The sequence below is a fragment of the Pristis pectinata genome, chromosome 25 (assembly GCF_009764475.1).
Source record: "Pristis pectinata isolate sPriPec2 chromosome 25, sPriPec2.1.pri, whole genome shotgun sequence".
In the NCBI taxonomy this organism is placed as follows: domain Eukaryota; kingdom Metazoa; phylum Chordata; class Chondrichthyes; order Rhinopristiformes; family Pristidae; genus Pristis; species Pristis pectinata.
The window spans coordinates 3,506,402-3,578,490 of record NC_067429.1 but is presented as its reverse complement, the minus strand read 5'-3'; the positions used below and the strand labels follow the sequence as shown (position 1 = coordinate 3,578,490).

The window sequence follows — 72,089 nt, the reverse complement described above, 5'->3', positions numbered from 1 at the left end:
GAACATCGATTTCTCTAAGCTCCAGTAACCACTGTCCCTTCCTCTTTTTACCCCTTATCCCACTGGGCCCCCATCACCTCAGCTCTTTCCCCTCTTCATCTGCCCATCACCCACACGCTCCTCCCACTGGGTCCCCTCCTCACCTCCTTCCCTTTTTTCCATGGTCCAATGTCCTCTCCTATCAGCCCTTTGTGACTTCCACCTATCACCTCCCAGCTTGCTACGTCATTCCCCCTCCCCCCCCCCCCCCCCCCACCTGGATCCACCTATCACTTGCCAGCTCTTGTTCCACCCCTTGTGGAACCTTTTATACCCACCCTTTTATACCGGCTATCTCCCCTCTTCCTTTCCAGTCCTGATGAACGGTCTTGACCCGAAACCATGGATAAAGACAGGTGCAGACGACATGGGAAAGTTCATAATTGGAGGAGGACTAATTATGCTGATATTAGGCAGGAACTTGGGAGCGTAAATTGGCAACAGATTTTCTCAGGGAAATGCACAGAAGAAATGTAGAGACTGGTTAGGGAGCACTTGCATGGGGTTCTGGATAGGTTTGTCCCACTGAGATAGGGAAAGGATGGTAGGTAAAGGGATCAGGGTCGACAAGAGAGGTGAAACATTTAGTCAAGAGGTAGAAGGAAGCATACTTAAGGTTTAGGAAGCAAAAATCAGGCAGGGCTCTTGAGAATTATAAGGTAGCCAGGAAGGAGCTTAAGAAGGGTCTTAGGAGAGCTAGAAGGGGACATGAGAAGGCCTTGGCAAGTAGGATTAAGGAAAACCCCAAGGTGTTCTACGAGTACGTGAAGTACAGGAGGATGACTAGAGTGAGGGTAGGACCGCTCGGGGGTAAAGGGGGAAACATGTGCCTGGAGGTGGAGGAGGTAGAAGAGGCTCTTAATGAATACTTTGCTTCAGTGCTCAATAGGGAGAGGGAATTTGAATGTGAGGTCAACGTAGAACAGGCTAATGTGCTGGAGCATGTTGAGGTTATGAAAGAGGTAGTGTTGGAGCTTCTGAAAAACATTAGGATAGATAAGATCCCGGGACTGGATGGAATATACCCCAGGTTAATAAGCATGGCGAGCGAAGAGATTGCTGGGGCATTGATGATGATATTTGCATCCTCCCTGGCCACAGGAGTGGTACCAGAGGATTGGAGGATGTCAAATGTTGTTCCGTTGTTCAAGAAGGTTATAGAGATAATCCTGGGAATTATAGACCAGTGAGTCTTATATCAGTGGTGGGCAAGCTATTGGAGAGGATTCTTAAGAGACAGGATTTATGAGCATTTGAAGAAACATAGTCTTTTTAGGGATAGTCAGCATGGCTTTGTGAGGGGCAGGTCATGTCTTGTGAGCCTAATTGAGTTTTTCGAGGAGGTGACAAAACAAATAGATGAAGGTGGAGCGGCGGATGTGGTGTATTTGGACTTTAGCAAAGCATTTGACAAGGTTCCCCATGGTAGGCTCATCCAGAAAGTCATGAGGCATGGTATTCATGGAGATTTGGCTGTGTGGATTCAGAACTGATTTGTCCACAGAAGGCACAGGGTGATCATAGATTGTAAGTATCTTGCCTAGAGGTCGGTGACCAGTGGTGTTCCACAGGGATCTGTTCTGGGACCCCTGATTTTTATAAATGACTTGGATGAGGAAGTAGAGGAATGGATTAATAAGTTTGCGGATGACACGAAGGTTGGAGGGGTTGTGGATAGTGGAGAAGGTTGTCGTAGGTTACAACAGGATATCGACAGGATGCAGAGTTGGGCGGAGAAGTGGCAGATGGAGTTCAATCCGGAGAAGTGTGAAGTGATGCACTTTAGAAGAACGAACATGAAGGCAGAATACAAGGTTAATGGCAGGATTCTTAGCAGTGTGAACAGAGGAATCTTGGGGTCCAAGTCCATAGATCCCTCAAAGTTGCCGTGCAAGTTGATAAGGTGTTTAAGAAGGCGTATAGTATGCTGGCCTTCATTAATCAGGGGATTGAATTCAAGAGCCGCAAGGTAATGTTGCAGTTCTACAAAACTCTGGTTAGACCACACTGGGAGTATTGTGCTCAGTTCTGGTCACCTCATTATAGGAAGGATGTGGAAGCTTTAAAGAGGGTGCAGAGGAGATTTACCAGGATGCTTCCTGGACTAGAGAACATGTCTTATGAGGAAAGGTTGAGCAAGCTCGAGCTTTTCTCTTTGGAGCGACGCAGGATGAGAGGTGACCTGATAGAGGTGTATAAGATTATGAGAGGCATAGATAGAGTGGACAGCCAGCACCTTTTCCCCAGGGCGGCAATGGCCAATACCAGAGGACATGCATTTAAGGTCAGAGGAGGAAAGTTCAGGGGAGATGTCAGAGGTAGGTTTTTTACACAGAGTGGTGGGTGCCTGGAACACACGGCCGGGGGTGGTGGTAGAGGCTGATACAATAGGGACATTAATAGATAGGCACATGGAAGTAAGTAAAATGGAGGGTTATGGGCTGTGCAGAAGGGAAGGGTTAGATTGATCAGGGAGTAGGTGTTTATATAGGTTGGCACAACATCGTGGGCTGAAGGGCCTGTACTGCGCTGTACTGTTCCATGTTCTGTGAATTGGTAAGAGTCATTGGGGACATTCTGAATTTCCTTAGCCTTCTGAGGAAGTATAGGTGTTGATGTGGGTAGAGGGAGCTTTGCTTAGTGAAGGGTGAGATATGTTGATCTAACATGTCATAATGTGCTCCAATGATTGTCTCCGATGAATTTTAATGACCCCATGAAGAGGGAGAAGGAGTTCTCCAATACTTTTTAGCACTCCTTCCCAAACTTGTCTGGCAGAAAATAAATTAACTGTTCAATCCATTGCTGTTTCCAGGTCCCTCAGTGTGTTTAGTGGCTGCTGTGTGTGCTTGTTTAACAGTGAGTGCACTTCAAAGAACTTTGTTGTTTGTGAAGCAATTTGAGATGTTTCTGAGGGCTTTTTGTTTGAAGCACAAGTTGCTGCTTTGTGTCAGTCACTTAGTGGCACTGGGGCTCTGTTTACTTACCCATTTCTGCTGACACCAGCTGAATGAACCACTTGTTAAAAATGGCTGCGTCCTTGCATGTTTGAATTTACTTCCTAAAAATGGAAGTGAGTTCCACAGTTGGTGGCTAATTAAGAGGACTCCTGTGCCTGTAAGCAAGGGACAGTCCCAGTGGTACATCATCCTGTAGACACTGGAGACATCGGCAGACGTGGTAGGAATTAATGACCCATGGTCTTGTGTGTAGCCTGGAGTGAAGGGAAATGGCTGTAGGCTAATTGATAGAGAGCTGTGGCTCTGTTTGCTTGTTTACCAAGGGATGGGTAATTGCCCAGGGCTCTGCTTTTAGTCCGGCTCCAGGCTCCAATCTCTAGCCTGAGAGCGGGTGTGCACTGTGGAGACTCTTACACACAAGAGCAGGGTTAACCTGTTCGAAACCACATGACAGTCCTCAACACTGTATCTGCAAAGTCCTCTAAACCCACTGGCAAGTTTGGTGAACCAATGTCAGCCCTTTCCCAGCCCAGTGTTCCCAGCACTGAGGCCTGAACTATACTTCTTTGGCTCTGATGGGTGGACCCTATCATTACATGTCTGACACCAGCAAAAGGCACTGCAAGGGCTCACCAGATGGAGAGACGAAATGCTTCAGGAATGTTCTCAATGCCTCTGTGAGAAAATGTAACTTTCTGACTGAAGTCATAGAGTTATAGAGTTCGACAGCATGGAAACAGGCCCTTCAGCCCAACTGGTCCATGCTGACCAAGAGGCACATCTAAGCTAGTCCCATTTGCCAGTATTTGGCCCATAACCTTCTAAACCTTTCCTATCCTTGTACCTGTCCAACAATCTTTGATAAGTTGTTACTTTACCTGCCTCAACCACTTCCTCTGGCAGCTCATTCCACATAGAAACCACCCTTTGTTTAAAAAAAGTTGCTCCTCAAGTTCCTACTAAATCTTTCCCCTCTCACCTTAATCCTATGATGTGTGGGAATCCTGCACCCACTCAAATCGAGGAAGGAGGGATAAGAGATCACATATGCTGGAATCTGGAGCAAAAATAAACAAACTGCAGGAGGAAATCAGCGGGTCAGGGGGTATCTAGTTTACTCTACTTTGTAGAGATTTTCCCTCCACAGACGCTGCCTGACCCATTGAGTTCCTCCAGCAGTTTGCTTTTTGCTTGAGGAAGGACGAGCCTGGAAGGTGGAGAACATCTCACGCCTCTTCGCCAGGAGAACAGGGAGCCGGTGGGGGCCCCACCAACCACACTCGCCACCCACCTCCTCCACCCCCGGCAAGGTCTGTTGGTCCCTCACAGGCTTCATCGGCCAACAGAACCAGAGGGGAAGCAAGTCACCCTCAATCCTGAGGAGTCTTCAACCTGGGAGAGGCAAATGGAAGTACCGATGAACAATTACGCCTGAAGAGGGCTGGCGATGAGGGTAGATATAAAGCCGGTTACAGAAAGGTCATAGAGTTGTATAACAGCACAGAAACAGGCCATTTGGCCCACCTTGTCCATGCTGGCCATCTAGTACCCATCTCGAGGGCCCAGCCTCAGAATAAAGGGACGTCCCTTTAAAACTGAGTTGAAGAGGAATTTCTTCAGCCAGAGGGTTGTTCATCTGTGGAATTCATTGCCAAGAGGGCTTTGGAGGCCAAGTCATTGGGTGTATTTGGCAGATATTGATAGGTTCTTGATGTTTAAGGCAGTTAAGGGTTATGGGGAGAATGGGGTTGAGAAGAAAATAGCAGCAATGATTGAATGATGGAGCAGACTTGATGGGCCGAATGGCCTAATCCTGCTCCTGTATGTTACGGTCTTATACTAATCACACTTGGTCTGTAGTCTTGGCAATTCAAGCGCATGTCCTACTAGTTTTTAAATGTTGTGGGAGTCTCTGCCTCCATCACTTTCTCAGACACGTGTTCCAGGCTGCAACTACCCTCTGAGTGAAAAAAAATTCCTCAGATCCTTTGCACACTCCTCCTCCTCACAATAAACCCACATTCTCTGGTTTTAGACATTTCCCACAATCCACTTTATCTATTCCAACAGGAGGAAATAGTCCTAGAAATTTGATCACACAGGAGGTACAGCATTCATCTGATTTTTCTCCTCTGTGTTGGGCCTTCTCTGGTCTGGTTCAATGGCACCTTGTGTAGACCTGGAGGCAGCTTGGATTTATGCAGCACGTTTAACATAGTAACATCCAAAGACAATTCAGACATCACCAAAAAGAGGTTTTTTAAAATTATGAGAGGCATAGATAGGGTAGACAGTCAGGATCTGTTCCCCAGGGTAGAAACATCAAACACCAGAGGACATGCTTTTAAGGTTCGAGGGGGGAAGTTTAAAGGTGACGTGAGGGGCAAGTTCTTTAGGCAGAGAGTGGTCAGTGCCTGGAATGGGTTACCAGGGGTAGTAGTGGAAGCAGGTAGTTTGTTGGGGTTTAAGAGGCTTTTAGATAGACTCATGAATATGAAGGGAATGGAGGGATGTGGATGATACACAGGAGGAGGACATTAAGTATAAATTGGCATCAAGATCGACACAACATTGTGGGCTGAATGGCCTGTCTAGTGCTGCACTGTTCTATGTAAACCCACGAGCACAGAGGACCAAACGTTTTGTGACAAAGGTTTTAGTGAGCATCTTCCAGGAATGTTGTGGGGGGGGGGGGGGGAAGCACTGGGGAAGGGTCCAGATGGGGCTTGAGGCCCTGAGCTGTAGGGAGAGGTTGGGCAGGCTAGGACTTTATTCCTCGGAGTATTGGATGAGGGGTGACCTTATAGAGGTGTATAAAATCACAAGGGGCATAGATAGCATTAATGCACTGCCTTTTTCATCAGGAAAGTCAATCAAAAACTAGGGGGCATAGGTGAAAGATTTAAAAGGGATCTGAGGGGCAACTTCTTCACACAGACGGCAGTGCGTATATGGAACGAGCTGACAGAGGACGTGGTTGACGCAGGTACAATAACCACTCTTAAAAGACATTTGGACAGGTGCATGGGAGGGGAAGGTTTATAGGGAGATGGGCCCAATGCGAGCAAATGGGACTAGCTTAGGTGGGCACCTTGGTTGACATGTATGAGTTGGGCCAAAGGGCCTGTCTCTGTGCTGTATTTCTCTATGATTCTATGATCTGTGGGCCAGGGTGGCTGTAGGTACAATCACCAGAGGAGGAGTAAAGGAGGTGGGGGATGGGGAAGAGGCAAGAATCGGACACGATCCAACAGACTCTTGACCCAGACATTTTCCACAAAGGAATCACTGGACACAATTCGAGTGGGAATCCAGCTCCTCTCCTGTCCACTATCCCTTGGAGGGTGACATTCAATTCCCCAATAAAATGTCATTCATTTCCAAAGTTGCCACCATTGTACATGTATGTGTGTCATTTCCTGCTATTTGACAGTGCTGGGCAACACAGTTACAGCTTTGTGGCTGTATTTGGATAACAATCAGTATACAGAATGTCAGCAGGGTCACCATCAGGATCAGCCACACAGACTGGGGACTGAGCCCGGCCTCATCCTTGTTAAGCATGCAACCAATTGTGGGTCATCAGGATGCCTTTCCCCACACAGATGTGGTTTGGAAGGCTGTGCTTTCTCTCTGCTCTGAGCCAGGAGATCAAGGTTTCATGTCTCACTCTGGAGCGGGAGTACAAAACCTAGGCTGATGCACCCTTTGGAGAGCCGATGGAATGTCACTCTGTTAGGAGTGCTGTCTTTCAGAAGAGACCTTAAAATAGAGCTCCTGCTGCCCTGTCTTAGAGACACAAGAGAATCCATTTTGAAGAGTTCTCTTTGGAGCATTAGTAATATCTACACATCAAGCATCATCACTAAAACAGATTACCTGCTCATTAACTTATTATTGATTGTGGGTGTTTGCTGTGCATGAATTAGCTGCCTTCACTGCAACAGTGACTTCAGAAGTCTATAAGTGTCTGTGAGATACATCAATGTTGTGAAGGATGCTCTTAAAATACTAGATAATTCTAACCATAATCAAAGAGATTATGAGCTGGGTAACTTTTTTCAAATTCTGTCTTCTCCAGCTGTAAGGATGGTGGGCCATCCCAGGGAACATCTGGACAAAAAATGTTCAACTCAGTTGACAGAAAAATGCCAAGTTGCATGAGACTTTAGGACCCAAAAGATCCTTGAAGATCAATGATTTCTCAAAGAGCGGTGAATGTGAAGAACTCAAGCAGTCCATTAAACATTTCCATTACATTCCAGGCAGAATCAATGGCATGAAATATAAGAAATCAGTAAATTGGTTTATTATTGTCATGTGTACTGAGGTACAGTAAGAAACTGATTTGCATGCCATCCATACAGATCATTTTATCACATCAGTGCATTGAGGTAGTACAGAGGAAAATACATAGAGTGCAGAATAAAGTGCTACAGTTACAGAGGAAGTGAAGTGTGGGTAGACAATAAGGTGCAAGGTCATTACAAAATAGATTCTGAACTCAAGAGTCCATCTTATCGTACTAGGGGACCACTCGGCTCCTCAAGCCTGTCCTGACATCCAATATGATCATGGCTGATCTGCCCTAGGGCTCATCACCTCTCATGTGTCAGTTCCCCATGGTCTTCAATTCCTTGATCTTTCAAAAACTCATCTACTTTAAATACCCCCAATGATCCAGCCTCCACAACCTTCTGTGATAAGGAATTCCAGAGATTCGCCACCTTCTGCAAGAAAGTTGTTAACCCATCTCAGTTTTAAATGACTGCCCCCTACTCATTTAAACCAATCACAGGCAAGGAGTCAATTTTAAAGGACTCTGTGCATTTGTGAAATCTGGTAGTCCTGGTGCCCAGAACAAGCATTTGTCACAATGTCACACGAGGAGCGAGATGACAGAGAACCTAAATGCCAAACACCAGTACAAGACTGGAGACAGGATGCTTCCTTGGAACCAAACACAGACAGCAATCAGAAGGAATCTTGCCTCAGGGCTCTGAGACAGAGTCCCAACACAAAACCAGGACTGCTCTAGAGTTGATAGCTCTAAGCAGCCAAGAGCCAAAGTATACTCAGGGGTAGACCAATACTCTGACAACTATTGCTAGTGAAATCAGGGTTCTTATACTAGTCTCCTGATGGGACTCAGGTGTGTGTCATTATGCAATTAGTGGTGCATGGAAACCATGTGCTGCACAACAAGGTGCCATCAATGGGGCCGAATCGAACACCAGCACTCGGAACCATGACAGCATCAGGCAATTTATAAATGACCAAATCAATTGTAGGCAAAATGGCCTTTATACCTGCTTGTCCCATGGGTAATCATTTTCTACAAATTGTCCTATAACCAGGTCCACCAAAAATGTCTATTCAGGAATTGTCAGTAGCATCAATAGAGAGAGGGAATGAAGGTGTTGGATCAGGGCGATGACAGAGAGTGGGGGATGAAGAGTCGGTATGAGAAGTATGGAGGGCAGAGAAGGAGGGGAGTGAATGGAGGGGAAGAGGGGTGATTTACATTTATATAGCACCTTTCACAATCACAGGACTTCCAACAGCATGTAAAGTACTTCTCTTACAGTCTTTGGAAACGATTTGGTCACTTTACTGAGGCAGACACCTCAGCCAATTTTTTTTTATCAAAATAAACTTTATTCATAATAAAAGAAACTATATACAATAATAAAACTGTTCAAACCTTTACATTCATTTACAGTTCAATTCTGAGTGTTACCTTTTTATATATAAAAAACACAGCACCGATGCCACACGTGTGGCTCCCTGGGGTGATACCCCAATCCCATATTTACAACATTTGAGCGCCTTCCTCGCCTGACCCCGCCCCTCCTTCTCCTGTGGCAGAAGAACCCTAAACTGTCGTCCTTCCCCACCGAGCCCTCGCGCTGGCTGCGCCCAGCTTCAGTGCGTCCCTCAGCACGTACTCCTGCAGCCTGGAATGTGTCAGCCGGCAGCATTCCCCTACGGACATCTCGCAGTGCTGGGAGGCCAACAAGTTTCGGGCAGACCAAAGTGCGTCTTTCACCAAGTTGATGACCTTCCAGCAGCAGTTGATGTCCGTCTCTGTATGTGTCCCCGGGAACAGCCCGTAGATCAGAGAATCCTCTGTTACGCTGCTGCTGGGGATGAAATGTGACAAGGACCCCTGCACCTTTTGCCACACCCTCCTCGCAAACCCACAGCCTGCAAAGAGGTGGGTGACCGTCTCGTCCCCAGCGCAGTCCTCCTGGGGGCAGCACGCGCTGGGGGTGATGCCCCAACAGTGCAGGACGGATCTTACTGGGAGGGCCCCTCTCACCGCCAGCCAAGCGAGGTCTTGGTGCTTGTTGGTGAGTTCTGGCGATGAGGCATTCTGCCAGATGGTCTGGACAGTCTGCTCAGGGAACCACCCCACGGTGTCCATCGAGTCCTTCTCCTGCAGTGTCTGCAGAATGTTCCGTGCCGACCACTTCCTGATGGACTTATGGTCCAAGGGATTGGTCCGGAAGAACTTTTCCACGAAGTAGTGCAGCAATGTCCAGCTGACTGGGACGCCATGTGGCCACGGGGCCAGGCTCATCCTTCGCAACAGCCGGGACAGGTAGAACCTCGGTACGTAGTGACACTTGGTGCCCACATACTTGGGTTCCACGCAGAACCTGATATACCGGAGCCTTTCATACATTCACTGGTGCACCACGGGACTCTATGAGAGGCACGGTGGTGTAGCGGTTAGCGTAACACTTTACAGCGTCAGTGACCCGGGTTCAATTCCAGCCACTGTCTATAAGGAGTTTGTACGTTCTCCCCGTGTCTGCGTGGTTTTCCTCCGGGTGCTCCGGTTTCCTCCCACATTCCAAAAAACGTACAGGTTAGGAAGTTGTGGGCCTGCTATGTTGGCGCTGGAAGCGTGGCGACACTTGCGGGCTGCCCCCAGAACACTCGATGCAAAAAGATGCATTTCACTGTGTGTTTCAATGTACGTGCGACTAATAAAGATATCTTATCTTATCTTACCCAAGTGTAGGATGGATCCTGGTTGAGTTTGACCTTTGGGATTGCGGTCAGTGTGCGGACCACCACCCTCCCACCAATTACATGTAACTGGTGAATGTGATGCAGAAACATGACAGACAATTTGTGCACAGTTAGATCCCACAAACATCATGGCAATGACCTGATAGAACTAATTTTGTGAGGTTGGTCCAGGACATTGGAGAGCTCTCTAAGGGAGAGAACGACATTGTGGGTTGATCTACACTCCCTTGAGGGAACAGACAGGACCCTGGTTTAGCTGGAGGACAGCACCTCAGTTAATGCATCACTCCCTCAAGGCAGCATCAAGCTTCAATACTGTGCTCCCATATGTCATAGAAGGACCAGAAGAAAGAGAGAATGGATGAAGTGAAGAGACAGAAAATGAAAGGATAGGACATGGGATGGAGGGAGCTAAAGGGAAAGAGAAAGAATGCCTGAGGTTATTAATAGCATGCTCATTCCAATATCCAGAATGTGCTGCATTTTAGGTTAAAAGCATGAACCTTTTATCTTAAGCAATGTGGGCAATAATTCTCAGAAATGATCATAAAAGTGTCTGGGCTTTAGTCATGCACTGATGCCCCATTAACTAACCTGTGACAATGTGTGAACACAAGTTCCCAGCACAAATAATGGTCCCTACACACAATCTGCTTTCACCTTCATATTTCCAAAAATGAATTATAATTTCTGTCTTATAACCAGCAGCTTTATAAGTTCCTTTCTCTCCGTGTATTATGCTGACTTGGTCACACTAAAACATAAAGCATTGGCAGCTGTCAGAGCAGGCTGCCTCTAACAGTCCACAGCCTTCCCAAAGGATGGCACAGGTTAATTCGCACAAAAAAAAGTCTTGGATTTTTAACAGCTTGTTTCTGGAACTTGACAAAAGATCCCGATTTTATTGCCTCCTCTTTTCCCACTGATCCAATTAAAGAATGTGACACAGAGCTGCCTGTTTCTCTCTGCTTTTTATCTGAAGAACCAGGCAGCTGCAGATGCACTTAAAGGCCCAACTTTTATACTGGGAGGGATTTAGCCCCAAATTCCCAGGCTGTGTTTGAAGTTAATCGGCCTGCATTGCACCGAAAACTCTGGAAAAAAAAAAGGTCTCTTTACCACAAACTTTTCATGTCGTTGAGACCCTATCATGAAAAATATTAACAGCACAGATATGTGTGGCTGTGATTACCCCACCTTGTTGCTCACTGCCCCTGTTTCTGCAAACATTAATCATTGCATAGTTTATTAAAAATGATGCAATCTTTTCCATCTCTTAAAAATAAATTTATTGGACCTCATTTTTGGCAAATTATAGCAAATTTTTAATGTATTGAGTGCAAGAGAGGTGGAATGTTAGTATGTACAAGGGTTATGAAATATATAGAATTTTTAATGGGTTATGCCGAGGAACCTCTTGGAAGGACATAAATCTTCCAAGGAACTACTGTGAAGATCAGGTGATTTCAGCTCCGTCAATAATTGTCCTTGAACCAACACCCAAAGATTACCACACTGCAGTTTGTGGCAGCTTGCTGTGCCTCATCAGCTGCCCCTGACCCTCCATTACACTGGTGGCTACTCTTTATGGGGTGTCCCAAAGTGCCTCACCACCAAAGGTCACGGAAGGCACTGTATAAACACAAGTCTCACGTTTTATTACGCACAGGTGCAGGTATTGGAGGTAGGTTGCAGGCCAGTGCAAGGAGTATTGTACACAGATGTGGAAAACAGCTCAGAGGAGTGCACTTGTGAACAAGATGCAAAGGATCGCACACAGTGTAATGTACAAGCTGGAACTTGACACAGAGTACTGCCTCTCTTTTATTGGTCCTCTGCTGCATCGCACCACCACATTATTTATGATTTAATTTCTTTTTATTTGCAAGAAAGCTGTCTCCAGTCGTGAGCTGTCTGCATGGGGTGGTGTTGAGTTTGCATAATGAACTGAGCAGAGTGTGTATGCTTCAGAGTGAGAGGTACACATGACGCAACTGGTTCTGTAGTAACACCAGCTTCTAGTTTAAGGCTGCAGGCAAATCTGTAAAATGCAGAGGGATTGTAGGACCATACGATATAGGAGCAGAATTAGGCCAGTCGGCCAATCGAGTCTGCTCCACCATTCAATCGTGTCTGTTTTTTCTTAACCCCAGTCTCCCGCCTTCTCCCCATAACCCTTAACCCCCTCACCAATCCAGAGCCTATCAATCTCTGCCTTAAATACACCCAATGACTTGGCCTCCACAGCCGTCTGTGGCAACGAATTCCAAAGATTCAACACCTTCTGGCTGAAGAAATTCCTCCTCATCTCAGTTTTAAAGGGCCATCCCTTGTAGCCAGATGACCTGGATGGGCCCATTCCCATCCAAGTTTGTAGGATCTGGGTTCTTTCCACTCCTCAAATTCGAGCAGATACGATGGTGTAGTAATTAGGAGTGCTGCACAATAGAAGATATTGTCTTTTAGATTATATGTTAGACCAAGACCACGTCCATCTTCCCGCAGATGGAAATAGAAGATCCCATTGAAGGACATAAAAGTTCCCCGGGTGTCCTGTCATTACTTGTCCCTCCATTGAGATCACTGATAGAGATCTGGGTCAGATCATGCTGGTCAGGGTCTCCCTGCCCAGAATTGCCACCCTGCGTCCATCCACGTCTAAGCTAACCTGGGTCAATGTACGAATGTACAATGTACCGTTCTGTACGAACGGTATGCAAGGCAAGTTTTTCACTGTACCTCGGTACAAGTGACAATAAGATATCTTTATTAGTCACATGTACATCAAAACACATGGTGAAATGCATCTTTTGCGTGGAGTGTTCTGGGGGCAGCCCGCAAGTGTCGCCACACTTCCGGCGCCAACATAGCATGCCCACAACTTCCCAATCTGTACGTTTTTGGAATAATAAACCAATACCAATACCAATGGGGAGGGTGTATCTCACCGACCCTCTACACCAGAATCCAGCAACAGAATCCAGATAGTAACAGGGCCTTGGGCAGCAGACTAAAGCCCTGCCCCTGACAGACAGGGGTGGGGCTTTGCTGGCTGTTAAAGCTGTCTTTCATTTTAATACTTTTAAAATGCTTTACAGTCATAAATATTTGAACTATTAAAGTTGGACTAAAGAAAATGAAAAGAACAAACTAATTAAGAACATTAAAGCAAAGTAATTTACTAAAGTGACTTACTTTCTCCATTGGCTCCTGAATCCACAGAATAGTAGTCCTTGCTCCGATTTGGATCTAATCTGGTGCAGCAAGTACTTAGAGTGGTGTTGGGCTGCTCTCCACCACTGGGTTCAGTCCCATTGCATCAGTACATTTGGGAAGTCTGGCACTTACCTCAGACGCCCCACTGGCAATGGTCTCTACAGTCTGCCCTTTTATCTGGTCACTTATTACAGTGCCCCAAGGAGGCCCAGCTTCGAGCTGTCAAATCTGCTCTGAGTCTATTCCATTAAGCATAATAATAGTGCTACACAACACCATGAGAGTGCTCGATGTGAAGACGGGAGTTGGTTGCCACAAGGACTGCGCTGTGGTAGTGGGAGCATCTGTAACAGGCAGGTTGGCAGGGACTGGATCAAATAGATGTATACAAAGTGCTGGAGGAACTCAGCTGGTCAGACGGCATCTACGGAGGGAAACAGTCAACATTTCCGGTCCCGACCTTTCACCTGGACTCAGTGGAGCAATGTTTTTAATTAGTTTGTTCTTTTCATTTTTTTTAGTCCAACTTTAATAGTTTAAATGTTTATGACCGTCCCTCCACAGATGCTGCCTGACCCGCTGAGTTCGTCCAGCGCTTTGTGTGTTGCTCCAGATTCCAGCATCTGTAGTCTCTTGTGACTTCAAATAGATTTATCCCTCATTTGTTCACTTACAACCTGCCATTAGCTTGGTTTGGCAGCTGTGTACTTCAGGGTTAGGCAGATTTGGTCAGTGTTTGTGGTACTGAGCCACGCTTGGTGTTGGACACTGGATTCTGGATGGAGGAGGACATGAAAAACATGATGATGCTGGAGGAACTCAGCAGGCCAGGCAGCATCCGTGGAGAAAAGCAGGCGGTCAATGTTTCGGGTCAGGTCCCTTCCTCAGGACTGACAATAGGAAAAGGGGAAGCCCAATATATAGGAGGGAAACGCAGAGCAGTGATAGGTGGACAAAAGAGGGGAGGCAGGCTGGTGATAGGTAGATGCAGGTAAGAGATAGTGATAGGCAGGTGTGGGGGAGGTTGGGAGCAGATCCACCGGGGATGGGTCAAATATAAGGAGAGAAAAGGGGGATGGAAAGAAGAGATACCTTTGACCCACAAAGTACTTTGTGACATCAGGCATTAATGTTGAAGACTCCTGGGGCAACCCCTCCCTCCTGTATACAATTATAAATCCAACCGTGGATCTGCTAGTGGGACAGGACAACCCAACAATGCCAATTTACGCCACATCCCCAGATGCTTGTGAGAAGGAGTTCTCAGGGTCGTTTGGGCTGAGTTTGTCTTAACTGCATCGGTAAATGTTGCCTTGATCGACAATGGATGACTTGTCTGAAGTTATTCTTTAATCAGAGTGGTTTGATGAAACGGAATGACTTGCTGGACCACTTCAGAGGCAACTATTTTGCTGTGGATCTGCTCCTGGAGAAAGACCACAGTTTTCCTTCTTTAAAGGACCAGATGGAACAGGTGGTTTCTGACCTCAGTCCAGTAATTTCACAACCACCACCACTGCTGTGACTTTTTTTAAAAAATCCGGATTAACTGACTGACTTTGGACTCCCGTCTCCAGACCTTTAGTTAACGCCACCTGATTATGTGTCACGTGTTTTAATCGTCAGTGATATTAGCTCAGCTTGTTTAGTCTTTTTTCCCTTTTCTTTCTGTCTGGGAATGTCTTCCTGCTCCGCATTTCATAACTCCTGCATTCTTTTGTCTAGGTTCTCACTCTAACTGCTCCTATTCACTCACTGACCGGATTCCTTGTTTACACCTTACCCCTGTGGTCACCCTGGTTTTACCCTATCAGAGACATCCTCCTCCCCCACCCTCCCTGCAGCTTTCCAAACTTCCTTCGTCCCCTTCTGATGAAGAGTTTTTGACCTGAAACGTTGACTCAGTTTCTCTTTCCACAGAATTTATTATGTATCTTAACCCTTACGCTGCCACTTCCAACTTGAGCAGTGAGCATGTTCACTGACGAGATTTGTGCTAAGTTCTATCCAGGTTTACTAGCAGCTTTAAGAGACAAAGTGATGGGGATGGAGAAGAACTGACAAAACACTGGGAATTGATTCCAGGATCAGTCTTCCACATGAGTTCAACAAACAATCTGCAGAGAGCAGTGGACTCTGCCCAATACATCACAGGCACATCCCTCCCCACCATCGGTCATATCTACAGGAGGAGCTGCCTCAAGAAGGCAACATCCATCATCAAGGATCCCCACCATCCGGGCCGTGCCATCTTCTCACAGCTACTGTCGGGCAGGAGGTACAGAAGCCTGAAGTCCCACACCACCAGGTTCAGGAACAGTGACTTCCCTTCAACCATTCGGTTCTTGAACCGACCTGCACAACCCTAATCACTACAGTTCAGCAACACTATGATCACTTTGCACTAAAACGGACTTTGTTTTTTTTGTTCTAATTATAAGATATACATGTACATCGAAACACACAGTGAAATGCGTCTTTTTGCATTACTGAGTATGTGCCGGGGGCGGCCCGCAAGGGTCGCCACTCTTCTGGCGCCAACATAGCATGCCCACAACTTCCTAACCTGTACGTCTTTGGAATGTGGGAGGAAACCGGAGCACCCGGAGGAAACCCACGGAGACGTGGGGAGAACGTACAAGCTCCGTACAGACAGCGGCAGGAATTGAACCCGGGTCGCTGGCGCTGTAATAACATTACGCTAACTGCTACACTATGTTTAGTTTATTTCTTGTGAATGCTGCTTATCTGATGCTATGTGCCTGTGATGCTGCTGCAAGTAAGTTTTTCATGTGCAGACATGTACTTGTGCATGTGATAATAAACCTGGCAACAGACAATCTGCTGTAGGAACTCAGCAGGTCAAGCAACATCTGTGGGAGGAAAGGAACTGTCAATGTTTCAGGTCAAAACCATGCACTGAAATTCCTTTCCACCCCACAGATGCTGCTCTAGCCACTGAGTTCCTCCAGCAGATTGTTTGATGCTCAGATTCCAGCATCTGCAGTGCCTTGTATCTTCTAAGTGAGTTCGTAAGGTGTGATGAAGTATCTGCACCTCCTTCCACACGTAGTTTCTACTTCTAAAACATCATCCAACTCAGTGTTTCAGCCCAGACAGCTGTATAACAGCCAGAGATTCAATACTGGCACAGCTAAACATTCCAGTCCCCTCTTGGTAAATATATAGTCACAAAAGAACAAACAAAAGAATTCATAAAGACTACTGTCTAACATCATTCAGATCTACAATAATCTCATCATCCACACATTACTGGACTCTGATATCTTTGTAGCCTACATGATGTCACCAGTAGGTTACTGGTGTGTTGTTATGACCCTAGGTAATGATACAATGACTTATTACAGGTGTTTTATTTTATTGCGAATAGGTGATATCATTAGTGATGATTAGTGATTTTGATTCAGGAATCTGCAGAGTACAGGATTGGAAGCGATCAGAGATCTCTGAGGTTTATGCAGCTACAGAGATAACAGAGATAGGGAGGGAGACACAAGAGACTGCAGATGCTGGAATCTGGAGCAAAAATCAAACTGCTGGATAAACTCAGCATACAGGGTCTTGACCTAAAACATCAACCATCCCTTTGCCTCCACGGAGGCTGCCTGATCCGTAAAGAATTCAGAAATGCTCACCTGTGCGAAACATTCCAAACCACTTCACAGAATAACTGCCAGAGGGCAGTAACTGGCTCTTTAAAGAAAGGAAGGTGGAATTAACCCCGACCATTGCTCCCCACTGAATGACCACTCTTTTTCTCTGGCTGACGTTCCAGTGTAATACAAAGTTCTGTACTGAAGGTTTGCAGGGTACAAAGGCATAACCCCCTCACAAAGGGCTACAGTGGTTGAGACACTGGACTGGCAGGCAGAGATCTGGAACAATGATCCAGGGTTCGAAGCCCAGCACAGCTCCTGGAGAAATTAAATTCAAGTAATTAAATAAAACCTGGAATTTAAAAAAAACTAAAATCTCAGCAACAGTAAACATGAAACTACTTGACTGTTGGAGAAGCCCATCTGGTTCATTAATACTCTTCAGGGAAGGATATCTTCATCTTTATCTGGTCTGTATAGTATGTGACTCCAGACTTTACAATGTGGTTAACTGCTTCTTCAGTTCAGGGATATTACGGATGGACAATAAATGGCAGCAAATCCACAGTGATAGTGAGATTTGCCAGTATAGACTCATTGGGCTAAACAGACTCCTCCGTTGCAAGTAATGTGAACATGCACCATAGAAAGCATCCTATCTGGATGCATCATGGCTTGGTACAGCAACTGCTCTGCCCAAGACCGTAAGAAACTGCAGAGAATTGTGGACACAGCTCAGCGCGTCACGGAAACCAGCCTCCCCTCCATGGACTCTGTCTACACTTCTCGCTGCCTCAGTAAAGCAGCCAACACAATCGAAAACCCCATCCACCCAGGATATTCTCTCTTCTCCCCCCTCCCATTGGGCAGAAGATACAAAAGCCTGAAAGCATGTACCACACGCTCAAGGACAACTTCTATCCCGCTGTTATAAGACTATTGAATGGTCTCCTTGTTGACCTCATAATCTACCTTGTTATGACCTCGCACTTTACTGTCTGCCTGCCTGCACTTTCTCTGTAACTGTAACACTTTATTCTGCATTCTGTTATTGTTTTCCCTTGTACTAACTCATGCACTGTTGTAATGAATTGATCTCTATGGATGGCATGCAAAACAGTTTTTCACTGTACATCAGTACATGTGACAATGATAAACCAATTTACCAAAATAGCACTGTGAACACCCTTCAGATCCAGTGGCCTTTGTAGTACCTTCATTGGAATGATGGCAAGACTGAAATGTTTAACGTACTCTGGACTGGTTGCACAGTGTGTATCTCTTCAGTATAGATGATCAGATGGCGATTAACTTCGACAGTGGGGTGTGGGAGAGACTATTTTTGGGGGACTCTGGAACCAGTGGGCAGCACATTGAGATTCAGCTGTGATGTGAGGAAATACTTCTTCAGGCTGAGGGCAGCAGAAATCTGGAACCATGTCGTTACCTATTACGTCACAGAAGGAGATCATTTAGCTCAGTGCATCCATGCTGGCCTATCGCTCTTCTTATCTCCCTGTAGCCCTGCACTAATTGCCCATCAACTCCCCTTTGATTTTAATTTACCTGCAGTAAGGCATAGTTGTCAGTGGCCAGTAATGTAGGAGGAAACTGGAGCACCCGAACGAAACCCACCCAGTCACAGGGAGAAGGTGCAAACTCCGTGCAGACTGCATTAGCAGTCAGGATGGAACCTGGGTCACCAGAGTTGTGAGATAGCAGCACTAACTGCTCCACTGCCCCAAATGCTGTTTTGGAAGGGGTCAACTGAAAATTTAACTAAGATTTTGGGAAGGTAAGATTTTGGAATCGAGGCTGGTGAATTAAGAGTCAGATTAGTGGTCATTTAACAGTGGAATGAGCTTGAAGTGCAAGTAACCAGTTCTTAAATCTCCAAAAGCCACGTCTATGCCCATAAGGGATTGATTTTTTGTGTATTTTGTTAAAGGGAAGGCACATAGAGAAATATAGCACTGAAACAGGCCCTTCAGCCCACTGAGCCCATGCCAACTACCAATTGCCCATTTGTACTAACCCAATCACAATACTAGTTTTATTCTCCCCACAAGTTGAAGTTTTGTTTTTACTTCAGCAATGAGCAGCAAAGTGCTGGTTGGCCAAGGCAAGGTTGGACCTATACTCCTTGGAGCACAGAAGAATCTTACTAAAAAAAGACTACTTGCTGCAGGCTTGGTATAATGCCGAAGGCAGTCATTCAAAGGTGACACAGTGAAGGACCTGTTGCAAAGGCACAGGCCCATTGATGGGAGCAATGTTGTTGTAAGTTCCACCTTGCTACAGCAGAGGGAGCTCCGTTCCCAGCAAAAGCAAGAGTACAGCAGCAGGAGATTATAAAAGGCACACATACTGCAAACTACCTCACTTGACAGGCAAAATCCTAGTCCTGTGATGCATCGGCAGTAAATCAACTTACACACAACTGAGTTACAGAAAGCCCTCAGTGAAATTTTAACACAGGAATGACTGTTAGTCTGTGACTGAATCATTTGGATCATTCTGAAACATGTTGTCATGTAGTTGTGGGTCAGCCAGCTGGCCAATAACATGGAAGAATTAATGACCCTGACATGAAGTATGAACTGATTAGGCATGCATTTACCCCTGAATTTACGGGCAGCACGGTGGTGCGGCTTGTAGAACTGCTGCCTCACAGCACCAGTGTCCCAGGTTCAATCCTGACCTTGGGCGTTGCCTGTGTGGAGTTTGCATGTTCTCCCTGCGACCACCAGATGAAATTTTTGAGTCCTGTACGGGTGCAGGATGCAGCACTAATGCACTCATCAACATATTGGAGAGAGATGGGGAGGGGCCCCACATAAGCCTGTTCCATGTAGCCAATAAAAATAGGGGCATAGTGATGGGAACTCACTTGGGCCCCAGCTACACCTTTAATCTGGAGAAAGTGAGTGGAATCGAGGGGAGGCTGTTCAGTATGAGGACACGTTCATCCAGTCGAATGTGTTGGTGGAGGGAAACTGGTTGGTCCTCCGTTTGAAGAAGAAATGGAGGGTCCTCCCACCTCTCAGAGGCAGAATGAACATCTATGGTGCAAAGAAAGCAGTTGGGACCAGGAAATTGGAAATTATCAAAATGGCAAAAGGATCAGAAGTGTCACAGATGTAAGTGGGAAGAGACTGGACTGGGGTTGGGGGGGGGGGGGGAAATCAAAACTGAGTCGCGGGAGGAAGAAAGAAGTTTGATGGGGCAGGAACAGGCTAAAACTATAGGGTAGGAGGCAGAAGTCAGGATGGGACACCACCAAGTTGGAGGATATGGAGAGATCACCTGCTGAAGTCTGTGACAGTCTGAGAGATGATGGCCTAGTATTGGTTGGTGGGACCAAGGTTCAGAGGGGAGGTAGGGGCATGTGTCTGAGGGATAACATTTGGCATCTGCAAGGTGGAGGTTGGTTTGCCAGTCTACAACAGCACCCCTTTGTCTGTGGGTTTGATAACATAGCCTGGGTTGACTTGTAGTGAATGGATGGTGCACATTCAGGTGGGGTAGGGTGGAGTGGGTAAGGGGTCAATTCCTGATGAATAGACAAAGGATGGGGAAATATGGTAAAATGGGATTGTGCAGCTGCTGACTCGATCCGTCTCTCAGGCAACTGACACGGAACCAGGTAATGAAAATGAAACAATAATGCAGATGCTGGAAATCTGAAACACCAACAGTAAATGCTGGAAACACTCAGCAGGTCAGGCAGTATCAGTAGAAAGAGAAACAGAGTTAATGCTTTAGGTGAAAGACCCTTCTTCAGAAGTGTGAAAAATAACCTTCCTCGCTTTCCCAGTTCTGATGAAGGGTCTTCGGCCTGAAATATAACCGGTTTCTCATCGCAGATCCTGCCCGACCTGCTGAATATTTCCAGCAGTTTTTGTTTTTGAAATTGAACAGACTGTGTGAAATATTTGAACCTGCTACTTTTTGAACCAAGATCTTCTGTGGTCAGGGACAAGTGCTGTTTGGCCAATGGTGTAAGCTGAGGGGGTTGGGGAGGTGTGGTTGAAGCAACTGTGACACAGTGCCAGCAATTCAAAAACCAGTTTCTTTAATGTGTTTAAGAGCTCTGGCTCATTTTGACTGAAAGGAATTCAAAGGAGGACAAGGATATGCCTGTCATGAAAATCTTGCTTCCCTTCAACTAGTTGGTTCTTAAACCAACCGGCACAACCCTAATTACTGAAGTTTAGCAACACTATGACCACTTTGCACTTGAATGGATTTTGTTTTTTTTTGTTCTACTTGTGTTCTTTATTGTAAAAATTGTTTTTAATATGTTTATGTTTTTCTTGTCAATGCTGCTTATCTGATGCTATGTGCCTGTGATGCTGCTGCAAGTTTTTCATGGACTTGTGCAGATGACAATAAACTCAACCTTGACTTTGAAAATAAAGTAATTCAGGATCATTTTGTAACCATGTATTTGAGGAATCTGGAATTCCACCTTATAACTGAGATTACAACATACATGTGCTAAATACAAGTCAGATATCTTGAATAAAGATGTTAAATTCAACATTCAACAAAATTTTCACTGTTGTCAAAATGACTAGGAATAAACATACAGTACTGGATTTATGTGTAATACTTCAGATACAATGGATTCTTCATTAATCATTTAAACAATATGCCAGTAAAAATTATATCAGTATACCTGCATAAATCCCAAGCTGTTTAGACGAGATGCAAGTCATCGAAATAAAAATTCCAAATCAAATACAATTCCAAATGCTAGCACAGGAAATTCAGAACATTTTACTTTCCTATGAATGCAACAACCCACCACAGGAGAGGAAATGGGCAGGGATCTTAAGTGGCAGATATAATTTGGTTTTGTTTTACCAGAGGTTATGTTGTGTTGCTCATGGCAAGATGTATTGCAGTTCCATTGTGAAGCATGTTATTATACAAATGAGTGCAAATGCAGAATGTACTGTTCTGCTAAAAAGAGGGAATTGCATGATATTCAGTAAATCTGGATTGACATCTGGGTCTAAAATAGATTGCGTTTTCTAGATACATTGTGCATCTATAACTTTCAATTCATAACGGATACACAAAAGATGTACTCGGGTAAGGGTCGTCAAACCTGCGCTGCCCTTGTGTTATTTTGCTGCCGATTTGGATTGGTGTCCATTCAAGTTTAATGGATGACAGAAATCTTGGAGATGGGAAAATGGTGGCAAATCTCAGGCTTCAAGTCAGAAGTCTCCACCAGTAAAGAATTAGCTCTTTAAGAAAAGAGCAAGTTACATTTAATCACCAGAGAGTGATGTATGTATTCAGATAAAGGATAACAGTGATGAAAAACTGGCAGTTATTTGAACTAAAAGTCCTCTTAAAGATTGCTAACCCACTTTTAGCTGAAGCCTTGACATGGACTCACTCACTGAATGAAACACTCTCCCTACCATACACGTCAATCTTGTCTCTCTACATGGCTGACGTGAAGGCAGCATCGGCAGAAAGCCAGCATCTGCCCAACCCGTGACGGTGCAATATTACCTGGGTACAAAGGTTAAATATTAATGCACAAGCAGAAGGAAATGAGACAAAAAAAATAAAATTAAGAACAGAAATGTCAGTGTCTTCATAAAGCATAACTCATACTTGTTACGTGTCTCTCAGTTGGTCTCTGAAAAATGAGATTGCACATGATTTTCATACAGATTTTGTCTGTCCTCTGGAAAAACCTCTTGACAAATGGGACACTCGTGATCAAAGTGTGCTGAGATGTGTTCCGCCATAACAGACTGATCCATGGTCGAGTGAAATGGGAAAAAACAGACCGGGCACTTCTGGCTGCAAACATATCATATTGTTTAAATTCAACCATAAATGATTTTATGAATATGCAAAGTACCAAGCTGTTACATTTAAGTTCAGAGAGTTCTAGACAATCCAATGAATTTATTTCATTCGATAAGCAGAGAACGGTTTCGATGACAAGCTTGTACCTTATATGAGATGGATCCTCTTCAAAGTCCTGGGAATTCTCCTGTGCAGGGAAAACAACAGTAAGACCAATGTGATCACATTCATTTTAATTGTTGGTTCTTCAAGCACAAGCCATTTCTGACTGTCCCTACTCTAAAGGGAGGGTTTGGTCTGCTGAGATCTGCTGAAACACATCTTAGGATGGTCCAATTTTAAACACGCAGCTCTTCCAGAAAATACTGATGGAATTTTGAATGGGACTGGAATAGTTTCTACCCCTCCACACCAGCCTCTTCCTACCACCGCTAAATAACATGCTACAAATGTTTATTTAAAACTAATAAAACTTATTATGCCAAAGGTTGGCAAGCTTAAAGGCAGAAAATTAGCCACCAAAGTTATTCCTGTGGTTGTAATCACAGAGACTTTCATTCCCTAAAGAATTACTGACATCTGAGCCTTCCGTCTGGGAATGAGTCCACACTGGGCTGTGTTAGCAGAGTGGAACAGTGGAAAGTAAGCCACAACTAAGGTTCTCAATTCTATTTGCCCCCTCCTATGGCAAGGACAGGAAGCTCAGTCCCGACAGCTTTGTTCAGTCTTGCAAGCCAAATGCCTGGGTGTGGCAAGGGTTTTTTTCCCACCTTGAACCCCAGAATGCATCTCCCACTTCAGCACTGTTAGCAGCTACATTTTTTCTGGAAAATTATTTTGAGATTTAGAACATGGAACAGTACAATATGGAACAGGCCCTTCAGCCCACAATGTTGTGCCGATCTAATTAAATTAGTAATCAAATGCCCAACTAAACTAATCCCTTCCACCTAAATATCCATATCCTTGCATTTCCCGCACATTCACGTGCCCATCTAAGAGCCTCTTGAATGCCCCTATCGTATTTATACAGCACGGTAACGGGCCCTTCCAGCCCAGCAAGTCGCACCGCCCAATTACACCCACGTTAACCTACTGACCGGTACATCTTTGGAATGTGGAAGGAAACCAGACCACCCAGAGGAAACCTATGCAGTCGCGGGGAGAATGTAGAAACTCCTTACAGACTGCGGCGGGAATTGAACCCGGGTCACTGGCACTGAATTTCAACTTTTTTTTTGTGCAATAGGTCCAAATAACTCTCTCCCAACTCAAGTAGCTGAATCAGAAACTGTTCTTGCATGCGAAGTGAGAAATTGGACTGGAATTTGAATGACAAGTGCAATGTCTCCAGCATCCAGGGTTACAGTAGGGGAGGAAATAAATGTAAAGTCAGTTTAAGTACAAGATTTACCAAGTCCTCCAGGTTTTCTTCAAGATCAACTTGCTCAGTAGTTTGAGGTTCTGTGAAGTCTGCAGAATTAAAATAAAAAGACAAATCAAGAGCAACTAAGAGCATGACTTGCAGTGGGCCACTGACTAGTTTGCTATTACATTAACCACATTGTTACAGATGAGGGGTGTGTGTGTTGCAGGTGTTAAATGTGCAGGAATAGTGTACAAGGATTGACCCATCATGACTACATCAGGAGTGTCTGAGGTCTTGGCTATGGGCTGTCATACACCAGGAATGGAGGCTTAAACACTGATCTAACATCGACAATATTCTTCCTGTATGATTGGAGAATCAAAAGCATTGCCCTAAGCAGAGTTACCTGCAGGAACACTGACTCCTGCTTCTCCTTGGGTGACAATAGCAGACCAACTGCTGATCAGCAAGTTGTACAGCACAGAAACAGACTCTTCAGCCCATCAGTTCTGCACCAATCATCAATCACCCCTTTACACCAATCCTACATTATTCCCACTTTTATTCTCCCCACATTCTCATCAACACCACCTCCCCCCCCCACCCCAGATTCTACCACACTAGGGGCAAGGTAGTAGCCAATTAACCCACCAACCAAAGTCCCCAAAGTCGAGTTTATTGTCATATGCGCAGGTACATGTGTGCCCAGGTGCAATGAAAAACTTACTTGTAGCAGCATCACAGGGACGTAGCACCACAAAAAAAAAACATATATTAAACAAACATTTTGTTTTTACAAGAAAGAACACAATTAGAACAAAAAAAAGTCTATTTTAGTGCAAAGTGGTTGAAGTATTGCTATACTGAGTTAGTGATTAGGGTTGTGCTGGTTGGTTCAAGAACCGAATGGTTGAAGGGAAGTAGCTGTTCTTGAACCTGGTGGCGTGGGACTTCAGGCTTCTTTACCTCCTGCCTGACGGTAGCTGCGAGAAGATGGCATGGCCCAGATGGCGGGGACCTTTGATGATGGATGTTGCCTTCTTGAGGCAGCGCCTCCTGTAGATACTACCGATGGTGGGGAGGGATGTGGGAGGAAACTGGAGCACCCATAGGAAACCCATGCGGTCACAGGGAAAACATGCAAACTCCACACAGACAGCACCCAAGAGTCAGGATTGAACCTGGGTCTCTGGAGCTGTGAGGCAGCAGCTTGGCTAGCTGCACCACTCTGCTGCACTTTGTGCATCATTAATAAGCAGGGTTTGCAAAGTGATCACATCAGAGACACATCTTTGACTCAATGATGACACAGTCACCACATGTCTGAGATCTTGTTCTAATATTTATTCCAAGAGTTGCCACGATAAGGTTTATAGGCCAGTTGAAGGGGCTTCCAGCCATTAGGGATTACTCTACAAATCTCAAGGTGGCCCCGTCAGGAATTCCTGTATTTTTATAAACAATGCTCGAATGCTGCTTAAGTATTCAACCCAGTTGAATATTTTAGTGGTGGTATTTTTCCAAAATAAAAATCAGCACTCTGAATGAAGATTTCAATTCCGATCCCAGTGACAGAAACCAAACGGTAATTGAAGGGCAAAGAACCAGAAAGTAGGGTCATATAACGAAACGTGAAGGGCTGAAAGAGTGAAATCGATGGAATGAGAAAATGAAAAGGACAAAGAGAGACTGCAAGAGTGAGTGCTGCGGACAGAAATCAGTCTGTTGCGAGGCTGATTGTTCAACCAAATTGGTAAAAACTGTTGAGGGTGGGAATGTAGAGGAAGTGATGTGAAAACTAGTGATTACCAGCATACTCATGCTATGCGCTTGGACCAAAAGGGTCGCAGACTGAATTGGAAACACAGTAAGGCAGAAACATATGGCAGTGCCTAGAGAAAGTCCTTCCAATGATTGGTTTATTACTGTCACGTGTACTGAGATATAGCGAAAAGCTTTTGTTGTGCCATCCAGACAGATTGTGCCATACACAATTACATCAAGGTAGTAAAAAGAACAACAGAATGCAGAATATAGTGTTGCAGTTACAGAGAGTGCAGTGCAACTCCCTAGAATTGTCAGATGCAGGCTGCTTGTCAATCTGTTTAAAAATATTTTTTAAAAGAAGGATGGCTTTTGAATACTTATAACGTTATTTTAGCTACCCAGAACAATTGCCTCCTATTCCACTCTCTCTTGGTGACAACACTGGCTCAAAGTTCTTTGGCTGCAATAAATGAGCAGTTTCATTAGTTGGTAAATGGTGTGGGGGTTGGGAATGTGAAACAGGAACAACACAAATGCAGAGACAAACATCAAACTTTGGATTCTTTATTGAAATAATTGAAAAGTGGGCTGACTCTCCTCTCCTCACTGGTCACATCAATACCTGAGCGGTTCCTTGGTCCTGCTGGTGCCTTTGCATGCGACTCTGACATTACATTTCCTCTACCACCTCTCTATCGTGTGGGTGAGCCCCATCGCCCTAGCCCTGCATGAAGGGAAAGAAAACACACACACACACATACAGACACACACACACACATACAGACACACACACACTGGTGTCACTCATAGATTCCACATCACTAGGTTTCAGAGATCAGGTAAAACATGCAGGTACATTTCCAAGTGTATTGGAACACATCCATTCAATGTGATCCCATGTGATCAGAGGTCCATAGCCGTGGCCTGGGAGCCCCTTGGTTTTGAAGCTTGTCCTGCTACATTTCTATATCTTATTGCTTAATTAGTCTTGTTTGAATTTTATCAGCCTGGAGGATTGAAAAGGCTGTTTTCTATGGATCAAACAACAACTTAACATAGAATATTACAGCACTGAAACAGGCCCTTTGGCCCACGATGTCTGTGCCTAACACCATGCCAAATTAAACTCAATCTCTTCAGCCAGCACATGATCCACATCCCTCCATTGCCTGCACATTCATGTGCCTGTCTAAAAGCCTATTAAATGCAATTATCATATCTGCTTCTACCACCACCCCTGGCAGCCCTTTCCAGGCACCTACCTCCCTCTGTGTAAAAACAAAACTTGCCCTGTACATCTCCTCTGAATGATTCCCCTCTTACCTTAAAGGCAAGTCCTATAATATTTGACTTTTCTACCTTGGGCAAAAGACTCTGACTCTCTACTCTATCTGTGCCTCTCATAATCTTATGAACTTCTATCAGGTCTACCTTCTGCCTCTAACGTTCCAGAGTAAACAACCCAAGTTTGTCCAACTTCTCCTTATAGCTCATACCCTCTAGTCCAGCAGCATCCTGGTAAACCTCTTCTGAACCCTCTCCAAAGCCTCCACATCCTTCCTGTAATGGGGTAACCAGAACTGCTCCAAGTGCAGCCGAACTGAAGTTTTATACAGCTGCAACATGACTTCCTGACTCATACTCAATGCTCTGACCAATGAAGGCAAGCCATATGCCTCCTTTACCATCCTATCGACTTGTGTGGACACTTTCAGGGAGCTATGGACTTGGACCCCATGATCCCTCTGTACATCAATGCTGTTAAGGGTCTAGCATTAAATGTATACTATAATTTCATCTCCCAAAGTGTAACACCTCACTGCCCAGATTAAACTCCATCTGCCATTTCTCCACCAACATCTGTAACCGATCTACATCCTGCTGTATCCTTCGACAACCTTCTTTACTGTCTACAACTCCACCAACCTGATCAGCTTCAAACTTACTAACCCACCCCTCTACATTTTCTTCCAAGTCATTCACATACATCACAAACAGTGGTCCCAGTACCAATCCCTGCAGAGCACCACTGGTCACTGACCTCCAGCCAGAATAACACCCTTCCACCACTACACTGCCTTCTATGGGCAAGCCAATTCTGTTGGACAAATTCCTGTTCTGGACCCTAAGACAGAGTCATACAGCATGGAAACAGGGCATTCGGTTTGCACCGACCATCAAAGCACCCACTTACACCAACTCTATTTTCCCCACATTCCACCAGTCACCTACACACCAGGGACCAATAAACCTACCAACCCACACATCTTTGGGATGTAGGAGGAAACCAGAGCACCAGGGAAACCCACGTGGTCACATGGAGAGCACGCAAACTACGCTGGAGCTGTGAGGCAGTAGCTCCACTAGCTGCACCATTATGTAGATCTCCAGGTATCAATGAACTGAGGTGTACAGGAACAACAGGAACAGAGATCTAAAAGTTATCAGTGATCATAACAAGAGCGTTAGCGAAGGGATCCCACTTATAAGTGGGAATATTGAAGAGGACTGTTAACTTCATGCACAATAAATAATCTCATATGTAACTCCAAGGCTCTGTTCTGAAGAAGAGAATAAGTTCACCCTGCCCTCGACCCTGTATCTTGACTCAGAATTTTATCACAACCAACATTTGGACCATTTCTGATCATCTTCTTCATTGCTGTTTATCGGAACTTTCTGCATACTAGTTGCCTGGGGTGTCTGCTACACTACAGGAGTGATTACAGAATTACTTAATTCACTTTACAGTGGTCTGGGAGAACCCAAAGATGCCTTGGAACTGGACATACGTTTTCAATTAATCACCTTGAACAGAAGTTCAAATTCAATCTCAACCTTGATTTGTTAACATGGAAATCCGAGATTAAGGGTCAAGGCCCACAGAACAGGACAAGGCAACTTTACGAAACTGAAGATATATTAAGAAAAACATCAAGTTGTGAACTTTTTCACTAAACTCTTTACTGTCAGAATCGATCCGTATGACTAAGGTTTCAGTTTCCACTTGTAATGCTTCAGCAACCATTTTAGCATCCTCTGTCTCTGCCCCTGCCCAACCCACTCACTGCTGAAGCACTTGGTCCATGCTGTTCTTATCCCTGGACTCCTCTGTTCCACGCTCTCCGAGCAAGCTTCCCATCCATCATCCAAAGCTCTGCCATCCATGTGCAAAGTCCTGCTCACCAACCACATGATGTACAATGGTTTCAAAGCTTTTATCCAATGTTCAGGTCCCTCCAAGACCTCCCCTTTGCTACTGCTAATCCCCAAGGTGCAACCTTCCTTGAATACCATGTGTCCTGGTCATGTCCATCTTGCCAGCAGAAGCTCTTTCCTCAGTTGCCCAAGTACCAACTTCTCCCATTCCATCCCTAAACATTCTTCAGTCTCTTTCATGAACAGTGCAAGATCTCATTTTCCTCAAAGCTAGCTTTTGTTTGATAACCTTGTTAAGTCTGGTTAGGTTTTCCCTTATTAAGAAAAGCTTTTTATAATGTCAGTTGTTGTTTCAACACCAATGTAGGCTTGAAACCATAGAAAACAAGCAGGAGTACAGGTAAGGACAAAGACAAAATGAATGCAAAGTTTCAGATCACTTACCACACTCGGAGTATGGGTTTCCAAACAGGAGCCCTGGACGAGCAGAATGTGCTTTTGGAACATTCAAGCCATAGGGATTAGGATGTTCTAATTTCAAAGTTCCACTCTGATGGTTTGAACTGAACCTTAATTCATCAATCTTCTTATTCAGCTTCTGTGAACAGAAGTCAAATTATTGTAATCATCCCACACAGGAAACAAGCTGATGAAACAACCTTCAAATACGGGGGAAAAAGGACTGGGATTATACTGTCTGCATCTGCATTTATTCATAGAATTGTACAGCAGAGGAGGCCATTTACCCACTGTACTCATGCTGACTCTTTAAGAGTTCTCCCATTAATCTCAGTTCCTGGCTCCTCCGCCAGTACTCTGAAAATGATTTCCCTTTGAGCATCTGAAATTCAGATGGTGACCACCAAGTGAGAACTCAAACCAGGAAGAGTCCCTTCGGCCCAGCAAGTCCATGCCAACCAAGATGTCTCTCCAAGCCAGTCCTATTTGCCTGCATTTGGCCCATATCCCTCTAAATCTTTTCTATCCATGTACCTGTCTAAATACCTTTTAAACATTGCAATTGTACCCACCTCTACCACTTCTGCAGCTCGCTCCAGATCCCCACACCCTGTGTGTGGAGAAAGTTACCCCTTAGGTTCCTTTTAAATCTTCCCATTTTCACTTTAAATCTCATGTCTAGCTTTAGACTCCCCTACCCTGGGGATAACGACTGACCATCCACCTTATCTAAGCTCCTCATGATTTTATCTCCCTCCCTAAGGTTACCCCTCAGCCTCCTACGCTCCAGGAAAAAAAGTCTAGACTCTCCTTTTAATTTAAGCCCTCCAGTCCTGGTAACATTCCCATGAATCTTTTCTGCAATCTTTCCAGCTTAATGACATCCTTTCTATAGCTGGGAGACTAGAACTGCACACAACGACTCACCCCAATAGTCTCACCAACGACTCATACAGTTGTAACATTGCGTCCCAACTCCTGTACTGAATGCCCTGACTGATGGAGCCAAACACCTTCTTCACCACCCTGCAGACCCATGTCACCACTTTCAGGGAACTATGTACCTGTACCCCCAGGTCACTGTTCTACAACACTCTTCAGGGCCCAACCATTTACTGAGCAAATCCTGCCCTGGTTTAAGTGTCAAAAATAGAATACCTTGGACTCATCTGAGTTAAATTCCATCTGCCATTCTTTGGCCTACTTCCCCATTTCATCTAGACACTGTCGTAATCTTAGATAACCTTCTTGTTACCTACTACACCAACTTTGGTGATATCTGCAAACTTATTAACAATGTTAACAACATTGTCATCAAAACCTTTAATATAGGTGACAAACAACAGTGGTCACAGGCCTCCAATCTGAATAACTACCCTCCGCTACTACCATCTCCTTTTACCAAGCCAATTTTGTATCCATGTGTTTTGTGAGATCCGAAAGTTGTGCAGAAATCAAAAGGAATTATGGTTGAAATTCCCCTCATCTTGTCATGTGACACGGTGATCAACAACAGTACTGCTAACAATACCCCACCTGAAGTAAGAAATTCACAGTTTTCTGAGCAGAATGCCTATTTATAAAGCACTTGGCGTACCAGAACATAGAGAGCCCCAAGCTAACTTAGGCATGTGCATGTGTTGGGTCAACCCCAGACATGAGCCTGGTTACTCAAAAAACTTGATCTCAAAATTCTCATCCTCAAGTTTCAGACCCTCTGAGCACCTCAGCTTTCTCTCTCCACATGACCTCCCCCAACCATACAACTCTTCCAGGTCTCTCCAATTCTGGCTGATTGCCCATTCCCACATTGTAGTGTTCTGTCGTAGATGGCTATACCTTCAACAGACTGCTCCGTAAACTCAGGATTTTCCTCCTAGACCCCGTCACCACTCCATCCTGTTTTAAGACAATATCCACCTCTTCACCCAATGTCTGGCCACTTGGTCCAACATCTCTAACATTGCAGCATCTGCAGTCTCGTGTGTCTCTGTCTAACATCTCTTTATGTGGCTTGATGTCAAATTCAGTTTGTTAGTACTTCTACGAAACTTTGGGATGTCCAACCATATTAAATGCAGGAGAATGGAGGCACTGACACTGATTGCAAAACCTACAGCACACACCGTGATCTCCTCTTGTAATGCAGCCACCTCCATATTGCGAATGTCCACGATATGGGTCTTGTCTTCAAGCTCGCGTTCAATATCCGAATACCTAATCTACAAAAGGAGCAAATGCATTTCAGTTAATTGCAGCAATTCAAAGGACACAATTTTATCCAGTCTAAAATAAAAATCAGTGACACCCGAGAATTTCCTTATTCAACAGCGTAAGTGATCTGAATGTTTTGATTAATGTTCTTACAAGTGCTCAGATCTCCCTCTCTGACCAAGCCCTTTGTCATGAACCCAAATCTCCTGATGCTACTCAATGTCAAACTTTGCTTTACTTGCCCTCCTGTTAAGTATCTGAGGATTTTTTACCTTGTTAAAAGGTGTTGTGTGCTGGTACTCTCACAGGAATACTGGCAATACATAGGAATGCTGGCAATTCATGAACAAACAATATAAAACCAATGGAAATACAAAGGATTAACCTCTGGTTGAATCACCTTTTGACAGTTCCCAAGGACAACTGCACCTGTGCGTTTAATGAGTGCCGATTTCTTCAAAACAATCAGAACGTGCTCATCCATTCCCAACAGCCCTGCATGTTTATTAGTACTGAACCAATTCAATTGGTTTCAGCCAATGCCAAAGCAAGCATTTGAACCACCTTCTTACCTTTTTACTAAGACATCTACACTATGCAGTAATTTTGACTCCAATGAATACATGAACAATTTACTTATAAAACATTAAAATAAATGATTGATTCACCTTCAGTTTGTGGGTATCACTGATTAGGCTGCCATTTACTACTGGTTCGATATTGCCCTCGTGAAGGTAGGTGGTAGTGAGTAGCCTTCTTGAACCACTGAAGAACTACTGGGGAAGATGCTTACTGTGGTGCTGGGGAGGGAGTTCCAGGATTTAGATCCAGTAATGGTGAAAGAATGGCGAGATATTTCCAAGTCAGGATGGTGTGTGACTTGCAGGCAGTAATTTTTTCAAGTGTCTGCATCTCCTGCAGGTAGACTGGTGTGCTGGTGTTTTTCTCTCCTCCAGAGAATTTGGCACAGAGTTCTTATCAATGGGACTGTGGATCTCAGTCAGTTCAATTCATGCTGCTAGTTCACACACCCACCATGCAAACCGTTGTGACAGAACCATGCACTCTCAACATTTACTCCACAGTAACATTCACAATGTTCAAAATCATAAGAGAAAAGCCACTTCCACCGGCCAGTGGATCAGCAACCAGAGGCAACAAAAGAGGGGAAGGAAATCTTTTTCAATTAAAGCAGCAAGTTATTGTGATCTGGAGCACTTTAAGTAAAGGACAATAGAAGCAGATTCAAAAAGAACTTCTGAAAGGAAATTGGATAAATACTTGAAAATAGCAAATCTGTAAGGCTGTAAGTAAAGAGTTAGGATAGGAAATGATGGTGGAGAGGAACTAATTAGAAAACTTCCAAAAAAAGCAGAAATATGATGGGCCAAATGACCACTTTTTGTGCTACGACACTGCATCGCTTCCTATAAACAGGATGCGAGCAAAAGGCACAAATACACGTGTTATGGGTTAGGTTAGTATTTGGTGAATGTCCCTTTAAGACATAGTACAGTTCTGTCTGTGTGTGTGTGTGTGTGTGTGTGTGTGTGTGTGTGTGTGTGTGTGTGTGTGTGTGTGTGTGTGTGTGGTGTCATTACGACAACAACAGGAGATAACGACGTGCTGACGTTTTGGCAGTCAGAAAAGAGAGAGGAAGAGAGACACCTGCCTGCTGGTCTCTGTATCAATGGATGAAAAACAATAACTGTGCCCATCACTACAATCCACATATAGATTTTTGGAATAATCCGGTGGAGTCCACTTTGTTGTTAACCTGTAGAAGGAAACAGGTATTTCTGTGGACAGCCACGTCTCAAATGCCTTTCGGGGTGGCAGATACTTCGGAACAAAGCAGTGGAGATAATCAGTGACTGAGGCGTCGTATGGGTTCCATCGTGGAACATTTGGATTTTGTCTCTATTTTCTCTCTACATTTTCTCTTCCGTCAACGGTGGTTTTGCAAAAGCCTTTGCTCACGTTTCACCTTATGGCTTGCTGAACTGAACTTTGAAAACTATTCCTGGACTTGGAGTTTGGGAATTTGCCACACACTTCGGGTTTAGTTTTGGGGGTTAATGTTTAATATCTAACATTTTTTAATTTTTCTTATTATCATAAGTAGTTATTAATAGTTTCTAACACTTACACATGACTCAGTGTGTTTCTTTTGTTGCTGGTACGTAACACACGCATAAATCAATACAAAATCAGCATGTTTATAAACCCAGCAGTATACAGGTCACTCACCACTGCCTCCTCTGATCTGTCCCCAAGCTTTGTCCTTATTTCAGCTAATTCAGTCCCTGGCTGCTGCATAGACAACCCCCCTGAACTCGCTGTGTCTCAAGGGGCAAAAAACACAAGGTAAGGAAACAAAGATGAGAAGCAGCTTATAGAGCATGAGTGTACAACTCTACAGTCCAAATCTATGCTGAAATTGGTCAAATTCAAATCTGTCTTACAAACCCTGCAGGAATATCTTCTCCTAAAAGGATGGTGGATCTTTGGAATTCTCTACCCAGAGTCATCAAGTACATTTGAAGCTTCTTAGATCACGGGAACCAAAGGTTATGGGGACTGGGTAGGACAGTGGAGCGGATGGGAAGATTAGATCAACCATCATCTCATTGCTCTCCAGCTTATAGCTCGTCCAGTTTCTTATGCTCATATAATCAGTATCAGAAAGGCAGGGAACATTCAGAGCTCAACACCACTGGAACTGCTGTCTTTTACGTGATCTTTTATTACAAACAAGTTGGACATTAAAAGATACTACTGCACTCTTCCAAGAATAGGATGGGAGCTCTTCTGGTGTGATGTCAGTCAGTATCACTGAGCCACGTGACACACATCATGAATGCCAAAATTAGAAATAAAACCAGACGATGCTAGAGATACTCAGTAGGTCAGAAATCATCTGTGGAGGGAGAATCAGAGTTAACGTTTCAGGACAATGAGAATCAATGGCCTGAAACACCAACTCTGTCTCACTCCCTACAGATGACTGTAAAGTATTTCCAGCACTCTCTCCTACATAATGCTAAAGCATGTTGCTGCTGTGTGTGGGAGTTCACTGTGTGCAATTCCTCAGATGTACAATGGCTACAATGAGATGGTAGGTCACTGGCTACGAGAGGCTTTTGGATGTTTTGAGGTTGTGAATGATGCCAATGAAATGAGATTTTCCTTTTTTGAAACCACGCTACACTGAAAGAAAGAAATTCTTGGCAGCGCAGGGGTGTGGTGGGGGAATTAAACTTTAAAAATTCAGTTAGAGAGATATGCTGCATGGAAAGAGGCCCTTTTGCCCACCAAGTCCACACCAGCCATCAAGCACCTATTTACACTAATTCAATCCCAACCTACTTTAGATTCTACTCCCTGACATCCTAGGGGCAATTTACAGCAACCAATTAACCTACCAACCTGCTTGTCTTTGGGATGTGGGAGGAAACCGGAGCACAGGAAACCCATGTGGTTACAGGGGGAATGTGTAAACTCTAAACAGGCAGCACCAGAGGTCAGGATCAAACTGGGGTTGTTGGTGCTGCAGCTCTCCTTGCTGCAGCACCATGACACCCATTCATTGCGGTAGTCGTAGTCAGGCTACATCCCCAGTTCAAGATGGACCAGGCATTGTGCAGAGAGCCGACATAGCTGGCAATACCACAGTACCAGGCTTCTGCATAAGGGGCCCTCAGTGAGCTAAATACTGCACTGACAAGGTTGTGCCACAGCATTTCAGCATAGCTGTCTATCCACACACAGTCACATGTTAAAACCTGTCCTGTTATTTTGAATCCTGGGAATCCTAACCTGGATGACTTATCTGAAATAATGTATTGAAATTTGTAGATATGCTCCACATTTAAGACAAGGTATTTGAAATAAGATTAACTGTCTTTCTTTCTTTCCCCCTAATCATTCCATTTCTCTACCTGTCTCTGCATTTTCTGTTATCTCAACAATCTCCTTGATTGGAGAGTGGCATTTGTTCTTGTCTTCCTGTTGCACAGAAAACAGACACTTGATTTTAATTTTAGAATGCAAGGAAGAGCTTGCAATAAAATGTTTTTACACAATCTAAAGCAAGTCACCACGGCTGGGAGGCAGGGAGGTCTGAGTTCCCACTAAATCGATCAGGTCAGATGCCAGGACCAAATGGCCTTGTCAGTGATAAGGTTGGCCACAGAACTTAGACATAAATTGAATTTGTAGCAGGTAATATTGCTAAGTTGTGGATCTGTTCCACATTTTGATACTGTGTTTCACCCACCTCACCTAACTGAGAGGAGAAAAGGGAAAGATAACCGCTTTGAAAAAGTGGGCCATTCGGATTGTTGGGAGTCAGAGCAAAGCCGATGGATTGGTGAGACTTCCTCCCCAATTCACCTCTGTGGAGGTTGGGGCCATAAAAAAAGGTCAAACTTTCAAATTTTCCAATTATTGTTTAAAAAAAAAGCCTCTGATGGCGATTTTCAAGACATTATTCCATGTGGTCTTTGAATATCTGTTGCCAGTACAGACACACCAACCATCTGATCTCAACTCTAACCACAGCTGTTACAACAATTTGGTAAACATGAAAGACATGTTTAAGATAAAGCAGGATTGTGGCTTCCCCCTATAGCTCTCAGGTAGGCTGCTTACTCTCAGGCAAAGATCCTACCAACCTACCAACAATGCTTTCAACTTGTCGATCTGTTTATGCAGTCTCTGGCATTCCTTGTACTTTTGTACATAGCATGACTTTCCTGTCAGTAGCTTAGCCTTTAAGCTTGCAATCTCCTTCTGGAATGGATGGTCTGCTGTGATGCCCCCCTCAGCACAAGCCTATAAGCACAACAGAACACAAGGATGTTTCTACAGTCTTAGTAGAATGTTTTGAGTGTGACATCGGGGACTCTTATGACTTAACCAATAGATGTACAGCAAAACGTGGAACTTGCTGGTTCAGTGTGTGCTAACTCTCTGTTTGCAAGAAAGACCTGAATTGGTGTTATTTGTGGCTGAGATCACATTACCAACATTACTTATTCCACTTAGTCTCCAGAGGGATCAGATGTGACCTCCAGAGTTGTTTAATTCCCCCCTTTTGGCTCTTGGGGTGACTTCTGCCTCTCTCACGATGGCAAGCGTGGGCAAGGTGGGAAAAAATTTATGATGGTCTAACCATCATGATCTGGGGCCAGACTTGTTGGTCCAGTTGGCCTTTTCTGCCTGTGCTCAGTCAGTGTTCCAGTAGGGTCAGTCTAATTGGTCTCAACTGGTAATGAGGGGAATGGTGAGTGAGGGGCCAATCACAACCACACCCCTGATGTCAGGGTTGTTAGCCTGAGAGAGGATGCTGACATTGGTTTGCCAATTCTGACAATAGGTTTGGAGGATTTTGCAGAAGTGGCTTTGGTTGAACTATTCCAGCTCCTTGAGGTGCCTGCTACTGGTTAAGAATTTTTCTTAAGTATATAGGAAAATGGGGATCCCTGCTGATTGATATACTCTGAGCACGAGTCATAGAATCATACAGCACAGAAAATGGCCCTTTGGTCTAACAGGTTCACGTCGACAAAGATGCCCATCCAAATTGGACCCATTTGACTTTGTTTGGCCCATATCCTTCTAAACCTTTCCCATCCGTGTACCCGTCCAACCATCTTTTAAAAATGTTTATCGTACCTGCATCAACCACTTCCTATGGCCTCTCATTGCATATACATACCACCTCTGTGTAAAAAAAAAAGTGCCCCTCAAGTTCCTATTAAATCTTTCCCCTCTCACCTTAAATCCCGATCCTCAAGCATGCTTTTCCTCAGTTGGTGGACTGGATACAGCAGTGAATTTTGTCAATGATGTCTTGCTTCTCAGGGCTGGTTCCTGAGATGTGGAAAATGATCCACATTTTCCAGGGTTTTGTTGCTGATGTGGATTGACCAGGGACAGGGGAGTTGTGGGGCAGGTTGGTAGAGAACATTTGACTGATGGACATTTAGTGTAAGGACCATCTTCTCATTTGCTTTGGAGAAGGAGTCAATTTGAAGCTCAATCTTCAAATGTGCAGCTACACAAGCCAGACCCCAGTCTGACCTGGGATTTAATCTGTGGTGGACCCACTGGTTAGGATTGCAGCTTGCATGTTGTCATATAGTAGATAACAGATTTAAGAGGGCAGCCAAACCCAAGAAGGATTCTGCATGGTCCCTCTTGGCTGAGGTTGCTGGCAATGTATGCTGCCTGCATTTTTACTTTGAATTTTCATTTGGTGAATGTCACATCTGTTAAGCAGCTTGACAGGTGGAATTTGCATTGTGAGTCTTGGTGGAGCTCATCATCCACTGGGAGGACGCAGTCCGAGATCCTGGCGATGACTTGCGGAGACTCCTATGTTGTTACACCAACTAGACATCTTCCTCCTTCAAGATGGTGATGATTAGCATCTCTGAGATTCCCTGGCATGTTCTTCGCTTCCCGATCATGATGATAAGGCCAGGAATTTGCACTGGAAGTCCTTCTCTGCCCTGTGTTCGCATTTCAATTGGGATTTTGTCTGCTCCAGAGGAGTTGGTTTCTCAGCTGTTGGATGGTCTTTACAACATCTTATTGGACTGGGATAGTGCCGAGAGCAAATGGTGCAGAGAACACTCAGATTTCTTGTTCTTATTCTAGGCTATCGGAAGGGCAAGTCCTTGGCTGCCTGGCTGGAACATGGTCTTGATAACACTGAAGAGTCCATGCGCATTCCACGTTGCAGGCTAATCACTGAATATCCTGCACTCTTTCCACTCACCACCTGTTCAGAGCACGAGTTTGGACCTCAGCCTGTAGAATTCAGCCCCCTCCTCCTCCTCCCCCCCCCCCAATTCCCCACACCTCAGGCTGGTGTTTCCAGTCCAAGGATATTTTCCTGTGCATCCGTACATACATGGTCAGAGGTCAGTACAGAGTCACTAACTTGACAACCTGCACTGAGAGATTACAGGGAGAAAGCTCCATCCCTTCTGGGGACATGCAGCTACAAACCTTGGACTGAACACTGGATGACTATTCTTTTCTATTCAATCCGTGCTTATTGCCCCTCTGAGCAATCCTCTTGTTTCCTTCTCCAGTTGCACCCTTTCTTCCCCCTTCCCATGTTCCCAGGTTATGGAGAAGGAGACGTCTGATTTCCTAACACCCTACAAGATTCACTTCCTCCAGCTCTCTACAAGATAACCAATATTTTTGATTTATTTGCTCTCCCCTCCAGTTAGTTTGACCTTTTGTGGTGTCTTACACTGTGAAACTTAGCCTTTTATACACAACTCCCTTATTTCTTTACAACAGAAAACGGCAATTTGGACCAGAGTCTATGCTGCCTCTCAGATCAATCCCATTCTTTCACTTAGTTCCCTGCTACTGTTCTTTCTCACATTCCCATCAGCTCTTCCCAATTCTCCCACCATCCACCTACACCAAGGGCAACTTATGGTAGCCTATTGACCTACCAAACAGCACACCTTTTGTGACACGAGGAGGAAACCCAAGCACCTGAGAAAAATCCATGCAGTCACAGAATGTTCAAACTCCCACACAGTTTCTGTATTCTGCTCAGTCTTACCCCAGGACATTCAAAGAGTGCTGCATAGGTACAAGGAGTTGCTGCAAGAGCCTCAAGCTGATTGGATACTTTCTGTGAATGGTTACTATTGACTTCTCTTCCAGCTACCTTAACAAACTTGTGCATTGTCTACACACTTTAAAGTGTTTTCCTGCATCATTACCTCGTTCTTTGAAAAGATTTCGTCAACCTTCTCAAATTTGCTTTTCCAGTGCTGGATCTCCTGCTGTGCTTCGTGGAGATTCTTTTCGCTCTGCTCCTGATTGGCTTGTGCAACTCTCAGCTTGGCCATGGTCTGAGCTTGCTGTTCTTGGGCCAACTGCACCTGCTTTTCCATGTCCTTCAGGCACTGTTGAAGATTACCCACTTGCTCCTGGAGCTGTTGATATAAGCATAGTAAGAGGCCTTTTGGACCAAGTCCATACCAACCATCAACCACCTGGTTACACTAATCCCAATTTTACTCTCCCCACCTTGCCATCAACTCCCCCAGATTCTACCCCTCACTTACACACTAGGGACAATTTACAGTGGCAAGTTAACCTACCAACCCGCACATCTTTGGGAGGTGGGAGGAAACCAGAGCACCCGGGGAAAACCCATGCAGTGATGAGACTGTGCAGATTCCACACTGACAGCACTAGAGGTCAGGATCGAACCCCAGTCACTGTAGCTCGAGTCAGCAGCTCTACATCTTGTGCTGCTGTACTGTCCTACCAAGGGGATTTAAAAATAAAACGTACAAATGGTTCAACATCACTATTCAGCGCCATACAGAGCCAAGCTCACCAAGAAAGCTGCAGGTTGGGCTCCCACAGCACAGGATGGCCACGTGGTTCATTATCTCTGTGTGGACTCTTTCACACAGCAACACAGACAGTTCTGTTCCTTCCACTGTCTCTGTAGCTCAGCGAACTATCTTTCCAAGCATTCATACCTTTCTGAATATTTTGAATGTGCTCTCATGGTTCATGTTGAAGGCTCTGGCATTAAACAAATATAGTTCTTTCTACCTGCTCCTTTTGCATACATCTTAAATCTGCGCCCCTCCTGACAGTGGAAGCACAGCCCATCATGTCCTGGTGCAGAATTAAATGTGCCTTGACCAGACTACTACTACTGGACACAAGAGCCTCTGGACTTGACGAGGGAGGGGAGTTAAAGTAAAAGGCTATCTCAAGCTGTATCAATGACCTCTGTACTCGAGTGAAAGTCAGCTTCAGATAAGATAGGATACAACTGCAAAATAGCCTGGGCACACTTTCCAATTTTCCTGATCATTAGATAGAAGCTGATGGCTAGAGAGAACCCAGCCTCACTGGACCTACATCCCTGATATACATAAGCATTTCTCTTTAAAAGAGATGGGGAGAGAACAAAGGATGGATGTACGAGGTGGTGATAAGAGAGGAAACAGCACTCGTGTGTGGAGGTACAGTGGTATGGTGTTAGGGGACCGATGGGTTGCAGTTGAGGGTACCTGTTCTACAGCTTTAGCGTTGGAAGCCTTCAGCTCCTCGGACTTGCTCAGGACTTGGCGCAAGTGGCAAATCTCAGCCACGCAGTTCTGCTGTTGATTCTGCACCTCGGCCAACTTCTTCAGATCCTCCTTTAACTTCAAGTTTTCTTTCTTTTGGGTTTCAAAGTCAAACTGGCAAGCAAACCAGAAATGGAAACAAGTCACAGTTATTTAGCAGAAGTAAAACAAGGAGGCTCCATGAACTATCCTGCCTCTTACTTGGAGTCAGTTGGCTCCTGTTGGGCAAGGATGTACACATGTTTAGCTCTCAGGTGTATGAGTGTCCCAGATAGGATCAACCTAGTGTTCATCTGCCTGGTTTAGCAGAACGATGTTATTCATACAATTGGCCTCATCAACTCATGACAATTCCCACTCTAGAACCTCAGCTTTTTGCTGAAGTACTTTCATTTTAGGCATTTTCCCATATTTCCTTGTGACGTAGGCAGAAGACAACATTTGGGCCCATTGAGTCTAGGCTGGCTAAGAGAGAGCAACCCCATTGTTCATTAATTTTCTCTGTAACCTATTTTCCCCACATTCCCATCAATTCCTCTCAGATTCTACTGCTCACCTACACACTAGGAGCAATTTACAGCAGCCAATTAATCTACCAATGTCCATGCTTTTGGGAGGAAGCCCGAGCACCTGGAAGAAACCCACATAGTCACAGGGAGACCATGCAAACTCCACACAGACAGTACCCGAGGTCAGGATCAAACCTTGGGTTGCTAGAGCTGTGAGACAGCAGCTTTACCAGTTGCACCACCGTGCTACCTTAGATGGACATGGAGTTTGAGGGGAGATGATGGGTCTGCCTTCAGAGCAAGTACTTGCTATTTACACATCTCAATGTGTGCTTGAAAGGTTACGCAAAGACATGTCAGTTTGGAGAACCCTCTCTATCTTCCTCGAACAAAGCAAAATGATCCATGCCTCCTTACTGGAGGATTATCAATGAATGCACAGGTTAAATGAATGAGCAAGGACATGGGAGAATATGATGTGTTAAAATGCAAGGTCATTCACTTTGGTAGAAAAAACAAACCATATATTTTATAAATGTTAAGAAATTAAATGGCACTGGTGTTTAGGGAAAATAGTGCTACTTGTACTCAAATCACAGAGAGCTAATACGCAGATGCAGCAAGCAAAGTTGCAATAGGAGTTGAGTTTAAAAGTCTGACTGGAACTACATAGGGACCCGGTGAGATCATACCTGCAATACTGTGAAGAATCTAAAAAACTGCAGATGCTAGCAACCTGACATGAAAACAGAAAATGCTCAAAGTACTGAGCAAGTTGGGCAGCACTGGTGGAAAGACAAACTGAGTTAATTCTTCAGGTTGGAGACCCTTCGTCAGAACTTGGAAAGAGAGAAAACAAGTTTTCAATTGCAGAGAGGATGGGGAGGAATCTCGCCTTTTTCAGTGATGTTCCCTTTACCCTCGTTTTCTCTCCTCCTCAGTTACGATAAAGGGTGATCAATCTGAAACAACAACCCTGTTTCTCTTTCATAGGTGCTCCCTGAACTGCTGAGTGGTCCCAGTATTTCCAAGAATATTGTGTACAGGTGTGGTCTATTTTGCAGGGAAAGGTGCACATTTGATGGGGGAGTGCAGAGAAGGTTCACCAAATTGATTCCTGGGATCTTGGGTGTGTGTAGTGTGTGGCGTTTGTCCTACTAGGAGAAATTAAGCAGACTGCATCTATACGCTGTAGAGTTGAGAGCAACGAAAGGTGATGACATTGAAATTCTTACAGGGCTTGATAGGATAAACACTGAGACAATGTTTTCCTTGGCTGGGATTTCCACAAACAGTCTCATAAAGAATCAGCAACTTAGGACTGAGTTGAGAAAACTTTCTTAACCCAGAGAGTGGTGAATCTTTGGATTTATCTATCCAGGAGGAGCATGGGGACTCAGTTTGCTGAGTGTATTTAGGACTAAGATTGATAGACTTTCGACACCAAAGGAATCAAGGGATATGGGACTAGTGAGCAAAGTGGCACTGAGATAAAAGATCAGCTAATCTGCTCAGGGCAGGCACAGTAGTGTGGCAGTTAGCATAACACCTTACAGCGCCAGTGACCCAGGTTCAAATCCGGCCACTGTCTGTAAGGAGTTTGTACGTTCTCCCAGTGTTTTCATGGGTTTCCTCCAGGTGCTCCGGTTTCCTCCCACATTCCAAAGACGTACAGGTTAGAAAGTTGTGGGTGTGCTATGTTAGCGCCGGAAGCATGGCGACACTTGCGGGCTGCCCCCAGAACACTATGCAAAAAGATGTATTTCACTGTGTGTTTCGATGTACAAATGACTAATAAAGAAATCTTATCTTAATGTCTACTCCTGCTTCTATTTGTAATGTACTTACAAAGCATTCAAGGTTTAGAAAGATATGGGTCAAACATGGGCAAATGGGCCAAATGGCCTATTTCTGTGCTGTTATTACTCAATAAACAATTGACAAGGGGTTCTACTTGGAGAGAATGGGGGAGAGGACCAAAACCTTGGGCAAAATGGAAGGTTTTGTGCAGCAACTTGGTGCAAGACAAGGTGGAAGAGAAGCAAGGAGAGAATTCTAGGGCACAGGTGCTTGGCAGCCAAGGCACCAATAATTAACTCTTGCTGGTTTTCCAGGAAGCTGCTATGGCAGAGTACCCATTTTCCTTGGATCCAACAGAAGGGAACTGGACATAGGAGATCCTGCTGGGGAATGGATGTGTCCTGCTGAAGATGCCGGTGTGCATCTAGTCTCCGGATTGCTGCCATGTTGTAACAAAGTTTACCCGTCAATCTCAGTAAATGTTTCCACAAGTTCTCCTTCCTTCAGCAGAAAGTTAACATAACCCATTGACCGATGTTAATCGCCTTACCTGAACTAGCTGGAGATTGTCCTGTGCAACTTTCAACTCATTAGCTGATTTATTCTTTACTTCTGTCAGACTGCAAATCAAAACACCAGGAATATATACAAGTCAAAATACATTTTTCTACACTAAATTTGTTTACATAAAGTGTGAAATATTCAGACCATGTGTTAACCCTTTGTAAAAATGAAGGTTTTACATCCTATTCCACTTTGGGACATTCCTACTTAAATAAAACTCAATTAAACCAAAAAAATCCTCAGGATCTAGTCCCATAGTTTCCAAGTCCCAGCACTACTGTGTCTTGAGGGATGTTCTTGAGATCTTCCAAGGGAGGGCTCCTGTCTTCTTTGGACACCCAACACCCCACATGGTGCTCTCTCAAAATCCTTTTGGTCAGCAGTGAGGAGTCATCAATTTATTTTAAAAGGTGTAGATATCGCTGGCAAAGCAGACATTTATTGGGCACCACAGTGGCGCTGCAGTACAGTTGTCTCACAGATCCTGCAATATACTACTGTAGCCTAGTATAGGAAGCTGGTGTAGACCAATGGGGTTGTTACTGGGCATGTGACAGAGAATAGGTTACAGGGAAATGGGGTTGATCTGAGAGCCAGCAGAGATTTAATGAGCTGAATGGCCTTCTTCAATGTTACAAGGAAATATGAAAATATGAATTATCTTCACTTCCTGCACAAGTGAAGCAGTTAAAAGTAAACTGCATCAGGGTGGGTCTGGAGTTACGTATGGGTCAGACCAGAGAAGGGCGCCAGATTTCCTTCCCTGTAGAGCAAGAATGAACCAGATGGGTTTACATGATAATATTCAGTTTAATGATTATTATTCTCAATACTACTGCTTTAACTACAAATTTAATTAGTGGCTCCCTGGGTTACGGAAGACTCAACCTACAGAAATCCGACTTAAGGCAAATTCTCCCATAAATTTTTAAAAGCATTTTTTAAGACAGGAAAGTTAGTTACTTTCCCCAATGAAATGGGGGTAGCAACTAGTTAATTCAAAAGACCACCACTCTTCAAAACAAAAACTGTTTACACATAACCTCCTCACAGTAATAAAACAGACGCATTGTCTTTCAGAGCAGGCTGCCTGTTCACAGTGGGAGGCCACTTAAGAGATTTGCTTTGGAAACTGACAAGGCAATTTCTTTTGTTGACACTTGTAAAATACTTTAAAAAAACAATGTAATATTCTGATACTGTACCATTGTGATTATACAGGGAGGACAATAAATATTCAGTTTGATTGATCCTCAATCAGATTGTTTCTGACATGGAAATATTGGTTCACTACCAGTTTTCAGGAATGGAACCATTACATAACCAAGAGACTTCCTGCACTTGACTTTAAATTCCCCAACTGCCATAGATTCATTGTATCTCTGGACACTGGCCCAGTAACTTAACCACTCTTCTACTGTACACAGCAGGCTCTGCACTGCCACGCCAGTGTCACATGTCAGAGACCAATGGAAAGGGGCTGAGATTCATTTGTGGATTACAGGGGGATCAAGGGCTGGGCAGCTGCGATCCCACTGAATGGAAGAGTTGGGTAAAGGGGTTGCAGAGCTCTCAATGAGCTTCTCTTGCTACACCTTAGGCACTGATACTGGATGCACTGTTAACGAGCAGCAGAAATTTACCTCAAAAGCATTTAAACAAATGCACAATCTAGTAGCATCCTCATGACTGCTAAAATGTTAACAGAACTGAATCCAAGAGCATGAATGATTAACACACTTAGCCCACATGACTGATGATGGATTTCATAGAAACTATACAAGACCCTTGCAACAGGCACCCACTGTGACTCAGTGATGCGACAGTCATCTCAGTCAGAAGCTGATGAATTCAAATGCATTTCACTCAAGAGACCAGCTCTGCTTGGATGCACCCTGTTCAACTGCCACAGAGAGCAGCAGTGCAGCCTCCAATGTCGAAGTCAGTGTTTATCATTCAATGATAAAGCAAGCTATCTGTCACACTGGGGACATACCTACATGCAGATTTTTCCCTACATTACAACAGCAGTTCATTGACTATTTGAGCTTTGGATTGTCCTAATGCTGTGAAAGGTCCTTTACCTTGTTAACTCGCTCTCCTTCGTGCTGACTTCCATTTTGAGCTGCTTGCTTTCTTGGTGAAGTTGTTTCAGTTTCTCCACAGCTTTCTCATTCTTCTGCTCCAGTTGCTCAACAGAGGCCTGTGCCAACTTCACCTTTGCCAGCAGGTTCTTACAGAGAAAAGAAATTAGATCTGATAAACAAATGGCATAGTTCTGTCAAAGTCACTGCTCCAAATCCTTAATCTCTAAGGGACCAGCTCGACACTACCACAGGGGCCATTAGGGATGGGCAATAAATCAATGCCCACATCCTTCTAGTGAATAAGAATATTTACTCACTTAAAGTTACTTTTGCGTAACTAAAGTTGAGCTTCTGAAGAAGCAGCTGGAGAAGTTTGCTCAGGTTTGGTGAAGGAAGGATGGGGAAGGGTTTGAAATAAGAGAGATCGATCCTGAAATTAATTTTCTTAAGAGACAGGGTGTGCGGGAACTGAGATGGGTAGCAGAAATTCTGATTCAGCTTCAACTTCTGAAGAACAGAGTCATGTCCTCTACTCCCAGAGAGAGGACAAGAAAGGGGAAAAAAAAGTGCAAAGGTAGCAAAACAAAAACACGCTGAGTTAATATTACAGGCAGATACACAAGAGACTGCAGATGCTGGAATCTAAAGCAACAAATAAACTGCTGGAAGAATTCACCAGGTCAAGCAGACCTGAAATATCAACGATACCTAAAATGTCAACCATTCCTTTGCCTCCACAGATGCTGTCTGACCCACTACTAGCAGGTTTATCATTATGACAGATGGATGATTGATACAGACTGAGAAATCAAGTTACCTGAAGTTGTGGAATTCAACATTGAGTCCAGAAGGCTGCAATGTGACGAAGGCTTTCCAACCTCAAACGTCGACTCTGTCTCTCTTCCCACAGATGCAGCCTGACCTGCTGAGTATTTCCAGCATTTTTCTGTTTTTGTTTTAGATTTCCAGCATCTGCAGTTTTTTTTTTGATTTTCACAGCAACTCATTTTCCATCTGGGCACACTGCAGCCTTCTGGACTCAGTACTGAATTCTACAACTTGATTTCTTGGTTTGTATCAGCTGTCCATCTATAAAATCAGCTCAGTTTATTTTCCCCTTTCTTTCCTCTCTGGGAACACCCTCTGGCTCTGCATTTCACAATTTCCACATTCTTTTGTGTGCATTCCTTTGTCCACGTTCTCCCTCTCTAACTGCTCCCATTTACTCATTGGCCGAACAACCTTGTTTACAGCTTGTCCTCGTGGTTTTACCCCATCAGATACAACACCCTCCCTCAGCCTCACTGTAGCTTTACAAGCTCCTTTTGTCTTCCTCTCATTTCTGACGAAGAGCCTCTGTTCTGAAATACTGACCATTTCTCTTCCTATAGATGTGGCCTGACCTGCTGAGTATTTCCAACAGCTTTTGTTTTTGTTTTAGAAATTCTATTGCCTTGTGCAATAACTCTCATGAAACAGCTTTGAGATCAGCACGAGTACTCAGAGCAATTGTGACAGAATTCTTCAATGGAATTTTGATAGCAGTTTAGTACCAAGCTTGATGAACAATAGAGCAGATTCTACAGAGTATGAAATTGTTGCATTTACAAATGGCATCAAGTAATATTCCAAATTTACCTGGTTTTCCTTCTGCATGTTTAAGCAAGCTGCCTCTTTCTCAGTCAGGTCCTTTCTGAGGTGCTCCAGCTTTTCATTCTGGGCTTTCATTTCCAACTCATTTTTTGCCTTCTGTTCCAATGCTTGTTTCTCGAGGACCATCACCTCTTTCTGTTGTAGACAAGTAACAAAGGAAGTGGGGTGGGTGATAGAAAGAAGTGATTATGCTGACATTGATAATTATATTAACAGTCTATCAGCTAAGTATCTAGAAATATAGTACAAAACACAAAAGTTTGTGTTTCAGGTTTGTGGATCATTTGTCAGGTTCATTATCGAGGAGACTCAAATCCAAACATTAACTGTTTTTTTTTTCTCCATAGCTGGTGGAGAATGCACATTTTTTCCCTAATTCTAATTTCCATTAAAAAATATAATAGTTTTAATTGTGAAGAAGCAAAATTGGTTGTTATTTTGTCCATCAGGATGAGGTGTCTGTCAAACAGTCCAGATTTTTTACTGTGGACATCCATCAGTGGGTACATTCAACGAAAAAAAGACTTTGTTCACAAAAGCATGGGGCAATCTATTTTCCAGAGACGACATACCAAGTTTGGCTGAATTATCTGGATACCCTGACTGGTTGCATCATGGTCTGGTACGGCAATTCCAATGCACAGAGACATAAGAAGCTGCAGAAGAGTAGTGGACTCTGCCCAAAACATCACGGGCACATCCCTCCCCGCCATCTGCGATATCTACAGGAGGTGCTGCCTCAAGAGAGCAATATCCAAAGATCCCTACCATCCTGGCCATGCCATCTTCGCACAGCTACCATCAGGCAGGAAGTACAGTAACCTGAAGTCCCACACCACCAGGTTCAGGAACAGTTACTTCCCTTCAACCATTTGGTTCTTGAACCAACCAGCAAAACCCTCATCGTTACAGTTTAGCAACACTATGACCACTCTGCACTAAAATGGACTTTGATTTTTTTTGTTCTAATTGTGAATGCTGCTTACATGATGCTATGTGCCTGTGATGCTGCTGCTGCAAGTAAGCATCACAGGCATATTGCACCTGTGCATCCATGCACTTGTGCATATGACAACAAACTCAACTTTGACTCTTACCACCTCATTCATGCAACCAGCACAATACAAAGAGTTACAGCCTTATTGTTTATTAAATGTGGAAGCTCCAATGTGTGACCCAAGTTACTCATATTTAGACACTATAGCCAGCTTCGTTTTTGGATAGTGCCAAGTGGATCCCAGTATATCATCCCTACACAAACTGACAACTGTTAGTGTTACACACATCATGTGCATTTTCCCCAAACTGTTGTATCATGACCTCGGTTCAGGGGTGAACCTGCTACTGAACAACCCATTACCAACATTCCCGAGAGGAAGCTCACTTTAAATAAATAACTTCTCCTGCCACATCTGCAAAAATTCTCCTCAGTTAATTTGCAGCAGCCCTCAGTGCAGAATGCCAATGTGGGTCAGAAGCCATCGAGAGAAAACAACTTTCTTGTTTGGCCCATGTTGTACTGGAATCACAGCCATTCCATCCAATGGGAACATCTAAATGTACCGAGTTTGGTTTGTCAGATTTGAAAACAATCATGCCCTCGGGCTTGTGATGGATCGGCTCTTTATAAAGGCACTGAGGCTCATTGCTTCATTTAGGGCTTAGCTACCTGACCCTGGCCTGCCGGAAACTGACTTTATATGTTGGGTTGCAAACAGATATGAAGAAATTATAAGCCCTCGGGCTTGGGTCAGGATTGATTGCAGTGAGCCAGTCAGAGTTTAAATTTTACACAAACTGATTTCTACTTAAGCACTGATTCAAGTTGTAAAACGTACAGAATATTTAGTTACTCGAGTCTGATCCAGCATTCATTCTAACCATGGCTGATCTGTAAACTAGCTCCATGTGCCTTAACAGCTCTGGTTAAACAAAACCCATTAGATTTGAATTAGCAGCAAGCTCAGTATCAATTGCTTCTTGTGAAACAGAGTTTTAAATTTCTCCCACCATTTTTGTAAAAGTGCTCCCTGACTTCATTCTTGAAAGGTGAATGAAAGGTCACCAGCTGAAAACATTCACTGTTTCTCTCTCCACAGATGCTACCTGACCTAAAGGAGGATTTTTAATTGAGACACAAGGGACTGGAGATGCTGGAATCTGGAGCAGTAAACAGTCTGCTGGAGGAACTCAGCAGGTCGAGTAGCATCTGTGTGTGGGGGGGGGGGGGGGGTAGGAATTGCCGATGTTTTGGGTCAAAACCCTGCGTCAAGACTAAAAGCAGAGAGGGGGGAGTGGTGAGAGGGGCCAGAGGTGATTGGTGGACTGAAGTGTGATGGGAAGATCGAGCCAGGCAGGGGAAGGGTAGGGAGACAAAAGACATCTTTAAGAAGCTTGATTTTATTTCAGAATTCTGGCATCTGCACTTTTTTGCCTTTCCTTCACTCCCAAAAGGCCTGCTCCTAATTCTTCGACCCCCACCCCACCGACGGTCCTAGACTATCCAACCAGGGGAATATTTCTCTCCAGCTTATCAGTTTCCCTTAAAATCCATCTAATTGGTTTATTATTGTCACTTGTACTGAGGTACGGTGGAAAGCTTGTCTTACAAACCGATCGTACAGGTCAATTCACTACACAGTGCAGTTACATTGAGTCGGCACAGAGTGCATTGAGGTAGTACAAGTAAAAACAATAACAGTACAGAGTAAAGTGTCACAGCTACAGAGAAAGTGCAGCGCAATAAGGTGCGAGGTCATAACAAGGTGGATCGTGAGGTCAGAGTCCATCTCATTGTATAAGGGAACCGTTCAATAGTCTTATCACAGTGGGGTAGAACCTGTCCTTAAGTCTGGTGGTGCGTGACCTCAGGCTCCTGCATCTTCTACCCGATGGAAGAGGAGAGAAGAGAATGCTTTAAGCTGCTTAACCTCCATACGCCTGTGAGAAGATCCCAGATAATTTTACAGCCATAATAAACATTTTTGGGGGGGGGGGGGGTGGGGGTGGGGAGGAGAACCTAAGCAAATACATAGGTCAGAAAAAAATTTATTCTCAGATCCAACAGGAAGCACATTTGAGAGAGAAATCCAGTCAAGGTCTGTAGCCGGGGTTGCTGACTGTACACCCATCTACAGTCTGAACATACCTTATTCGTCTCCAGTGCTGCAGAACGTTCCTCCTTTTCTTTTGCTGCCTGGGTTTCAAGCTCTTTGATCTTTTCCTTCAAGGTTGCATTTTCCTCCATTAACCTCAGATTGTTCTCCTTCAACTCATCTTTCTCTCTTTCCGTTTCTTCTAGCTTTTCCTTTTGCAGGAGGGTTTCAGGAAAATAGGAGACAAACGTCAGACACTTGTAACCTTGCGAATCAGACTTTCTAGTAACAGCTCATTATCGCTCTGAAAACTGCAGTTATAGGTATTGGTTTATTATTGTCACATGTATCAAAGTACAGTGAAGAACTTCTTTATCCATGCCATCCAATACAGATCATTTCATTACATCTGTACATCAAGGTAGTACAAGGGAAAAGCAATAATAAAATATAGCGTTACAGTTGCAAAGAAAGTGCAGTTCAGGCAGACAATTAGGTGCAAGGCCATGATGAAGTAGATTGTGAGGTCAAGAGTCCATCTTATCGCACAAGAATCTTGTAACAGTGAGATAGAAGCTGTCCTTGAGCCTGGTGGTGTGTGCTTTCATATTGGCACTCTTTGGGAATAATTGGATCTGGAAACTGCAACCAGAATTTCTTAAAAGCACAGTAAACTAAAGTCCAAGTAATGCCTCTTGAACCTAAACTGACACTGCATGTGGAAAACATATCCATCCTTTCCTCATTCTCTTAGCCCCCTCTCCTGAAAGAATTGACCCCTGAAGTGCTGTTTGAAGGATATTTGTATCCCAGCCTAGATAATATAGTCAGCTATTCAAATGCAAGAGGTTTAGTTCCCACATAACTTCCAACACTGGTTGGGTATGCTGGTATGATGGGCCAGCAGACAGCACTGCTGCCTCACAGCACCAGGGACCCAACCTCGAGTGGCGTCTGGGTGGAGTTTGCATCTGCTCCTCATGATTGTGTGGGCTTCCACCAAAGCAAAAGGGGAGTTGGTGGGCATATGAGAGAGAATGAAGGGTGGGTTAGGGCTGATGGCTCTGTTGCTTGCCAAAATGGCCCTGATGGGCTGACTGGCCTCCTTCTATGTGGTTATAGATACAAGACAAGACCTCGAAGACTCTCATAAGTAAGTCACCTCATAGACTGGAGCCAGTGAAACTAGATTTAATACGAACAGCCTGAAGCCCATGCATTTGCTTTATTTAAATGTCCTTTACTGAAAGCAGGTTTGCAGGGCAGCTCAATAGATGTAAAAGAGCAACAAACAACCTGCTGAAGGAACTCAATGGGTCGAGCCGCATCCGTGGGGGAAAGGAATCGCTGCCTTTCTGGGTCAAAAACCTGGATGAGGAATGTTTGAGTCATGATGCAAGGTTTTGACTTGAAACGTCGACAATTCCTTTCCTCCCATGGACACTGCTCGACCCACTGAGTTCCTCCAACAGATTGTCTGTTGCTCCAGATTCCAGCATCTGCAGTCTCCTGTGTCTCCAGATGTGCAAACGTTCATTCAAGCCCACCAAAGAACTTGCAAATTCAGCTCCACCCTAATCACAGCACTTAACCCTCTATTAAACCACGTTATGGTTTTTATTGCTGGTTTGTGCAACTATTTGATGCCTACATTCAACTAGCCATTGCTTACTGTTGCCCTAAGTTTCCAGTAATCATGTGCAGATGATTGCCAGGAAATGAACTACTATGCAGAAGATGGAAGCAAACCAAAACTAGTTTATTAATATCTACTGCTGCTGCTTGGTTTACTTTGTAGGCAAGCCAGTTGCCATTTACTCCATAACCCTGTTAAACACCACAACCCCAATTAATGCCTTACCCAAGCACCACTCTCAGGCAAAATGTTTTCACCCAAGGTAGTGAGATTCTGGAATCTCCTGATTGATTGGTTCTTTTTTTTGTGCACTATTTATTTGTAATTTATAGTAATTTTTAATGTCTTTGCACCGTACTGCTGCCACAAAACAAATTTCACATCATAGTCAGTGATAATAAACAGGATTCCGATTCTGGTAGAGGCTGAAACCCTTGCAGAATTAAATAGAAAGTACCTTGAACAGAAATCTGGCTACAGACCAAGAGCTGAGAAGTCAGGGTGAGCTACACTTCATTTTGTCTCGCACATCAATTATGAGCTGTATGTCCTTACTCTCTCATCCTATGATTTTTCTACTGAGATGCTGCAGTGATGGAACATGGATCCAAACTCAAACTCCTCACACCCTGGTTAACCTGTCAAGAGTCGCTATAGAAATTAGAGGTAAATTCTTTGGAGTTTAGAAGAATGAGCGGTGGTCCAACTGAAATGTACACCCCTCCTTAGAGGGGTGTGATATGTAGGTATTGAGACGAGTGGGAGAACCTCAAGTGATGGGACACAGATACGAGATTAGGGGTCATTACTTAAATGTGAAGTGAACTGGAACTTCTTATTGCAGAGAGTGGTAATCTCTGGAATTTTCTACCCTGGAGGGTTTTGGAGGCTAGATCAATGGAGGAAGTAGATGCATTTCTGAAAGATCAGGGAATTGAGGGCTATGAGGAACTGGCAGAGAAAAGGCAATGAGGCTTGGGGCAGATCAGCAATGATCATATTGAACAGCGGGGCAGGCTTAGAGCGACCTATTCCTGCTCCTTTTTTAAAATCTACGTTCTGATGTACACCCTGACCTTCCACCAGAGTCGAATGCAAAGTGAATGCCCAGTTGCTTCCTCTCAGGGCTCACCTGGTCTCACATCTCAATTTCATACCATTTTAAAGGGGCTGTTTTTGCTTGCAGTATGGAAATTGGAGATAGGAATGCCTCCCAATAACATTCCAGCATTCCCAGGTCTTTTTTATTGGAGTGTGAAAAAAAAGCAAGGAACAGCACTGTCAGCATTCCACAGAGTGCTGGACAGTGAATGGAGGCCCAATAACATATGGCAAAAGAAAGCATACTCAGGGTCACAGATAAAGGAAAGGCAGACCACAGCTCTCTTTTATGAGCATTACTGATTTAAAACATTTGCAACTTTGATTCCAGATAAAAGTGCAACTGCAGCTAACAGTCACACTGAGAAGCCCTGCAGTTTAACCTAACTTTTGGAAAAAGTCGAAATATAAATCCCTGGCTCTTAAAATCCATCCACCAAACTTCAGCAGTGCTTGCGGGAGGCTTGTGAAAAGATGAACTATATCGATCGCAACCTGAAGAGCAATGAGACTTTAATCACTGCAAGAAGTTGGAGCAGCTGAAACACTGGCATTTCACAGTTCGTTGATACTGGAATTATTCGATCCTGCCACAGCCAACTCATGATACCAATTAAATCACCAACTAAAGTTCCACTAAAATCAGTTCTCTGCATTAGGGAAGTTAAAGGCAGACCATTTTGCTTCAAACAAGTTGCCAGTTTTAACCCCGTCCTGTCCAGTCTTTTTATGACATGGGCCCTTCCCCTTGGGCTTTGTCCCTGCCAAGCAACAACTACAAGTTTATTAAGTACGAGGTATAGTAACACAGTAATAGTACAGTACAGGTGTAGTAACACAGTAGTAATCCAGAGGCTCGGTCTAGTCATTGAAGGACATCTCATCAATGTAGTTCTGGGAGTTTAACTTCAGTTAAAAATGAATCTGGAATAAAATCCTAATATCATAATTATGCTTCTACCTGACTGTTAAAAAACATTGTGTTTACTGATGTCACATAGAAAAGTAAATCTTCACCAACTTTGCTCAGTGTGGTCTACAGGCAACTCCAGGGCCAGAGCAATAAAAAGACTCCTAAGTGTCTTTTGTGCTCTTTTTGGATAATTACAGCCAAGGAAGTACTTATGAAGTAAAGCCCATGCCTGACAATTTGCACATGACATCAACAGCAATATGACAATGGGCATGACTCTGTGCTTTCCCTTGAAATAGTGCTTGGAGATCTTTTACATCCACTTGAGAACTAAGGTGGGGCCCCAACATCTCACTTGAAAGATGGCACCTCTGACAGTGCTGCACCCCCTTGTGACAAGGCAAGGAGAGGGAATACATAATACATGGGAGGATATCGAGTGCTGTGGAGGAACCAGGGAACCTTGGTGTACATCCTCTGATCCTTGTATATAGCAGGGCAGGCAATAAGGTAGTTTAACAGGCAGCCAGATACTTTCCTTTATAAAGTAAAGGTACAGAACATAAGAGCAAGGAAATTAGAACACTTGTTAAACCACAACTTGAATACTGCACACATTTCTCATTACCACATCACAGGAAAGATGTCATTGCACCGGAAGAGATTTATGAAGTCGTTGCCAGGACTGGAAAACTATAGCTGTGAAGAAAGGCAGAATAATCTAGGAGACACAAGAGACTGCAGATGTTGGAATCTGGAGAAAAAAAAACGAGCTGCTGGAGGAACTCAGCAGGTCAGGCTGCATCTATGGAGGAAAATGGACAGTCGACGTTTCAGGTTGAGACCCTTCATCTGGACTGAAAGAGTAGCAGGGAGATGGCCGGTGTGAAGAGGTGAGGGAACTGTGTTTCCCTCTACTGATACTGCCTGGCCCCGAGTTTCTCCAGCAGCTCTTTTTTCACTCCTGCATAAGCTCAGCTTGTTTCCTTTGCAATGGAGGAGACCGGGGGGAAGATCTGATTGCATTGTACAAGGGGACTAGATAATTAAGAAAGGCCCATTTCCATCAGCAGATGGTCAAAACCCAGAGGACAGATATTTAACGTAATGGTAGTAGGATTTTAGGGAGACGAGGAGAATATTTTTCACCCAGAAAGTGGTAGGGTCCTGAAGATCACCTCCTGAAAGGGAGGGGGGGGGGAGCAAAAAAACCCTTGATGCATTTATGAGATACTTGGATGTGATTGGCAGGGCAACAAACCCAGTGATGGAATGTGGGATTAGGTTGGGTAGAGGCTTTTCTACTGGCACAGACAGGATGGGTGAATGGCTTGCTTTTCCATCATCTATTTTCTTTGGTTTCATCAGTACTGCATTGGAGGGTCACCCTGGATTTTAGCGCTCAAGTTTCCGAATTTGGCTGAACCTGGTATCTTATCTTGGAGGCGAGTGCACTACCATCTGAGGCACAGCCGCCACTCCCGTTCCAATTTGCTCTCTGAAGCTGCCCAGCAGGCATTCAGATAAGGAACAATTAAGGATATGGAACAAATTCTGACCTTGCCTGCAACAGCCACAAACCCTGAATTAATTAAAAAGTACTGAAATGATGACTTGTTACCACACCTCTTGCTCTATTTAAGGGCCTCGACTTTACTTCCAATAAGAAACCCAAACCTACCAGCACCAAATCTCATCAAATGTGATGATGTTCCACATGGAAAGTGTCAATAAAGGTATGCTGTTACATTCTGTTTGTATTCCCTAAAGCTGTTTACATCTATGGATTGGATTCAGGTGGTATCTTTCAACAAAGTAAATCATGATCAGAGTTTTGGCCAAACAAGCTAAAGGAGATGAATGAGCTTTTGCTGATCCTATACCAAGTACACTATGATACTTCCCAGGGATCTGACATCAGGCCTCGCAGCAATATTGGGTGACCCAATGCTTGGTCAAAGGCAAAGGTTTTAGAGGAGAGCAAGACAGAGGGAATCTGGGGAGAAAATTCCAGAACTTTGACTGAAACTAATGACCAAATGATGAAGACAATGGAGTAATGAAAACTGGGAATAATCAAGTAAGCCAGGGTTGGAAGAACAGAGAGATCGTAAAGCTTTGCAGTACTCAGCAAAAATAGAACAACAAGATGCTGGAGGAACTCAGCAAATCAGGCAGCATCCATGGAGAAAAGCTACCTGGCCTGCTGAGTTCCTCCAGCATCTTGTTTTTTTCATCTAGATTCCAGCATCTGCAGTACTTTATTTCTCTTGGCAAAGTTAGATTTTGAAAGTGATACTTTTATAAATGCAATTAATATTGTGGTGAGTTAATCCCTTAAGGAGTTGTAATCCTCTGTGCTGAGCCAAGCTCCCTCAGATTTATCCTGCTTAAGTGAATAACAGAGAAAGCATGGGTGTGCTGTAAAAGAAATAACTCACTTGTGTAGTGATGATGAGCATCTCTTGACTGGAATCACTTTCCAGCTGATCAGGTGTGCTGCAGCTTGCTAGCCTGAACCCAAAGGGTGTGCTGGCCCCACGAATCTCTCCCTTCTGAGTGACGTAGCAGAACTGGTAAAAATCATTATCATCCTTTGGCAGATAATAAGCTGAAAAAAACATTTGCATGATTATGAGGTTTCAATGGTTATGCTTTTCATCAAAGATGTATTAAAACATTCTTAAAACAAAAAGGGTAAGAACCAAATCCTCCCTCTTTCCAATCACAGACAAGAGACTACAGATGCTGGAATCTGGAGCAAAAAAAAGAGCTGCTGGAGGAACTCTTCACCTGGAGTCTATTCTTTTAGTCCAGAGGAAGGGTCCCGCTCCGAAATGTTGACCGTCCATTTCCCTCCACAGATGCTGCCTGACCCGCTGAGTCCTCCAGAAGCTCACTTTTTGCTCCTCTTTCCAATCATTTACTTCATGATGTATTCATTTCCCCATTAATTTCATAATTCAGTAATATTGTATCTTAATGTAATTGTTGATAGAATGTTGCAGTTCCTTTTTTATTCTAGTATTAGGTGCATGAAAATAGAATTTTTCCCAGAGTAGAAGCAATTACTTATTTGCAACCCTCATTCATTAACGTTGCTTGGTGTAATTAGTTCCAATGCATATCTGTCATTGGCGATGATCACTTAACATGCCTCCTAGCCTGCCAAAAAAACTTATGGATTATATTTCTTAAATCCAGGAATTGCTGATTCAAATTCCTTGCACATTGACTAATTTAGCTTTCTGCATCAGGAAGAGTTTGTGAAACAATTACTTTTAAATGCTTCCTCTGATTATTGACAGGCCTGTTGGTATGTAGGATATGGCAACATGTGATTACTAAACACAAATTCAGTACCAGTGCTTTCAATCTAATCAAACGTTTAGAGTATACAGCTAAATTTCCACCTCAGTTTCCCACTCAAAGCCCCAATACTTGAGCTGCCCCACATGGTGTTGCTAAGGCAGTGACAGCCTCCACGTTGGTGTATTAGTGATTGGAAGTATACGTTAGTAGGGGTGTGGGTAATCACTAGGCCCAGAGAGTCGGCTACAATGTGTATGGGCAAATGAACTCAAATAGCAACATTTTCTCAGGAATGTAGAAGAGATTAAAGAAAAACCGTGTGAAAGATTGTTTCAAATTTATAATCAAAGAGTGTATTCGAGTCTCACCTATGGGAGATTGAAAATTCATTTTCATAAATGGAAATCAAAATCTATTATTGGCAACTGTGAGTGTGCAGTTGTTAAAATCAGAGCTGCTTCATTAACATCCCCTAGAGAAGGCAATCAGCTTTGTTATCCAGTCTAGTACAAGCAGAGCCTTGATTCTAGCTATACCCCAAAACAGTCAAACTAATCACTCAGTGTACGCTATTGGAAGAGTTTATGATTGTGACTAACCAGCACTTTCCTATGGACGGCAGTAAGTTCCAACCTTGCCAGCATCCCCTGCATTCAGAGAACGAATAATTAACTTGAAGGAAGAACTGAAACCATTTGCAACATCTGGGTCCCCTTTGGCCAATACTCTTAAGAGCGTGCTGGATACACTGGAAACTTTCCAAGTCCCCTGCTACGAGCACCTTACCCTCAAACGTCACTTGCTGTTGATGCTCCACCCGACTGTCCTCCTTTGGAAGAGGGGCCCAAACAAACGTGTGGTAATCTCGAGCTGTACTCCAACCAACCTGTAGCAAAAAGGAAATACAGTAATTAACTGATCTCACCAAATACAGGTCAAAATGTAGTATGGAGTTTATCGCCAAAAGCCAAAAGATTGACTGAATTGTTTGAGGAAGTATTCTTTTATTGTCAAATTAGAAGGGACAGAACTGACAAGGCAAGTGGAGTGGTCACCAATTCATAAATTCCACGGCACTGAAAGACTTTTCAACAATTATCATTGCGGGAGTTGGCTGTGTTCATATTGACAGTTGCTTCTCCTGCTTCACAAACTGGGAGGTTGGCGTATTGCCTCATCCAAAGCACGGCATGTCTGGTAGTAATACAAAAGCAAAATACTGCAGATGCCAGATATCTGAAATAAAATGGAAAATGCCAAAAATACAGGTGACCCCCACACTACAGCCATTTGGGTCAGAATTCACAAATCACCATGCAAAATTGGAGAAACGGAATAAAATTCACTCTCACGGAAGAAAAGTAGTTAAATAAACAATTTTATTTTCCAATTAGCCTTTCTTTTTGTGAAGGATAATTGTGATACAGACAGTTTTCTCAGAAAGCAACCCTGCTCCATCCCCTTCCCTGCAACACGGGTTCGCTTGGACTGGTAACACTCAAGGAGACACAGAGGTAACCTTTCATCAGTCATTGGGCTGGAACTTGGTCTCTCTCTCTCTTCACAGATGCTGACTCACCCAAGTATTTCTAGCAATATCCTGTTATGTTCCAACTCTGACAACCCAGCACTGTCATGACAGCCCGAAGTACCAGCATTGGTTATTTGAATGAAACACAATAATGGATAGTTATATTATGGCAAATTAATGACCAGGTGAAAATACAATACAAAAAAGAATAGTTATGGAGACCCAAAATACAGATATTAAATACGTAGACGTAAGCTATAGGCTGTAATCTAGCAGAGGAAGTTAATCTTTCCTCTGTTACAAAAGAATGCGTAGAAAATGACTTTAAGACTGTAGTGTAATCAAGATGCGGCAGATTTATATTTAGGAAAGTGAGAATTTGCAAGACTCCTTATTCACTGAAGCATTCGAGAGGTTGGACCTTACACTCAAACGTTCACAAGACAAAAGGTCCTCTACCAAATTTTCCTCACTTCGCCACACTAGCCTCTGATAATAAAGGTTGACAATAAAACCATGAAAAATGTGAACCACTTCTCGTATCTCAGGAGCCACCTCTTGCTGAAAGCAAATATTGATGATGAAATTTATAACCACCATTGTACTGGCACAGCCTTTGGTCAATTGATGACAAGGATGTTTACAGATCAAGACTTCAGACCTGGTACAAAATTCACCGTTTACTAGGCAGCAGTGATTCCTGCCCTCCTATATGCCTCTGAGATCTGGACTACCTACAGCTGACATCTCAAGAGCTTTGTTGCAGGAAGAGATTACCAGCTGGACAGAGGAATAGATGCTATAATGTAATTCCTGGGAATTTCTGCCCCATGACCACTCAAAGTGGAGAAGGAACATTTAGGAATACCTCAAGGCCATGCGTCAGGAACACACACAACCCCTGTGTATTGGCAGAAGGAGTGCACCAGCTCACAAACTACCCACCCGCCCCTTCTGTCAGCCAACTCCTGCCACACTAGTAGTTCCCACGTTGACCTCATCAGCCACTTCGGAAGCCACTAAACCAGAGTGGAAACAAGTCGTCCTTGATCCCAAGGGACTGCCTTGAGAGAAATTGTAATCTCCATTGAACAATCTTAAAGTATTGATTCACTGAAAATAATCCAAGAAATATGTCAGCCCAGGTGAAACCACCACTATAGTCTGAAGGGTTTACAGCCCTGGAATTCTTCTCAGCAAATTAACCTCCTTAGTTGAAGTGTTTTGAAAGAAGAGTCTTTAGGACTTACAAGCTCCCTGACAAAGTCTAAAACTGGTCTGTGTGCAGTGGGACCTCGGGTTTCACTTTCATTTCTCACAGCATCTGGCAGGCCTACTGAGAATCTGAGGGCAAGAGCTTCAAATTGTTGGAAGATTCTTGCTCTCAAAACCCGAGTCTTGGTTATTTACTTTAACCCCCTGTGAGGTTATCAGCCTTAAAGTTAACAAACTCACACTAGGACTGTTTTGGCATCGACCACTTCTACAGAATCTCAAATTTAATATCAGGCCTCTAATTAGTGCACTGATATCAATGAGACTTAGAAGGAAGTCTATGTTTGAGGTAGTGGCGCTGAAAACAATATTGATCAAAGCTGTTAATCCAGACTATATCTAGTGCCAGCCTTTGAATAGAGCATACTGTACACTGGGGGTAACTGAGGGACCAAAGTCCCTCAGAAAGCAGGGAATCAGCAGTACAGCGCAAAGACATAAAAACTGTCTGTATCACAATTATCCATCAAAAAAGAAACGCTAATTGGAAAATAAAACAGTCGAACCCAACAATGCCCATTGTCCCACTGTGTCCAGGCCAACCTTTTTACCCATCATCACAAATTCCATTTACCTACATTTGGACCTTATCCATCCATGCCTTGCATATTCAAGTAGAGGTCCAAATGGCTCTTAAACATAGTGATTGCATCTGATTTCACCACCTCCTCTGGCAGCACGTTCCAGATATCAATTATTCTCTGTGTGGAAAACTTTTCCTTCTAAACACCTTCAAAGCCCCCCCACCCTTCACCTTAAACCTGTGCCCTATTGTTTTTGATAGCCCTGTTAGGGATTATTCAGGGGTTATGGAATTATACGGATAGCAGGTATTATTACAAACGAGAAGCAGTCTTCAAAAAAAAACCTGTTCAAATGTAGTTACAAGCAGTAATCAGTTTAGAAATTAAAAGACAGCTATGTAAACAAACAGTCCTGTCTACAGAGCACAGACTACTGACCGACAGCAGGGGGCTGGCTGCTCAAGTGATTCGGTTTGTAAACTGACATGACCATGAGATGTTCTCATATGCATCAGCCAAATGAAAGACAATAGGGTTACGTTGACTGGCCTACATCAAACCAGGCGCCAGAGATCTTCAGCTAAGTTGTTTTGCATCATTGTGGCTGAGATTAAGGAAAAGTTTCCAGACCAGACTTATTTTGTTACTTCGTAAATCAATCACGGTGATAGCAATTTTTTTTGCTCTGGCTATCAATAATTGGGATATCTGTGTACGCAGAGAGCAGGCCCCAAATGTCAATTTTGGGTGGCTGGGTTTTCTGCTCTCAGAAGCTTTGAAACCATCCATATAAATTACTTTATCCCAGCAAGGTGTTTGAACATTCAGAAGTGCCTTATCAGTTACAGTGTGCTCCCATTGTAAACATGCAATTCAATGGAACCAAGTCAGACACAAAATATTGAAGTAAATAATGTCATTGTAGCTATTGAAATCATACTGAATCACCTGCTGTTACCTTTGATCTTAAGAGTATAAAAATTCAAAATACTTTGTGTTCAGGGAAACTCTGAGTGTTCCAAGTCACAGTCACAACAAGCCCCACATTGGGAAAAAGGTCCCAACTATCTACCTTATCTATGTCTCTTATAACTTTATAAACCATTATCAGGTCACCCCTCCGCCTCCTTCACTCCAGGGAAAACAAGCCCAGTCTATCCAATCTCTCCCCATAACTAAAGTTCTCTAACCCAGGCAACGTCTTGGTGAATTTCTTCTGCACCCTCTTCAGTGCAACCACGTGCCTATATACGTGGATCAAAACTCCAGGAGTTATCTCAGCTGTAGATAGAATTCCCTACTTACTCTATGCCTCTAGTGTCAATGTTGCTAATGAGTGTTTTGGAAGCATGGATGAGACATTACCACAATCATATCAAATATTCTTAGGGTACACCCATGAAGGGAAATTGGCTTGAGGACCATTTGGATGCTGAGTGACAGGGGCACTGTTCTGAAGAGATTCATCTTATTTGTAGATCCAGGATTTGAGGAATTTTACTGAAGTTGTCAGGAATGCATTACATTTCTAAATAGGGCCACTGCATTCTGGTGCATAAATCAAAGCAATGGCAACCTATCACCACACCCTCAAGGTAACCAGAAGTTGACACTAAATCCTAAACTTACCAGCAAAACCTGAACATTTAAGAAAATCTCTTTTACTGGCTGATTATTGAAATTTTCTCTGTGTTTAGCAGGTCATATCCTGCACTATTTTTCACTTTTCAATGGAAGAACAATGAGGTTGAACACTGTGATATTATTCCTTCTTGTCAGTGCTCCAGTGAACACGCTACATATGAACTGGTGTGTGGACACAGCTCAGCACATCACAGAAATTAATCTCCCCTCCACGGACTCTGTCTACACTTCTCGCTGCCTCGGTAAAGCAGCCAACATAATCAAAGACCCCACCCACCTCAAACATTCAAGTCGAGTTTGTCGTCATATGCACAAGTAGATGCATGTACAGGTGCAATGAAAAACTTGCTTGCAACAGCATCACAGGTACATAGAATCATATAAGTAGCAGTCACAAGAAAAACATGAATTAAACCAAAACTAAATTAAATTCTCTCATTCTCCCCTCCCCCACTGGGCAGAAAATACAGAAGCCTGCAAGCATGTACCACCAGGCTCAAGGACAGCTTCTGTTATAAGACATTGAATGGTTTCCTGGTAAAATAACTCTTGACCTCACAATCTACCTCATTATGGCCTTGCACCTTAATGTCTGCATGCACTGCACTTTTTCTGTAACTGTAACACTTTATTCTGTTATTGTTTTCCCTTGTACTACCTCAATGCACTGTTGAAATGAAATGATCTGTATGGAAGATATGTAAAACAAAGTTTTTCACTGTACCTCAGTATGTGACAATAATAAACCAATTTATATTCTGAAAAAAATTCCTACCTTGAAAATTCCAATCCAGTCCTTCTTATGAGGTACGATCCTGGGTGTCAATGTGTAGTTGCATTTTACAGGAACATCTGTCATGTACAGTTTTTCTACATTGACAAAGATGACCTGGGCAAAGGTGCTGGAATACAGTGATGAGGTGTCACACTGTACTTCTTCATTCATGGTGCCCAGTCTGAGGAACACAGAGAAAGAAAATGCATTTGCTACAGCCTCTGATCATTCCTTAATTAAAAGGGAGGGAAAAAGATTATGTAGCATCTATCCTGTTCTTTTTCAAAAATCCTGAAGTGCCCTGCAGCCAGTGAAATATCTTTGAAGTGTGGACACGATTGTGGATCACTGCAGAGATGGAGACCATATTTGGGGGTTTCCATGGCAACTGCTGTATTGGTGAAATATAACATCAGAATGCATTTCAGGTGTGACCCACTATCATCAGGGTAACAAATAAAAAGTTGGTTTCTCAGATTTGTCTTTCCATTTGTTAGGAAGCAGAAGGAGTGTTTAAGAGTTCACACAGAAAATTCTGCTGAATAGCAGAAATCTCAAGGTAGAGGTGAATAATTGAGTTTTCCCCCAAATGCACTGACGAGCAGCTATCCCCTAGCACCTGTAAATGCACATGGATTTGATATTTATATACCATGATTCACAAAACCTGTGGGCCATATGTTACTTTTATTCACTCAAAAATGTTGGGAGTCATCAATTTAATACATATTGAGGCACTAAAAGAGTAAATCATTTCAAATACTAGAGGACATGCATTTAAGGTGAGGGGGGAAAGTTTAAAGGAGTTATGAGGGGCAAGCTTTTTTTTAAAGAAAAGACAGAGAGTGGTAGGTGCCAGGACTTGTTCTAATCTTAACCTTAAATGGTGAACTGCAGACAGCAAAGTTGGGGCAAAGCTCACAAGATTATTTCAAAGAAATAGGTCATAAGGAGCTTCATAAGAAGAGGAAGAGATTTAGGGAGGGATTTGACATGTTGGTACCTAAATTCACTATCACCTGTAGTGAGGCCAGAACTGAAGGAATAGAGATCTCAGGGAAGACACAAGAGACTGCAGGTGCTGGAATCTGGAGCAAAAAAAAACTGCTGGAGGAACTCAATGGGTCTGGCAGAATCTGTGGAGGGAAATGAACAGTTGACATCTTGGTTTGAGACATCACCTGGACTGTGATCTGGAGATCTCAGAGGACGTGTGGGTAGGGAGCCTGCAGAGAATGGGGGGAGGATGGGGGAGGTCATGGAGGGATCCGAACATAAAAATACTTTTAAAAATTAACCTGCAGTGTAGTACGAGTCACATCAAAACCAAGACTCATTAAATTGCAGATGAAAATGGGACAAATCAGTACAAGGGAAGTAGTTTACACCCAAGAAACACGAGGGGAAACAGAAAAAAGCAAGAATTGGAGGGATGCAGCTGTTCAAAACAGGCAGAAAGTCTGCTTCAGACCACCATTTGCAATGGACAATGGCAAAAGGCAAGATGACATGAAGCCCTGATGTCCTCCTGACACTTCTGGCATCCATCACCTGAAAAGTTGGGATCGGGAGTCAGTCACAATTTTCAGTATTAAGAATGACAGGTTTTATTGGACAGAGATTCAATCTCTGTTCTTCTCTAACAGGGATGTGGTGAATATTCATGTTGTGATACAACAAAATGGTGGACATTTGGCAGGTTGCCTATTTTTGTGGAACTCAACAGATGGAGTTACATAAAAAAAATCCCACCAGGGTGGGGTACCAAAGCCATCTGTTTGCAATAAAACCGTATTCCAGCAACCAACCAACACCTTAAGAAAAATGAGTAAACAAAACTCAAACATATTCAAATCTCTTGTATAATAGTAGTTAATCTCTGCAGGGTTATTTACTATATGTTCGAATGGATCCTTGCTGAGATGATATTTATTCTCCCTAACCACAGCGTCACAGTTGAGGGTGACTTGCTTCCACTCCAACAGTTTGAGGAGTTGAAGATGTCTGTGCATGACTTTTAACACAAGAACCTAGAACAGGAACAGGCCGTTCAGTTCCTCGAACCTGCTCCAGCATTCACTAACCTCATGCCTGATCCAATCTAGACCTTAGCTCCTGGTCTCACTATTACCTTGATTTTCTTGTGGTTTAACTGACAATCTCCACCTGCAATGGCTCCACCTCTACAGCTTGCTGGTGTCAAGAGTTCCAAAGATTTAAAACCCTTGGAGAAGAAATTACTCCACAGTTCTGTCTCAAATGGCCAATTCCTTACTATGTACTTGTTACAGGTACACTCAGTAGAGGAAACATCCTCACAGCATCCACCCTGTCAATCCCATTTAGAATCTTTTACGTTTCATTGTTCTAAACTCCAAACTGCACGGGCCCAACGTTTCTTCATACATCAAACCCCTTTGGTCCAACATTCATCCTGGTGAACTCTCTCTGCACATCCTCCAATGCCTCTGCAAATATAGACATCAAAACTGTAACTGGAGTGGTCTCATCTAGAGTTAGATGGGATGGCCGTTACACACCGACTCCCGCAGGGTTTTGACAGAGCGAGGTCTTGATTCAGTGGCAAGGGGCAGAGAGGATTGAAACCCCATCTCTACTGCATAGATCTAGTACATATAGGCATCAAGGTACACTCCAATAACACATCTCCTTCATTCCCTCATTCCCTCCCTCCTTCGTCCCCACAACCCCACCCCTTCCCCTCCCCTCCCCTCCCCTCTAGTTGCCCCTTTCCCTTCCACTGATCACCCCTTCCCGTCTCCCCTTTCCCTCAATGTCTCTATTAGTAACTACATCAAACCTTAATAAACAACATTGAATAAAGTTTCGAGAACTTTAACCTTACCGAATTCAGACGTGTGAAAGGACCTGAGTGGCACCAGGATCCGAACTGAAAGTGAAAGCACATTTTTTAATACGCAGCTAGACAAGAGAGCAACAGAATTAAAGGAGCTAAAAATTTAAAAGGAGAAGGGGGAAAAAATAGAGACAAACTTCTCTGCGATGGCCCGGGTTATGTTTTAAATCATTAAAAAGTTTTGCCCCCTTACCCAATGCTGACTGCGTCACAAACCCACCTGCTGGGCTGAGGAGCCTTGTTGCCTCAGGGCACGCTGGGTGTTGTAGTTGCCAACGTCGTCCTCCCGCCCACAGAGGCTGCGCAAACTCAGACGGCGCGGACTACAACACCCGGCAGGCTCCGCTTGGCTGTTACTCCTTTCGCCGAGTCGAACTCCGCTGGGAAATGACTTGCGGAGAAGGAGTTTATTCTGAAAGCAAAATCCAACCGAGAGTGGAAATGGGATATGGGAGTAGGGAATACTGGTAATTGTCAGCAGCCCAGACCTTGGCTACGCTGCTGGACAGTAATTTGGTAAATCTGTTTAAGAAGAACCCTTGGAAAATATAAAACTGCAGATGCTGCAATCAAACAAAAATAGAAATGCTGGAAGAACTCAGCTAGACGAGCAGCATCTGTGGACGCAGATGCTAGAGATAAACAAAACAAGGTGCTTCAGATTCCAGCATCTGCAGTCCCTTGTGTCTCCTCTGTGGAAAGAGAAATCAGCTCCCCAGTTGTTGACCATAGTTGGCTCCATTCATTGACTGGTTGCCCCCATTACAGGAAGGATGTGGGGGGCTTTGGAGAAGGTGCAGAAGAGGTTTACCAGGACGCTGCCTAGATTAGAGGGTATGAGCTATAAGTTGGACAAACTTGGGTTGTTTTCCCTGGAGTGGCTGAGGGGAGACCTGATAGAAGTTCATAAAATTATGAGAGGTATAGATAGGGCAGAAAGACTTTTTCCCAGGGTCAAAATGCCAAGTACTAGAGGAACGTACATTTAAGGTGTGATGGGGAAAATTTAAAGAAGATGCCTGGCGCAAGTTTTTTTTTACACAGATCGGTGGGTGCCTGGAATGCGCTGCCAGGGGTAGTGGTGGAAGCAGATATCATAGCAGCATTTAGATAGATACAGGAATATGCAGGGAACGGAGGGATATGGGTCATGTACAAGCAGAAGAGATTTAGTTTAAATCGGCATCATATTCAGTATGGATATTGTGGGCCAAAGGGCCTGTTCCTGTGCTATATTGTTCTATGATCTATGTTTCCACATTGATGTTCTCTACCTCCAGAATCAGCTGACAACATCCATCCCCAACATAATTCTGCTAATGGCACTAACTCTATAGATCATAGAATGGTTCCTGCAGATTGGAGGATGATAATTTTAACTCCGCTATTTAAAAAAGAAGAGACCGTTAGATATAGGAGCAGAATTAGGCCCTTCAGCCCATCGAGTCTGTTCTGCCATTCAATCATGGCTGATTTTCTTTCAACCTCGTTCTTCCTCCTTCTCCCTGTAACCCATAATCCCCTTACCAACCAAGGACCTGTCAATCTCTGCCTTAAACACACCCAAAGACTTGACCTCCACAGCTCTCTGTGGCAACAAATTCCACAGATTCACCACCCTCTGGTTGAAGAAATTCCTCCTCATTCTCAGTTTAAGAGACATCACTTTATTCTGAGGCTGTGCCCTCGGATCCTGGACTCTCCTACTAATAGAAACATCCTCTCCACGTCCACTCTATCCAGGCCTTTCAGTATCTGGTGGGTTTTAATGAGATTCCCCCTCATCCTACTGTCCCAGAGAATTAGATAAGGTTTACTATCACTGACTTGTATGTTGTGAAATTTGTTATGCGGCAGCAGTACAGTGCAAAAACATAAAATTACTATAAATTACAAATTACATAAAGAGTGCAAAAGAAAGGAATAATGAGGTAGGGTTCATGGGTTCATGGACCGTTCAGAAATCTGACGGCAGAGGGGAAGACATCAAAACGCTCCTCATATGTCAAGCAAGAGGCAGAGAACAGGCTTAATGCCTAACATCAGCATTAGAGTATGTCATCAAGGATGTGAATAACAAGGCGTTTCAAAAATCTCAACAGATTAGACAATGTCAGTCTGGATTTATGAAATGGAAATTGTGTTTGACAAACCCGCTAGAGTGTTTTGATGATATAAGGGGTAAAATAGATGAGGGAGAACCTTTGGTATATTTGGATAATCGCACCATGGATAAAGTTCAACAATAAAAGATTAGTGTGCAAAATTAAAGGACATGGGATCGGGGCTAATATATAATCATAGAGGGGCAGGTACAGTAGTGTAACACCGTTACAGTGCCAGCGACCCGGGTTCAATTCCGGCCACTGTCTGTAAGGAGCTTGTACGTTCTCCCCGTGTCTGCGTGGGTTTCCTCTGGGTGCTCAGTTTCCTCCCAATTCCAAAGATGTGTGGGTTAGGAAGTTGTGGGCATGCTATGTTGGTGCAGGGAGCGTGGCGACACTTGTGGGCTGCCCCCAGAACACTCTACACAAAAGATGCATTTCACTATGTGTTTCGATGTATAAGATAAGGTATCTTTATTAGTCACATGTACATCGAAACACACAGTGAAATGCATCTTTTTGCATAGTGTGCTAGGGGCATGTACATGTGACTAATAAAGAAATCTTATCTTACCTAGAGTTAAATCTGGTTGACAGACAGGAAACAGAGTAGGAACAAATGAAAATCAAAAGAAATGCAGATACTTGAAGTCTGAAATAGAACAGAAAATGCTGGAAACACTCACCAGGTCAGGCAGCAATAAAGAAACGGAGTTAATATTTCAGGTCAAAGACCCTTCATCTGAATAAATGGGTCTTTTTTGGATGGCAGGTGGTGAATAGTTGGGTACTGCAGGAATAAGTGCTTGGGCTCCAGCTATGCACAATGATGTGGATGAGGGAACCAAACATAATATTTTTAAGTCTGCAGACAGCTTGCAGGTCACTGGTTACTACAATTTTGTGTCACACTTCAACTCTGCATCCTACACTGTTGCAATGAGGCTCAATGTAAGTTCAAGGAACATCATCCCATCCTTCGTTTAAATGGATTTACGGCCTTCTGGACTCATCTATAAGGATTCTGATGTTAACATAATACATGGTCTAGGTGCATCCTTTGTTTGTTTTGTTTTGTCCATTTTCCCATTTCTTTTTATGATGTGGTAGAGACAAAGCAACAAGGTGAAACACAGTAATTCTCCTGTCTTCCACCCTATTGCAAGCTTTCCTTTTTGCTCTCTCTCCCCAGATGCTGGCTGACTTGCTGAGTATTTCTAACATTATCTATTCCATTTTTGATCTCTAAGCCAATCCGGATTATGGATTTTTAAAATAATTTTTGAATAGATATAAATTTGTGCTGTACCTCAGAAGTCGGTTATTGCGACAGTAATCCCAGTCACCCTCACACTCATAAAATATTGTACCTGAAAACAGGAAAGAGCAAGGTTTTTCCTTTTTGTCTACCCTTACTTCCAGCCCTTGCAATTAGAAAGAAAGAAGACTTAAGGTTCCATCGTGCCTTTTGAGACCTCAGGACCACTCCCATGATATACTTCGTAAGTGAAGTGTATAATGTGGGAAAATCAGCAGCCAATTTACACACAGCAAACTCCCACAAACACCAATGAGATAATATCCTGATTATCTGTTTTTCAAGGAGCTACTAGTAGAAAATCCCATACTCTGCCTCAACACTGTGCCATGAGATCTTCAGGACTTCAGAACATAACTTCTGATACAATGGCACACCTGGGAACAGCAATATGTCGGTCTACAGGTTATGGATTCCAATTAATATTTGCACAGACTTCAATGGCAGTCGACCACAGCTAGTTCTGAGTTCAGATTACCTGCTCCTAGACAATTCCTTGATAACTTCCGGATCAAAGTCAGCAAGTCCCCTGGAATATGCACTGGGTGTGTCATCTTAAATTTTGTGCTCATTGTCTCTGGACAGATTATTGAACCCACAGCATTTACATCAAGGGGACAGCACTATGCACTGACAATAAGGATGAGAGCTTGAAGAGCAAAGTGTTTCCAGGGTCTGGGAATAAACGTAGACGAGGGAGTGCAGGGGTGATGGGTGAGAAAGATGGTGCAAGATGTAGTACTTCGATGAACTCACATGGCAGTTGGAGAAGGAAGTGTTTTGGAAACTTTCAACAAGGTTTGTTGAAGATACTTAATTTTTAAACCTATGGAATCTAACAATTAAAAATTCAGTAGTTCACAGCAGCCTGATGAAATACTTTTGAAGTATGGTTACTTTCCATGTAGGAATTAAATAAGGTGGCAATGAAGACGTGTGCAGGAGTGAGATAGATCAGCTGGTTGAGTGGTGTTGCAGCAATAACCTTGTACTCAATGTCAGCAAGACTAAGGAATTAATTATGGATTTCAGGAAGGGGAGGTCAAGAGAACACACACCAGTCTTCATTGAGGAGTCAGCAGTGGAAAGGGTGAGCAGCTTCAAGTTCCTGGGCGTTAACATGTCAGGGGATCTATCTTGGACCCAATACATTGATGTAGGCATGCCAGTGGCTCTACTTCATGAGGAGTTTGAGGAGGTTTGGTATGTCACCAAAGACATTTGCAAATTTCTCCAGATGTCTGGTGAAGAGCATTCTGACTGGTTGCATCACCACCTGCTACGGAGGCTCCAATGCACAGGGTCAAAAGAGGTTGCAGAGGGTTGTAGACTCAGCCAGCTCCATCACGGGCACAACCCTCCCTGCCAGTGAGGGCATCTTCAAGAGGTGGTGCATCAAGTAAGCGGCATCCATCACTAAGGATCCTCACCATCTGGGACATGCCCTCTTCACATTACTACCATTGGGAAGGAGGTACAGGTGCCTAAAGACCCACACTCAATGTTTCAGGAACAGCTTCTGCCCCTCCGCCATCGGATTTCTGAATGGTCCATGAACGCTATCTTGTTATTCCTCTTTTGCACTATTTACTTATTTTTGTAATTTATAGTAATTTTTATGTCTCACACTGTACTGCTGCCGCAAAACAACATTTTGATCTGATTCTGATTCGGAAATGCAGCAACCAATTTGCACTCAGTAAGCTCCCAATGAAATAGTGATTAGACATGTTTTTTGGAGAGACAGACCTAACATTGACATGGTCAATAAGGAGAATTCCCTAACTCTTCCTCAACATGGTACCAGCGTGCTGTGGTTCACAGTCACTCTGAGACCCTCTGGAATGCCTGTGCAGTTGGCTAGATTTGCATAACAATTGATGGTACAAGATTGCAGCAGAAAGGGGAACTGCCCCTGATTAAGACTGAGACAGGGTATCAGGCTCAATGACTAGAGCAGGCCTTCGGCATGGTATCAGCTGTCTCCAATAACACTGTCAGCCAGAGTTCTCATAGCCAGAAACCATCTTACAATGCTTGTCCAGAGAAACACAAACTGTTAGCAGTCAAGAGACTATCAGATGAGTGAGATACAAATGGAGATTCGCAAAGAATATTTACATATCCGTTAGTTACCCAAGGTTTCTCTGTCTGCAGTCCATGGTGCCATTTGATCTCCCCACCTCCTGTTCCCTACTTTCTGCCCCCCCACCTCCCCAGTATCAGACTCTGTTGGTGTTGGGTCTCACAAGTATTCATTTCCTGTGTAAGTGAATGGCTGAGTGTATTTGTGTCTGGTTCTGAAGTGTGTGTGTGTGTGTGTGTGTGTGTGTGTGTGTGTCTCTCCATCTCTGTAGTGTGTTATCCTATTGTGTGTTTCTTTCTGTTGTGTGTGTGTGTCTCTATTTTCGGAGTGTTTGTGATTCTGTACTGTTGGAATGTGTGCTTGTGGTCTTTATGTAGATTGTGTGAGTGTGCCTCTGTTTCTGTACAATGCAAGTGTCTGTGCATTTTGGAGTAGGAGTGTACAACAAAATGAGTGTGATTCTAATGTGC

At 43.8% G+C, this 72,089-nt stretch overlaps 1 protein-coding gene across 3 annotated transcripts; it reads right to left on the bottom strand.

Moving 5' to 3' along the window:
- Positions 1–21,304: 21,304 nt before the first annotated feature.
- LOC127583112 (tax1-binding protein 1-like) lies at positions 21,305–66,390 on the bottom strand. Of its 3 annotated transcripts, none has more exons than XM_052038874.1 (16): positions 66,331–66,390; positions 66,099–66,143; positions 63,233–63,413; positions 58,270–58,369; positions 56,613–56,782; positions 50,575–50,733; positions 47,412–47,561; positions 45,771–45,919; positions 43,673–43,742; positions 40,757–40,927; positions 39,440–39,655; positions 31,592–31,687; positions 29,451–29,604; positions 24,126–24,184; positions 22,858–22,898; positions 21,305–22,702 (listed from the first exon to the last, which is right to left on the bottom strand). In XM_052038874.1, exons 3-16 carry the CDS (start codon positions 63,401–63,403, stop codon positions 22,525–22,527), a joined length of 1,884 nt encoding a protein of 627 aa, XP_051894834.1. In that variant the 5' UTR covers positions 63,404–63,413; positions 66,099–66,143; positions 66,331–66,390; the 3' UTR covers positions 21,305–22,524. The 3 variants fall into 3 exon arrangements, with proteins under 3 accessions (XP_051894834.1, XP_051894832.1, XP_051894833.1); XM_052038872.1 differs by having other exon boundaries at positions 66,304–66,354; XM_052038873.1 differs by lacking the exon at positions 66,331–66,390 and adding an exon at positions 66,248–66,292.
- Between the last annotated feature and the right edge of the window lie 5,699 nt (positions 66,391–72,089).

What these genes read in the sequence shown, in the direction of transcription:
- LOC127583112 (XM_052038874.1), bottom strand. Translation starts at nt 63,403, where the DNA reads ATGAATGAAGAAGTACAGTGTGACACCTCATCACTGTATTCCAGCACC. An exon ending in ACAGCAAGTGACGTTTGAGG is followed by an intron (nt 56,783 to 58,269) that starts GTAAGGTGCTCG and finishes TGTTTTTTTCAG; the next exon opens with CTTATTATCTGCCAAAGGAT. An exon ending in TGCTCATCATCACTACACAA is followed by an intron (nt 50,734 to 56,612) that starts GTGAGTTATTTC and finishes CTCCTGCAAAAG; the next exon opens with GAAAAGCTAGAAGAAACGGA.